Genomic DNA, 71928 nt, shown 5'->3' on the forward strand with positions numbered 1-71928 from the left:
AGCCCTCCTTCATTAACAGGAGAACAACATTTCATCCATGCAACAGTAGAATAACCAATAGTAAGCACATTCCCTGTCCAAACAAAGTTCTTTACCCACCTTCGTAAATCTAACAACACTGACTGAGGCCAGGCATAAATAAAAAAAACTATGAGAGAGCATGCTGGTAATCACTGAATTAAGAAGAACTACCCAACCAGCCATAGAAAGAGAGCTTCCACGCCATTGCGAGAAACGACTCTTCACCTTATCAGCGAGCCCTTGAAAGTAAAGCCTCTTTGGGCGACCAGTGAAAATGGGAACGCCCAAATAAGTAAAGGGAAGCTTACCAATTGGAATGTCTAACCATTTGGAAATCAATGACCACCGACGAGTAGCTGATTTACCCAGAAATACCTGAGATTTTCCCTTATTTACCAAATGCCCCGAATTTAATCCATATTCATCAATAAAATTTAGCAAATTCGAGAGGCCTTTCTTATCACTCTTGCAAAAAATCATTATGTCATCAGCAAATAAGACATGACTAGGAGCTTTCATACCTCGCGGAGAAGAAATAGTCTGAAGCTTACCCGTTAAGACAAGATTAGCAATACCTCTACTAAGCACTTCCTCCGCTAGACAGAATAAAAGAGGAGATGGTGGGTCTCCCAGGCGAACCCCTTGACTACAACTGAAGAAACCCACCGGCGAGCCATTAAATAGAATAGAAAGCTTAGCTGAAGCAAGGATTCTGCCCACCCATTGAACGAATGTAACATGAAAGCCAAAAGCTATCAGAACCCGCTGTAAGAACTCCCAATTTAGAGTATCAAAAGCTTTGGCCACATCCAGTTTAATAGCAATATTTCCATCAACACAAGAGTTATCCATTAGGTTCACACACTCAGAAGTGAGAATAATGCAATCTGAAATTTGACGACCTTTAAGAAAGGCAAACTGATTTGGCAAAATGATGCAAGAAGCAATTGGAGAAAGCCTATTAGTAAGTATTTTTGTGATAATTTTAAAAATAAAATTGGCCATAGCAATTGGACGAAATTGAGTGATCACATCTGCTTCTGGAACTTTAGGAAGAAGAGCAACAAATCTGCAATTAAGATTAGGCAAAATATAACCAGATTCGAAGAAAGTGCGAACATCATTTACCACATCAGGACCAATAAAACTCCAACAAGCACAGTAAAAATGACCATTAAAACCATCAGGACCAGGTGCACTATCTGGATCCATAGAAAAAACAACTAGCTCAACCTCCTCAAAGGATGGAATTGCTGTAAGGCTACCATTTTCCTCCAGGGTAACTAAAGACGGAATGAGTTTTGAAACTAAACCTGTATCCGCTGAGCGCCCATCATTTGTAAATGCTTCAGTGAGGTGATCGACCACATGCTCACGCAAAATATTTACATCATCATGAAGCACAGAACCGATGCGTAAGCGAGAAAGAAAAGACCGAGCACGTCGAACCTTAGCAATCCTTTGATAATAACCAGTATTTCTGTCACCATCTCGCACCCATTTTTCACGTGCGTTGGTAGACCAGAATTGATCCTGAATGAGTAAAGCATGGGTCAAAGCATAATGAGCTTCCACCTCTTTTTTATAGCGATCTTCTGTGAACCCATTTGATGAGATGTCAAGTTGAATTTCCTCAAGGTTTGCACGAGCCAAGTCAGCAACAAGATTCACATTACCAAACGTATTATGATTCCAATCCTTGAGAATGGGCTTCAATAATTTCAATTTTTGTTGTAGAATATATTGAGGGCAGCCACAGTCCTTGAAAGAAGACCACGCTAACTTCACCATTTGAAGAAAAAGAGGATGCTGTAACCAAACCGATTGAAATCTAAAAGGAGAAGGGCCATGTGAAGCAAATTTTTCAAAGACCATAAGAAGTGGATTATGATCAGAAGAATGTTTAACAAGAGTAGAGCAGCTGGTAACCTGCCAAGAATCTAACCAAGGAAGTGAGCAAAAGCACCGATCCAATAACATTTCTATATGAGAAGCAACCCCTCTACCATTTGTCCAAGTAAAAGGATAACCCTTGATATCAATTTGCACCAACCCACAAGTGCTTGAAATTCATCGCAAGACACTCTATGAGGTAAGTTTCCCCCAGATTTTTCATGAGCTCCAAGAACAGCATTAAAATCACCCATTACTAGCAAAGGCCCAGAGAAACCTAAACAAATATGAGCTAGAGAAAGCCATAATGGTCTGCGTTCTGCCACTGTTGTTGCCGCATAAACAAAAACCATTCCATGTGAAATACCACCAGCATTGAATTGGATAAAAATATGCTGGCTAGAAGAAGAAACAAGTACAGGAGAAAGCACATTAAGTGAACAGAAAAGCCAAATATTTGGGAGACGCTGACCAGGATCATTGACGCCAACCAAATGCATACCTATAGACCGCCAGAAAGTTTGCTTGATTTTCGAAATGGCAGCCATTGGTTCTGCAAGACAAAGAAAATATGGAGAATGCTTCTTAACCAAACTACGGAGTGTTCATCTCGTGGGGCTATTAGCAAGACCCCGAATATTCCAAAAAATTGCTTTCATTGAGATGAGGATAAAATGGCATCCCTCTGAGGGGTTGATGAGTCGTTCAAAGTCTCACGAACTTTCTTCCTTAGACGTTTTCTTTGGGACTTCGTTAACACTTTTGAAGTTAACACCTCTTGGGCTTCAAGAGCTAGATTAAAGGAAGCTTCACTAACATTCCCTTGCTCTAAAAAAGCATTAACATGATTTGACGAACGAATAAGAGGCCCCTGTATCTGAGTAGCACTTGAATCACTCAAATCACCCTCTTGTTCCTCCTCAACCAGACGGTGCCAAGGCCTGCGCACCAATGAAGTTGATTGATTGATAAAGGTATTGCTGACATGAGAACCCAATGTGTCAGATATAGTACGTTCATCATCTGAAGAGGATGATGATGAGTGAGACCCCTGCTCCATTCTTCCGGAGGAAAGTTGCTGTAACACAGGTTCTGCAGGTATATCCACATGGTTGACAATGGTTTCATTGACAACCACATCAGCAATACGGTTAAGTTCCTGGTTCACAGCCTCTTGAATAACATTGTTAGCAAACTTTGCAATTTCGGCATCCTTCTTAGAATGATCATCAATAATAGGTTGTTCTGCAATATCAGGAGAACGCAGCTGAACTTGATGTTTGGCCTTGACTCTGTATTCTTGCCGAACCTTGGGCTTTGGGCGTTCACTACCAACAACCCCCTTGGAATAAGTAGAAGCTTTAGCCTGCTCTTTAATGAGGTGTTTACATCGATCCATTGTGTGTCCAACAATCCCACAATTCTCACACATATTTTCATAAATAACCTCAATCGGAAAACAATGAGATTCTCTTCCAACCATCAGTGTAGATGGCAAATCATGCACCTGCTAGATCAACATCCACAAGAACCCTAGCAAAGTAGCCAAATTCTCTTTCTTTAGTTGCCCTGTCCAATTGCAAAGGTGTGCCTACTCCACGAGCAATCTCCATTAGATGATGCGGGTGCCAGTAATCTTGACTCAGGCCATAAAACCTAACCCAGATTTGAGAATGGGTCTGAGGGAGAGTGTCCCCAGGCTTGAAATCTGGCTGCCATTGTGATAGACGACACAAGCCACTAGCCAACGTACAGGTACCTCCACCCCAAACTCTCCGCATGTCTTCCTCTGTAGCAAAGTGAATATCAAAATAGCCCCTCCCTAAAGGAACCAACCGCCATGGTGATGAGGGTTTCCAAAGAGAAGTAAGAGAGGCCTTCAAATCTGAAGTTTCAATGGAGCCGATCCCTTACGCTGAAGTAGTCGACCAATCAAATTAGTCTTGAAAGTTTTCAACTGTTCCTGATACAGCGCTTCATTAATCTTGACGTAAGTCATATCACCACGAATGACTGGAGTAGGTAGTTGGCTAAGAGCCACCGTGGACTCAACAGACCCAGAAAGAAAGGAAGCGAAGGTCTTCTGTGTGGCGGCCTATGCCAGAGGTGGCGAATTCTCCGTGGCCGACGACAGGTTCAGAAAAGGCCAAGGACATTTCGCCCTTGGCTCAGCAGAGGTAGAAGCCGCCATGGCGATCGGCGGCGCAAGGGCGGAAACCCGCGTACGCAGATTTTTTCTTTCCTATTTTCCCGGAATTCAGAGATGTAAATCAAATGAATTTTTTCATCATTGACTTATCTTACTTTCAGCTAACATACCTAAAATCATACCACATTTTGGTCTATTTCAAAACATCTATAAGTCCGAATAACCTTAATAGATAGCGAGCATCAATTTACTTTTAAACTCAAAGAAAACAAATCCCAAATAAATAAGTTGTCGTTTGAAAAGAGCAACCTATGACACTACAAAATACGCACATAAGATATATATATCTTGTTGCCACAATAAAGCAACTCAATCTCATGATTGTTGAAAGGCTGGTCTTGGTTGAATGTTTTTAAAATCTCAACAATTGAAAACTTATTTTTGTTGCTAAGGATGCCAATTACCACGCTTGCAATTTGGGGACATGTATAACCTACTAACCACATCTTTTTTGTGATCTAGTGTTAAATACTTGAAGAGTTACAACTTTAGGATTTTAATTTCCACTAATATCATGTATCAAATATTTCTTAATGATGCATGTTGTCTTTGCCTTTTAGTTGTCGTGCAAGTTTTAAGTCTGTAGTTGAGTCGAGGTTTTTTCTGTCAGTAAGTCATTTTGGAGTTCTAGTGTGAAGTCCAGTGGCCATTTCTGTGTAAGACATGTTGCCCAAAACTCATTGTAACCAATTCATAATTAATGAAGTTTCTTCTTGATAAAAAAAAAAAAGATTTCTTAATGATGTTATTCTTTATGAAAGTAAAAGAAAGAGACCTTTTAAAGACACAGTATTACATAGTACATACTACATGAAACAATATTATAACAACTTAACAAGAAGATCATGAACAGAAGTTTTCCATGATATTGGTATCGAAACCGGACCGTTTTGCATTTTTGGACATTCTAAACCAATTTCATCGAAATGAATTATTAATCAGAAACAAACTACAAAAAGTCATGCATGTTCATTTACTTTTTGTGATTGATGAATCCCACATCTCATCAACAAACTTTTCAGAGACCCACTGAAATAAGCATCTCTTCTTTTGACAGAAATACCAGTTCAGATAAAAGGCTTTTGAATGTTTCAGTGGTAGTCAATCTTTATCAGCAATAGGTTTGGTTCACTTCTTAACATAAACCAAATGGAAATATATATGCATTCCGGCCAACTCCATCGATAGGATGCCAAATCAATTTCAACAGTAGCTAAATATTAATCCAAAATTTTGTAAAGTCCACACAGACACAAACAGAACCCAAATGTATATTAGCATCAGGTTATTATTGTCTCTTTACTAAGGAAAATATGTTGATAGATTGGCTAATGCATTAGAAACTCTTCAGATCAAATTTCAGAGCAAAGCTGCATTGTATAAGGCATTGATCCTAGGTACCAACGTTCAGTTATCAGAGAAGGTATTCTGCATTAACCATACTGGTATCAGGAACTAAGGGTTCCATATATATTAACTATGAAGACATGGATTTTAGGCATAATCGGCACTTGGGCAGGCAACATACCTTGTGTGCAGGATTGTAGTAATTCTCATGCTTGTTCAATTGTCCTGGTCTGCAAATTCATAAAAAACAATACCATTAACATAGCCTATAGTCTATGAAACCAACATATATAACAGAAAAAAATTAAGAATTCAATGTGAAATATTGATGAGTATATTCGATAGTATTGAGTTCTACTCATGAGTTGTTAATGAACATTGTGACGGAAGCCCCAACATGAAATAAAAAAAATAAAAAAAATTCACATAATACATCTTGGCTGGCCATGTTATTCCATAACTTTCTTGAACTTCCATGCAGGCCCCTGAGAGATTTCTTAAGACAAGGAACAGAAGTTCAAGAAAGCCTGTGGAAAAGCATGACCTGAACAAGCTAGTGAGGGATAAACCGAAGTTCTAATTGCAAGTAAGTCAAGAACCAACTAAGCTAGCTCTATTATATTCAGAAATATCATTAAGAGGCCTTGGTTTGTAGATAGGGTCTTTATTAAGTGTACTAGACCACTATAGCAGAGAAAATATTTATGTACTGTACATGTTTCTTAATCAAGGGTAAGAAATAAAAGAAATTATTTAGCATATTCGTGGTGTGAATTTCCAGAAAGGGCAAATGTGCAGGTTGGTGAACGAGAACTATGTCTGACAACTAACAGTGCATGAGTAACTAACTTTCATACTGTATTCTGCATCAATCGGAGAAAAGGATAATCAATGCTAAGTTAAGGTTTTAAAGTCAGAAGGATGTTGAGTGAAAATGTAATGGAATCAGAACAACAATTATTCTTGTGTTGAAGAGAAAGACAATTTTTTTTTTTTTTTGGTCAAAGAAGGATAGTGTGTTTTGGTAATGAGGAATTTAACAAAGCACCCGATTCTTCTTTGTAATTGATAGTTTAGCTATTAGCTGATTGTTTATTTTGATTCTTATATTCTTTACCAGATCAAAATCCTCACTAGCTGTCTAATTAGTTCACAACAGCTGCATATATAATGATCTTTCTAGAAACCATAATATGCAAAAGCAGTGAGCAGATATAACAAGTTTGTCATGAACTCATAACGATCAAAATTTTGGAATTAGATTTGTAGGGCTTTATCCAAACGGGAGCGTGCCCTTCCAAATTCTCAAGGGTCCTAGGCTTAAAGTTAAAGCCAAGGCCGTTGAGGGGTAACCAGCAGTAGACGCACCTCGATCAGGACCTCATTATTACTTAGCTGTCATTTTCCCTAAGCAAAAGACAACTATTTGAAGCCTTGGAGCATGATAAACATAGCCAACCAACTGTACCCCGGCTACGGTTGTGACATTTCCTTGTAGAGGACCACGCAAGGACCAAGAGTCAGTTTGCTCATCTGGCTGGTCAGAATTATATATAATACATACAAGATAGTGATGTTAGAGAAGCAATCATCCAAGATCTGCATAGAAATAGGACAATTTGAACATTGATATGCTACCTGCAATGGCAACAGTATGTTGTACGTACTATAAACTCATTATATACAAGTCATCCATTACAGCAATAATGTATTAATGCTAGCTACAAAAAGAATAAAAGACCTTGATATACTTAATTACTACCTGCATTGGCAACAACGTACCGTACTAGAAGTCTAAAGCTCATTATATATTTAACCAATATCTACATTGAAATAAATAGCATTAAACATCATTCGTTCAAAAATTTCTAGACAACCAAGATAGTGATGCTAGAGAAGCAATTGCCCAAGATCTGCACAGAAATAGGACAATTTGAACATTGATATGCTACCTGCAATGGCAACGGTATGCTGTACGTTCTATAAACTCATTATAAATAAGTCATCCATGTGCAGCAATAATGCATTAATGCTAGCTACAAAAAGAATAAAAGACCTTGATATACTTACTAACTGCATTGGCAACAACATACTGTACTAAAAGTCTATAACTGATCATTATATATCTAACCAATATCTACATTGAAATAAATAGCGCATTAGACATCATCCGTTCAAAAATTTCCAGGCAACCAAAAAGTACCAATAAACCATGTCTTCTACTATTTCCTTCAACTCTTTCTTGTGGTCTCAACTGAACCTTTTGGTCTAGGTAATGATCCAAGTAAAGTGCTAGGCTAAAAGCCTGACAAAAATGAATGGGAGAGGATCCTCTCCCAAAATGAATACATGTCAAGTTTACCTACTAGAGCAAAGTTGCTCCATAACTGAGATTAGATGTCAAAGCTTTCATTCATCCACTCCTTTCACACCACTTTGACTATAAAATTGAGTGTTATTATGAAATATACGAGTATGCAATGAAATTCTATGGAATTATCAAATTTAGTAGACGGCCCCACAACCGGAAGTGCAAAAAGAACAAATAGAATATGCGAAAGAAAGAAGAGCAACAAGGTTTCAGACTATCAACAAAACAAGGTTGAGTGCAGATTGATAATGCTTTTGAGAAAGGAATCTGTCACCAAGACAAATTTTGAACCCATAGGAACTTGTATTTGATATCGGTACTGAAAACTTCTTCTTTTTTTTTGGTCGTGCGGTACTGAAAACTTTGAAACATGTATTGTGGGGGCTGCGCGAACGCAAACCCCCTTGCAACAAATTATGACGTAGGCTCTCCCTCTTGGGGAGACCTTAAGCAAGCACCCCTCCGAAGTGCAATGGAGGTCACTAGCCCAGGCCATGAGTCTTCTTGATCGCCCATTGACCCCGTCCAGGTAAGTATGTTACAAAGCTGCTGCCCCACCTAATTTATACTCTTCACTCATGTTTTTTGGTTTGTTTTTTCGATGTGGATATCTTGCAAGTCTTAAAACTAACAGTCATTGACACTTCTATAACACATTAATATATACAAGCATGTATCATCTTCTCAGTTCCAGTCTGTAACAAAAACTAGCTAGGACTTGTCTTGACAGGTTTAGCCCGTTTAAGCTGCTGCTAGTTACGAAATGCTTGTACATAGATTTTTCTGTACATAGGTGCACAATCCACACGTACTGCACATGAGCACAGGTTCGATTACTATAACCAACTCATGTTTGGCTAGGACAATACACCTTCGATCTGCAACAAAGCTGGACTCAAAAGCTCTCAATAATTAAAGCTTCAATATGCATTTACGTTCATTGATTTAAGATGCAATTTTTCCTACACTGATTTCAACTGGGAAGCTTGCCAAAATTCTCATTTTATCACGTTTGGCGTGCAAGGAATAAACTTATTTTAAAGCAAGTCACCATGCATCCTACTCAAGCAAGTCCTGCAGCTCTACTACTTTCCAATCTTTGCATATTAATTCTCCCAAGCTTCCCTAAAGCGTGTTTCAAGCAAGCTGATCAGATGGCATTCTCAAGATAAGACTTTTAAACTTAATTGATCATCAAGCCTCTGCTGGTTTTGTTCTTCATGATCACCAAGGAAATCTGATTCTAACCTTTGCGTCATTCCTCTGTCCTTGTTGATGAAGCCTTGGCCCTTAGAGAAGGTTTAAGACAACCCTCTATTGCTGGTCGTTCTCATATTTCAGAAGGAGACTCCAAGATTTTTATAAACATCTCAAATCTCAAATGTAATCCCAATGGTTATGGAGAATCGCTCAAGTCACTTTTAGACATCCAGACTCCAAAGGCTAGACAACTACTGCTCTCAAAGTTTTTTCAAACATATTATTAGTTACTGTGTTTGACATAGAAGCCCCTTTGGGACTGTGTTTGAGATAGAAGCCCCTTTGGGTGCTGCTAAGATGTGATTGCCGGTCAAAATTCTTCTTTATTTTCTATTAAGAAACGAAAACCATACCCTTATTTTTTTCTTCAGTTAATGATATGCATCATAGAAAGACAAATCTTGTTAACTAAATTCTGAGGGGCACCCACAGAGGTGCTCCCTTCCAAAAATAGGCGTATGCCACTTGAAGCGCCGCGCACACGGTATTCTTTAGTAAAAGGCGAAAGAATAGTTCGCTTTGTGCTCAACGCATGGCTCCGTGAGTTTTACAATTGCTGAGCTGCTTTGTTATATAACTCTCACACTAGACATACACTGCTCTTCTATGATGTGGGACTTGTAGCATCTATCATTAATATTAATCATAGTTTAAGTATGACAGTGACATGCATTGTCATTGGCATTTCAGAACCTTCCTTTGAGATGGATAAAAATAATAAATGCACCTACTCCATTCCTTGGAGGAAATCTAAAGAAGGAAAAGAAACCGAGCAAAAGCACTGTACATCTTGCCAATCCCACATATTTTCCTCTCAAAGTTCCAACGCTACTACCAAGCAAAAAGTATCGCTCATCGGAGAGACTAGCTTCACCTCACCAATTCACTGCATAGTGTTTGGACAATCATGTCTAGAATATTATTTTGGGCTCTAATAGAGAGCCACAGAGGCTTAAAAGGAAGCTTAATAGTGAGTATGATTCATCATTCATGCTAACCGTAAAAATTTAGCTTACTAGCACTTTCAACTAATAGAGAAGTTAGAATTCCAAACCACAGACAGACGCTGCCAATAAAAAATGAAGCCGCATGTCTGACGTTTTTTTTTTTCCGACCTTGAAAGTAATGTCAAGAAGCTGCATTTTCTGTGGAGGGACTGCAGAGCTGCACGGAGATGTCAATGCAGACTTGAAGTTGCAAGTGACATTCATATTCTTCATGTAAATGTTGCTTGGCTTCAGTGGAGAGGGCTGAAAAGAACAAACAAGAAAAACATCATTAGAATTTAGGGAGCCAATAAAAAGTAAATTTGCAACCGTTAGTGTTGCTACTTACCTTTCTGTAGTGCAAGTACAGCAGATTGTTATGGGGTTTTGTAGCTTCTGCAATGAAAATACAGTCATCACAGCTTCGACGAGCTAATATTGATGTGTTAGCTAGACAGACTAAACTGGATGCCTGCCTTCAATGTTGAGATTCAAATGCTTTTGATCTGTCAATTGTCTGTAGTTGACTATCTAAGAGAAAACTAGAAATCAAGACCTGTACCTTCCTCGCATGAGCCACCTAAGAGCTAAGAGAGAGGCTATGTACATAGAGCAGCAAACAACACATGATCAGAACCCAAGTTTTAACTTGCTGCTGTTTGCCTGCGTTTGTTTGATACAAACTGATTAGATCATGGAAGTCAGTATTGTATAAAAATTACCCCTTTATGGAGATGATGAATGAATTGTGCTTAGTTGCAGACTATGTTTACTGTTCTATTGAGCAGACTGATTAACCAGTATTTAGACATTCTCTTGGTTACATTTTATTCCAGATTACAAGCCAATTGTAGGCTGGATCATCTAGTACAGCTCCAGAAATATGTTGAACAACTGAGGTATCCTGGAGATAAGCCAAGAAGTGAGCAGAGGCCGGATCATCTAGTACAGCTCCAGAAAGATGTTGAACAACTGAGGTTCCCTGGAGATAAGTAGAAAACATGAATTTTAAGATAACAAACTAAAGAAATACAAATTAAATTTGAGAAGAAGACAAGGTAATCCATATAAATTTTCCACAACACCTAGCTGAGAGGAAAATATAACTTGTTCTCTGGTATTCAAATATACATGGTTTATAGACATCCCATTCACTACTTGTTTCCTAACACTCTCCCTTAATTCCCCCAGCTTGGAAGACAAGTAATGAGATTAATATTATTTACTTCTCTGCTGGTCGGAGGGCCGGCTGAGTAAAGGAAACAAAAACAAGTTGGATGCATAAATCTTTACCTCAGGAAGACCATATTTTGCATGCTTCCGCTTTTTATGTTCATCTGAAAGCTGCCTGACAGTCTGCTTAAGCTGCTCCAGGTCATTCTTGAACATTATTTGGTCCTGGTTTAGGAAAAAAATATCACTAGCATCACTTCAAAACAAAAGTATATTGACTTCGGATTTAAACAACCACAAATATGTCATATGTCAGGAATTAATGGTTAGGTCAAATTGTTAAGGAGTCAAATGAGCCAGAAGGTTCAGAAGGAAATACATAAATATAACCAGAAGTGTTAAATTCAACCTGAGAAAACTCTTCTTCAAGGGCATGGTCCCCGGCAGGATCACCAGAAGATCGTTTTACTAATACAAGCAGCAAGAATTATACATTAGGTTATCACGATTGTAAAAAATGAGAAATGAACAGTACATTAAGGGAAAAAGAGCAGTCTTCTTTTCTCTTTCACTACCTTGTTTTTCCTTGAACTGCCTAACAAGGTCATCCCTTTGCCTTTGAAGGTCGTCGCATTTCCTTTGAAGTTCCTCCTTTTCCTTTAAGCATGTCTCATACTTACTCTGTGTTAGAAACGATGGCAATAACCAATTCAGAAAAATAAAATAAAATTTTGTTTATAAGCATGCATGCTCTACATGCCTAAACCATAGTGATGAAGATACTAATAGATGATACTTTTTACTTTTCTGAAAAGCATAACTGAAAGAGGACTTATGAGAACAGATTGAAAATTGGCAGCTTATACATTCTCACATCACTTGGGATTGTTTATTTTAAAAGCAACCACGATCTATTCTAGAATAAAGAAAAATAACACCTTTTGGACTAGCAGTGTACAGAAACACAAATGAAAGCAAAGAGGATTATCAGTTTACATGAAATTCATGCAAGTCTTATAACAGCGAAATGTACCTGCAGCTGCTCATGTTCAGCCTTTGTGCGATTGTGATCTTCAACATCTATATTTCTATACCTCTCAAGTAACTTCAAGAAAGAGAATACATCAAAATAAGGAAGACAAATGCATGTACACAGAAGAAGAATCCAACAACACGCTCTATAATGAAGAGGGAAAAAAAAAAATTACAGGCCCCATAATTCAAGTGGTATCAAGGTCAACATGAGGGTCTCTCCCAGACATAAAGTCAATTGGTCCTTAACAGATCACCCACTGCATCAGTGCGTTAAAAACTCAAGCCGAAATTTCAATAATAAAGGACAATAAATTAGAACAAAGGGATAGAACCAACGACCTCAAGGTGCCAATAGGTAATTAGAAAAAACTACAGATACATCATTTGATTTCAGCCATAAATTGCAGTCACAGCTGGTCTTTTTCTTACAGTCACTGGTTGTTGGATCATTTATCAATGGTAAAGCATAAATGAATATGTGATAAAGTACAGCATAAGTGGAATTAAATGAAGAAAAAGAACTTAGTTGTGATTGCAATTGTAGTTTTTCCTGTTTCAATTAGGAAATCTCTAACTCTGACTGTTAAGTGGAAACGATAAGAAACTCAGACAATACCTATTGATCGGACGAATATTTTCTATGTTTTTAGTACATTTCTCTCTACATTTTGCTTAGTTATTTCCTTAACAATATCATTTCTAACTTAGTTTTGTGTTTTTAGGTAGAAATGAGCTTCAAATGCAAGAGATGAGCTAAGAAGAGCTGGAAATGATGGAAATGAAGACAAGGAGGAAATGAGGAGCAGAAATGCGAAAGAAATGGAGAAATGAAGTTTTCCCAGTTCTACCAGGAAAAGGAATCCCAGTTGAAGTAGGAATCCTAATGCAACTAGGAATGAGCTCGGAAAAATGATGTTCGGAAATGAAGAAATGACAGAGTCTCAGTTGGACTAGGAAACATGATCACACTAGGAGTCCTGCTAGGAGACCTGGTGAGACTAGGAGATGCTGTGTCTTGAAGATGACTCAAGATTGTTCTAGAATAATGAAGGAATTTCGGCAATGTGAAGAATACTTTCGAATTGGCCTATTTTGAAGAGTTTGGCCTGAAGTTTGAAGCATGTGACTTGCACATGAGTTTCTAGATCCTTCTTGATGTTTTTGCCGTGAGAATTACAAAGAAGTATAAAAGATTTTCAGCAATATCTTTTTGGGATTATTTTGGATTTTCTTGAGATTTTATGAGAGAAAATAGAGGAATGAGTATTGATTTATGACTCTACATACAAAGAAGGCCGAATTCAAGTCTACATACATGGAAGATTTCGGCCAAAGAAAGGTTACTTGCCCTCTACTTCATATGCTATTTTTCTATTGGTCGAAGTGATGCAATTCAAGAGAAATTCAAGGGAGTTTGTGAAGATATTCTATACACCACAAAATTCAGAATCAAAAGCCACAACACTCCCCTTTCTCTTCCAAGTTTAGGCAACTTTAAGAAATCCAAAGTTCAAGGCCGTGAAGCTTCCATTCATCCATTCAAGCATCTTTGCCATAGCTCTCATCCATTCCACCACCTTTTGAAGCTTCTTGCGTCCTTGAAGATCAAATTAAAAGTGTAACCATGGAACCTTACTTTTGTTTTTGGTTTTGCTATGTAAACTATTTCGGGTTTTATATAAAATTGCGATTTGGTTTCTTGTTATGCGATTTCTATGGTTGATGAAAGATTGAATTTAGTTATGTGATTTTCGAATACTATGAAGCATGTTTTAGGTTTTCAAAAAGAAAATTGCGATTTCATTATATGCTTGCATGATTGTTAATTTCGAGCTTCAATCCCAATTGTTATGTGTTAATTGATCTTTGGATGCATACTTAGGTTGATGAATATGTAATTGAATCCATATTAAGGTGTTAGCGTTCTAGGTTTTAATAATTTCGGTGGAAAACCTATAAATACTTAAATAAATTAACAATGAGTTTTGCATGCTTGATTAGCGTTCTAACTTGTGTTCTTGACTTGAATTGATCAAACTTCCATGATTCTTAATGCGTTATGAGTGTTTTTGTTAGTGATTAGCTACCACTAGTGATTGCATGATTAATAGGGTTAGCTATGGTGCGTTCATCTAGTTATTTTAATTAAGGGAAGTAAAAAGAACTTTGTATGCGTTCATCTTGTTCTTGATCGATTCTATGCTTAAACATATTTTGATTTGTGATTTGATGTTTGAAACCTTGTCAACATGTTAATAGTAGTTAATTACATATTAATTTCGTTCCTTTCATATAAATTCTATCTTGATTCTTGGTTTTGATGTGTCACATATGTATATAAATACTTAGTTGTTAAATTAGAAAATAAATCTTAAATCCCTCTCTTATATTTTCGTAAATAATGTATACATATATTCTTTAATTTTTTTTTGCTGACGTTTTATTTTTCAGGAATTTATTAGGCCCTAATCTCCGGTTGAGAACGATCCCTACTTATTCTTACTACATTGATAGGGTTTTAAATTGATACACTAATTTGTGTACATCACCTATATATATGCCTACAATTCTGAATAGTGAGTGGTGAGTCCAATGTATGTTTGTGTGACAAAAAGAGTGATAACAGAAGGGAAAAATAACACACCATCTTTTTTTTATTGTTGAATACAACTTACCATAACTTCTAAACCAGCGTCACCAACAGGTTGGGGTTGTTGGATATGAGCAAGATCCAGACCATCATGTGGTTCCTCTTCATTGGGATGAGGATTCCACCAAGAGGAGGATGAGGAGGTAATTCATTTTCTATTGGCTGTGGAATTGGCAGAAGAGGAGGATGAGAAGGATTATCATTTTGTACTGGCTGGGGAATCGGAGCATCCGGGGGCGTAAAATAAATTTTGCAAAGCACATGTCGTTGTACCATGCCTGGTTTTCTTGGAGTGAAAACAACCGGCTCCACCTCATACTCAACCAACCGCTACAATGTTGGAGAAGAATTTGATCGTTGGGTATTACCAGTGTGGTACCTAAACATTTTCTTCCACCCCACTGTTGCGTAATTCTGATTTCTAATGGCTTTTCTATGACTTGCCCGAAACCACCAACCGAATCTCAGGATCTGACTCACTGGAGATACTGCAATAACTGAACGCTGCGGTTGATCACCTTTTCGATAAAAGCGTCTTACGGATGTGTAGATGTAAAACGGTATCTCCGGATGATTTGGTCGGCCGAACATTGCGTGCAACTGCTGCGGGGAACGACCATGAAAAACATCATATGAAATACTCCGCACCAACATAGAAGGTTGGTTAGCCCCTATAACCAACCAGCGTAGAAAATATGTAACTAAATAACGATCAGGTAGGGGGTAATCGATACTGTAATCTGATCATATCGAGAAGAGCAAGACGGTTCTCCTGTCGAAACAAATATGGCTGGACAGGTTCCAAGACAGGATCCGGGACAAGTTCCGGGGCAGCATTCGCCATAGTCGGAGAAATCAGGACAAAGCCAAATTACTGAAAACGAAGAACAGGAAATGATTGGTTAAACTTGTCATTGGCAGACTAAAGCATTGCAAATTTCACTGTTGATAATACTCCTAGAACATGGTTTCAAACCGGAACATGGTGCATCAACTATATAGACTATCCCTTACTTTGAGAGCAGGTTGACTAACTCAAAAGTGAGTTTTCAAAATTAACCTTGTTGACAATTGTTAGTATATAGCAAGTATGGATCGTTCTATTTGGGAATTGAGGTTGCTCCTATCATTTAAACGTCAAAGAAAATAATATTAATCACAAGTATACAATATTTACGAAAATTACAAAGAATTTAGAAGGGGTTTCTAAAATTGTTTATTTACTAACTAATTACATTGACCAATCAACCAAGAATCAAGATATAATGGAAGGATGAGATCCATTGACGAAGTTAACAACCTTTAACTCAAATTCAAGACTAAAATTCATAATTTTCGAATCAAAATATCAACTTGAACGAAATCAATCAGGAACAAACCATGAACGCATGCATAAGTTCTCATTACTTTCCTTAGTTAAATTAACTAGATGAACGCACCATAGTTAAACCTATTAATCATGCAAAGTAAGTGAGTGATCAATTCATCAACAATACACAATTAACGCAAGAAGTACTTTGAAAGTTTGATTGATTTAAGAAAAACACACAAGTTAGAACGCTAATCGAGCATGCAATTCTCTTTGTTGATTTACCTAAGTAATTATAGGTTTTTCACTTTAATTAACAAGACCTAGAACGCTAGCATCTTATTATGGATTCAATCATGCAATTCGAAACCTAAAGTGGCCACGAAAGAAATCGAAAACATGATAGGTGGGATTGAAGAACAAAACCAACAAACATTCAAGAACATATAAAGATTTCGAAAACTACAAATCTGAAAATCCTAAAACGAATTCATGCTTCAAGGCTATTGGAAACTAAACATCAAAACATATACTTTAATCTAACATAAAATTGCAACATCCAAGAAAACCAAAAACAAAGAACGCTAAAGAATTTGATTTTTAAGTTACAAGATAAAGAAAACCGAAAACAAGGATTAAGGTCCATGGTTACACTTTTAAAAGAGCTTCAAGAACGCAAGAAGATCTTCAAAGGTGGTAGAGGACAATGAGGCTCACGGCAAGGATGGATGAATGCAGGATGAACTTGCTTCACAGCTTCCAAATCTTGAACACTTGGAGAGGCTGAAACTTTGAGAGAGTAAAGGGGAGGAATTGCGATTTTGATTCAGGGTTTCATGATAATTTTGCACGGAAAACATCCCTCGTTTATATAGTGGACGGCCTAGGGTAGAGTTTCCTAGGAATTCTCCCTTTGATTGTGACATCATTCAACCAATAAGAAAATACCGTTTGAATTTGAGAACAAGTCACCTTAGTCTTGGCCTAATTCTCCATGTATTCAGACCATATTTTGGCTTCCTTACATGTAGAGTCATAATTCAATACTTAATCCTCTATTTTCTCTCCAAAAATTCCAAAGAAATCCGAAAATAATCCCCTAATATATTTGCCGAAATCTTCTTGATATTCTTTGTATTTCTCATGGCAAAAGCAATTAGAATTGGATTAGAACTCCTCAAGACGTCATGGAAGGATCTAGAGACTCATGTGCAAGTCACATGCTTCAATCTTTAGGCTAGACTTCTCAATTGGACAATTTCAAAGCCAATTCCTTTGTTGCCGAAATTCCTTGTGCATTCTAGAACATTCTTGAACTATCTTGAGTCATCTTGAAGCCACAACATCTCCTAGCCTCACCAGGTCTCCTAGCATCATCAGGACTCCTAGTGTGATTAGGTTTCCTAGTCCAACTGGGACTCTGTCATTTCTTCAACATCATTTTTCCGAGCTCACTCCTAGTTGCATTAGGATTTCTACTTCAACTGGGATTCCTTTTCCTAGTAAGATTAGGAAAGCTTCATTTCTCCATTTCTTTCCCATTTCTGCGTCTCCTTTCCTCCTTGCCTTCATTTCTTTCATTTCCAGCTCTTCTTAGCTCATTTCCTGCGTTTGGAGCTCAAATGTACCTAATTACAACAAAGTAAGTTAGAAATGATATTGTTAAGAGAATAGCTAAGTAAAATGTAGAGAAAATTACGTTAAAAACATAAAAAATATTAGCTCGATCACACCCCCACACTTAGCTTTTTGCTAGTCCCTTAGCAAAATCAAAACAACTTAAGATTCACAACAACACAAAGACATAGAACACACGAAACACTAAGTGTAGAAAACCTAAAACCAACGAAAATAAACAAAGTGCAAGACCTCAACGTTTGACAAACACAAATGACTCTAACGCCCTTCAACATTTTGTCTCCGCAATCTCATACTTTCAAGGCACCAAGAATAACACTTAACCAACAATCACATCTTCAAGATATTCAAAAACTAATTACAAAATATAATCCACATATAAGCATGTAAGACTTGGGAGTAACAATGGTGATGGTTGGGCTCAACATGTATCAAACAAGTATGATTCACCTCACATAGGATATAGCACTCTTTCTTCTCTCAGAATTCAAGGTTCATGCTTAAAAGCTTTTTTATTCACTCAAGTATATGCGGCAGATTTAGCAAAGATATCACATATGTATAAAACAAAAGCACATGTATAATAATTTTTCTAAAGATCTCATGAAGGATATCAATTACATGCACGAATGAATCCAAGCCATAAGTTCAACAGTCATAACTCATCTTCACAGATCGAAGGCTACCCCATCTTAAGGATAAAAAAGGTCTTAAAAAAAGGTTGTAATGGGGCCAAGGTTTAAGGTAAAAAGAAACGAAAGGATAGGGAAATCACAAAAGTATTCTAAAAACAAAGTAGAGCACTGTTGATGTAGAGAGACAAGAAAAACAAGAAATGTTGCTTGGCTTCAGTGGAGAGGGCTGAAAAGAACAAACAAGAGAAACATCATTAGAATTTAGGAAGCCAATTAAAAGTAAATTTGCAACCGTTAGTGTTGCTACTTACCTTTCTGTAGTGCAAGTACAGCAGATTGTTATGGGGTTTTGTAGCATACAGTCATCACAGCTTCAACGAGCTAATATTGATGTGTTAGCTAGACAGACTAAACCGGATGCCTGCCTTCAATATTGAGATTCAAATGCTTTCGATCTGTCAATTGTCCGTAGTTGACTATCTAAGAGAAAACTAGAAATCAAGACATGTACCTTCCTCGCATGAGCCACCTAAGAGCTAAGAGAGAGGCTATGTACATAGAGCAGCAAACAACACATGATCAGAACCCAAGTTTTAACTTGCTGCTGTTTGCCTGCGTTTGTTTGATACAAACTGATTAGATCATGGAAGTCGGTATTGTATGAAAATTTACCCCTTTATGGAGATAATGAATTGTGCTTAGTTGCAGACTATATTTTTTGTCTATTGAGCAAACTGCTTAACCAGTATTTAGAGTTTCTCTTGGTTACATTTTACTGCAGATTACAATCCAATTGTACACTGTTAACATTGTTAAAATTTAGAAGGCTACTGTTAGTCTGTTATGAAAACTTTGATTTGTTTTGGTAGGGTGCGCCAAACCTTGTAGTAGTGCAAGACAAGGATGACACGTGTGAGCCCCAGTAGCAAGCTACTGTGATAGACTCACCCCTTAAAAAAATTAATTTAATATCGTGTGGACCATTGGTCCACGTATCAGATATTAAACTGATAAGAACAGATACTACACTTGATCTTAGCCAAAAGGCCGAGAAAGGTATGCTTATTTGAATATCGTGCCTTGTTTTTTATAGTCTCATGAGCTTCCGTACTTGGTCACGTAAGTGATGTGGGAGAACTACGACAATTAGCAGAGAGCTGCAAAGCTAGGTGTTAAAAGACTCCTCACCTATGAGTCAACCGCTCTTATCAACACAATCGACCGACCTTAGGATTAAATGGTATTCTACACCATGTTAGCATCGTGTTCAAGAGAGATCCAAGGCTCCCATCTGCAAGAACAACTAGAAAGAAGAAGATATATTTGTGACACTAAGAAGTGAGATGCCCACAGACACGAAGTGAGAAGCAACCTAGCTTCTCTTGTTATAATTAGAAGGTAACATACACATGGAATGACTCTTTCCTTCTCTTGTTATAATCAAGACCTGCAGCCTCTTAACCTATGAAATCAATGTTCAAACACCTAAGTAAATTGGAGACAGTAACCAAAAAGAGGGCAAAACCCTTGCTATCAAAGATAGAAAAAATAGGAAGTTCATATTTGTATATGTATTGCCATACAGTAACTTAGATAACAACTAAATCTACATATATCCAGATTTATTCACACAGTATTATGCAACTCCTACAACTCACGCGTTAATAGGTTTATAACATCACCCTTAATATGACACATGCTTGCTACATATTCAGTTGAGCTAACTAATTCCTCCTTATCTAGATCTACCTCGAGGGGATTTCGCCTTACCTGAATTTCTCTGTCCACCAATTTTTTTACTTGAACTCGATTCCGCCTTACCAAAATCTATCTCAAGGGGATTAAATCCCCTCGAGGAATTTCTCAAATAGATTGGGTCACCTCTCTCTCGGAGTCTCGGCTCATTTCTTGACTTGAACCCGATTCTGCCTTACTTAGATCCACTCTGACTGGATTCATCCTGGAGGGAATTTCTTGGATAAGTCGGACTGCTTCTCCTCCACCTCATTTCTTGATTAGGAACTCTTTATTTCACATTTCTTGATTAAGAATCCATTCCAATATTTTACACATGGAGCCAGAAAAAAGTGAATAGAGGTGAATGGGAGACTTAAAGATGGAGCTCCTCAGCAAAAGGTGAGATTAGCTAATGCAGTGTGACTTAAGATTGAGATAAATAAAGACTTACCCAGCCAGCTCAAATTTGAGTCTGTTCCCCATCCGAGCTAATCTTGAGCTTAAAAAAACGACTCAAGCAGAGAGTTTAAGCTTCAAATTTTAAAAAGTAAAAAAAAAAACAAAAACAAAACAAAAATGTTGAGGTTTATTTATTTATTTTTATAGTTTGATTCACTGAGAAGCTAATTTTCATTTTAATGTTAGTTGAGGATATATTTGCATCATTGCATGCGCACACCAAAGTTCCCTGTACATAATGGTGTTCATTGATATTCTCTGTACATAATGGTGTTTAAATTTTGGCCTCTTTATTGGAAGATTAGTAAGAAAAAGCTCTGTTATGTTGACTTTCGACGTCTCATAAAGATGAAGCTCTACAGTTAGGACTTGGCTGGACTCAAGTATTATGTTTTAATCTTGTGATTTGGTATTTAACGCTCTGGATACTTTTACAATGTGAATTCTGTAACAGACTGCTTCAAGGCTATTAGGTCACTCTGGTTTCCCATATTAGTATATTATGAGCACTACAAGTCTTGTTATCTTATTATCTATACAAAAACCTGTATTACAAGATCCTGTATTGATGAGAAAGGAAAAGGAATTTCCCTGATGAAGTGATGATGATATCTGATACATAGAACCATGAAGATGCATAATGGACGATAGATCGAGGATGCTGGTACCATAAAAGCATTCCTAGCAACTCCAACAGCTTCCCTATAATTTTTGTATTATAGAGAAGCAAAAGTCAAACCTTTGGCCTATTTTTCTTCTCTAACTCCAACAGATTCCCTAGTTTACAGTAATCTATAAAATCTCCATATTCTTCTTTAAAATTTTGGAGTTTGCTGTAAATATAGAGAATTTGGTTTTCTCTCTCCTCATTTTCCCTAAAATAGAGATAGTTATAGAGAATCTGTTGGAGCAAAAGAGGCTCATTTTTCCCTAAAGTAGAGAAAAATCAAAATATAGGGAGATACTAGCATCACATGTTTACTCACCAACCAATAGCAAGTGTTTGACACACGCAACGATGCATAATATAGGAAGGATACAGAAATTTCTCACAATCTATTTTCCCTATGTGAGCCACTTTGCCTAGACTTATTTCCAGGAACAATGCTCGAATACAGAAAAACGAAGTACATAAAATATATTTTCAGCAAATCAGACAAATATCACATCAACTAATAAGAAGGGAATTCAACTGTTTCTTAGTTTATTCCCAAATATGCAATGTGAGGCCCTGCATTTTTAGCATACCCCAGACACAACATTAAATTGGTCCTCAGGCACATAGAGCAACGTTGAATCAGATACCATGTTTGCTGAGGAAAGTGAGGATTAGCTCATTAATTTTCTCTGGAAGTTGTTCTTGCACAAAGTGACCCCCTTCTGCAATGAAGGTAATGTCCAAATCAGGCACAACATGTTTCATTACCCCAGATCGTATGTAGTCCTCAGTCCCGGGAAAATTTAAGAGGTAGTCTTTCTCACCCTGGATAAGCAGTGTTGGAGCTGAGACTTTTGGATCAGTATAACCACAATCCACTGTTAAACTCCTACATAAATGAAAACAGTTTCTAATACAGTTGAGTATGCTTATGGAAATATTGTTGAATTAAGAACATATGATACTTTGTGCTGTTTAAGGAGAAAGTGAAAATGGTTGCAAACTGGTGTGGGAGTAGTAAATGCCACAAGTTTGTTTCTTGTTATTAGTTACCTACCTATATGGAACTCTCAAAGGAAAACGGAATCCAGACTTCTCATACAGAGATGCATAGACTGAAAGATCTTCCTCTGAGAACCCTGGCGGTAGAGGAATAGCTGGATCAAACAAATCCATGATTTCTTGATCCTTAGCAGCTATTGGAACCTCACTTCTGGAGAAGAGAATGTAGATGTTCCTTACCACCGACTTGACATCAAAGCGGCCAAAATCTGCTTCCGCCCTCCCTGGCTCCTGTAATTATGTAACAACATTAGTAGCACATGCAATAATGTCATAGCTCATGTTTACAACTGATGCAGGCTACGGAAAAGCGTTGTCGATCATGAAAATGATCATATATACGTGATTTATACCTGCCACCTTGATATGTAGAATCCTTCAGGAAGAAGATGATTTTGGACAACAGTGGGACCTGGAAGCATGAAAGGGATGCCTAGTGATATAACACCAGCTACCCGCTCGGGATAGACAGCTGCTACAAGGTATTCAGTTATAGATCCAAAATCCTTTGCAACAAGGAAAGCCTAGTCATTTATCAGAGCTAGGTTAGAATGATGTATGAATATAATTAATTTCAAGTTCTTGTACCGAAAAGTACTTCAAAAATTACCGTATAAATGCATAGATGATGCACTCATAAAACTGCCACTAAATTTAGTTTCCAAACAGCATTATCAACAGTACAGAGTTATAGCTAGCAAGGAATGTTGTTTATCATGAGTGGGATATAACTGTTCCTATTGATTTGCACTTGCAGATCGATCGACTGTCTTGACTGATCACTGTAGAGTTTGTAATTAGGTATTGTAATTAATATTGTTAGCACTTCTCATTTAGCTTCTAGCACTCAATCTATAGGAAGATATAAGTTTCTCTTGGTTCTAAAAGACAGTTCTTTACTTCATTTGTTCAAAGACAACTGATTAACATAATGACAGCTTAAAGAGTTAATTAATCAAAGGAACTTTGCTTGGTGAATAACATTGTAGGATGAGACTCACACACATCAAGTGCTAGGGAATATGAATGACTAGGGCTCTCTGTAATCAAACTAAAACGCAAGGAAAATATATGTATGTAGTCGCACATATATTAATTACCTTGTCAATTGCCAAAGCATCCAAAACTCCAACAACCTCGTCAACGAGGTCCTTGAAAGTTGCCTTTTCAGGCTCAGCTGGCAGCTCAGAAAGTCCATATCCCCTGCAATCATAGGCAATTGCCCGATAGCCATTGTTGGCCATGGCAATCATTTGGTGCCTCCATGAGTACCATATTTCTGGAAATCCATGCAAGAAAACCACCACCTTTGGACCTGCATTTGGAATTAGTAAATACTTGTCATTACTTATAAATTATCACTTGTAATGAGTGGAAACACTCAAACAGCTGGGATATTTGGACGATGCATGTACATGTACTTACCACTTCCAATTTCAGCTACATGAAGCTTTAGTCCTCCTACCTCCACATACTTATGCTCAATCTTTTCCATGACAGATTAATAAAAAGACTCGAATTTTGTTTGATTGAGCTAGTGCGTAGAAGTGAAGCAAAGGAGATGGAATGCAGTAGAGCAATTGCTTCCTGGATTCAAACTGCTCGCCTCATTTTATAGAGCTTAACTGACAAATAATTTTGTCCTTTATGAATTGATGTATTCTGAAAGAATATGCTGAGACCAAGGAAGCTGGCTACTGCACAATCTGCACACCTAGCTTCTAGCGTATGGTGCATCAAGTCATCCAAAGCTAACTACAAAAGGGAAAATAGAATATATTTAGTACCATATCTGTCATCCAAAAACAACAACAAAAAACAATCTATAATGAACGAAACTGCTTAACAGCATATTTAGTATTTTCTCTCTGGTCTGATAAGAGCATATTAGTTTAGTACACTGGTGGGTGGATTGAGTAAATAATGGTCATTAAAATATTATTTTGGTTGGTGAATATTTGGGTTAAGGCGTTATTTGGCATCCAAAATTATTGGCCGGTTTCTCTTTAAATTAGTCTGTTTACAATGGAGAGGGAGTGGATTAACATTCAAGCTCTAAAAAATTAGTTCCATCACATTGCAGGATATGAAACTTGAAGAGGAAAAAGGAGTGACAGATCCAGGATGAGTATAAAATAAATGAATGAATCCACAAAGGATGCTATTTCTGGCTAGCTGGTAGCGTGGTGATAGCTCATTAACAGTGCTGCTCTATCCTCTGATACAAATATAACATGCTTGAATGAAATCAATGAAAGAAAGAAAAAAGTTAAATACTTGATATATTTAAAGATTTTAAGCTGCTATAAATCTCAGTCTCTTTTCCGGTGGCTAATATATTGTTCTTATATATAGTTGCAAGGTTATCTCAAGGCCATTTATGGTTGGAAAATTGAACCAAATTAATTAGTAGGAGGATATGTGAGTTTAATCTTTTGCAGAACAGATTGATGTTTTGATATATTGAAAACATGGTACTTTTAAATAATACCACAGAGGATATCATTCACTTGAGATGGATTATAATGTTGAAAACAACATTCACTTCATGATAAAGTATCATAAAGGTGACTCCAAATTTAAGAAATTCATTTATTTAAAACATTAGCATATTGCCTTCATAAAGACATTCAAGATTGGATCTCAACCAGATTTCAACATGACATACTTGAGTTCTGATGACCATGCTAAACACATTCATTCTCTAGCATCAGAAGACTGTACTTCCAACTACAGTTGATCGAAGCAATGAAATCTTCATTTAATCCTAACCAGATAATCATATCTAAATCCTCTTTGAGATTTGCGATCTCAAAACATATACTCCAATGTATGTCCTCCGAACTCCCATTTTGGATCAAGGTCATCATGAATGACCAAATCTTCCTTTTCAGGTCCAAATTCAATGCATGCCAACCACACAGTGAAAGCACCAATATGCATTCTAAAACTATTGACTGCATGCATCCAACCTTGCCTAGGTGTGGAATGAGTATTCTTACACACTCCCCATAATGATTCATATCCATAGCCTGAACTTATTCCCCAGGAATAGTGCTCAGATACAGGAAATCATAGTTCATAAACATAGTTTTCAGAACAAGTAGCAAATCAGATGGAGATCACAAGATTTATTAACAAAGCAAGTAGTTTCTTTTTTCCCAAATATTCAATGTAATTAACATACACTAACAGAACATTAATTTTCTTCCTTGAATTCTCCAGGCAGGTAGAGAAATATAAAGTCAGATCCCATGTTTTCCAAGAAAAGTGAGAATTAGCTGATTAATTTGCTCTGGAAGTTGTTCTTGCACGAAATGATTCCCTTCTGCAATGTATTTAATGTCCAAATCAGGCACAAATTGCTTCACTGCCCCAGTTCGTATGTAATCTCCAAACCCCGGAATCTTTAAGATGTAGTCTTTCTCACCCATGACAAGCAGTGTTGGAGCAGAGACTTTTGGATCAGTATAACCGCAGTCCACTGCTAAACTCCTACATCAATGAAAACAATTCAAAAACAATTAATTATGCTGATGGAGATATTCTACTTCATATAGAATTATGATTATATGATTTTATTTGTTTTGTTTTTTGGTTGGTTTGAGAAAATTATGAACTCAGTACACCAAGCGTTCTTATCCTAGGGGCTAAAGGATAATAATTGAACATGATTAGGACTGAGTAAATGCAACAGTTGTGTTTCTTCCTGCTTGTATGGAATTTGCAATGGAAAACGGAATCCAGACTTCTCATAAAGAGATGCATAGACTGAAAGATCTTCTTCAGAGAACCATGGTGGTAGAGGAATAGATGGATCAAACAAATCCATGATCTCTTGATCCTTAGCAGCTACTGGAACCTCACTTCCACAGAAGAGAATGTAGATGTTCCTTATCACTGACTTAACATCAAAGCGGCCAAAATCTGCTTCTGCCCTCCCAGCTGGCTCCTGAATTAGGTAACAACTTAATTAGCATATTCATATGTGATAACTCAGCTTTGGAAATGATCAGAACCGATGCAGATCTAGGGAAAAGAGCTGTCGATCAAGAAAATGACTAGATGTTTTATACCTGCCACCTTGATACATAGAAACCTTCAGGAAGAAGATGATTTTGGACAGCAGTCGGACCTGGTAGCATAAAAGGAACACCTAGTGATATAAGACCAGCTACTCGATCAGGATGGAGAGCAGCTACTATGTATGCAGGCATAGCTCCAAAATCCTTACCAACAAGGAAAGCCTGGTCATTATTCAACTGGGTTAGAATTTTTTTGGCAATATGGATTTGAAAATTCTAAAATTAACTAGGTTTGAACACAAATTAATTCTAAGAAACACTACTAGCTAGACACACACAGAGATACACATTACCTTGTTAATGGCCAAAGAATCCAAAAGGCCAAGAACCTCTTCAACAAGGTCATTGAAAGTAGCCTTTTCAGGCTCAGCTGGCTGCTCAGAAAGTCCATATCCCCTGCAATCATAGGCAATTGCCCGGTAGCCATTGTTGGCAACAGCAACCATTTGGTGCCTCCACGAGTACCATATTTCTGGAAATCCATGCAGGAAAAGCACCACCTTTGGACCTGCATATCAGAGATTAATCAATGCTTATCATTAATTATAATTATTTGTTATACTCGGTGGAAAAAGTAAATCAATTTAGAGCTGATCTGGGAATAATATTGGATCATGTACATACGCACCACTTCCAATTTCAGCTACATGAAGCTTTAGTCCTCCTACTTCCACATACTTGTGCTCGATCTTTTCCATGAGAGATCGATACAGAAACAATCAAATCTTGTTTGATCCAGCTAGAGCAGAGAAACAAAGTAATTAAAGCAAGAATCAGACTTGTAAGGAGATTGAAGCTTAATTAAGCCATTGCTTCTAAGAGTCAACCTGCGGAGTTTACTAGCCTAATTTTATAATAATTTTGCCCTTTATAAAATTCAGTTCCGCAAAGAGATGTATGCTGAGATCAGGGAGCTACAGCACCGCATCAATATGGAACGGTAGCTAGCCTCTAGTCTATGGTAGATGAAGTAATGATTCATAGCTAACAAGAAAAGACAAAATATTTAGAATAATGGTCATCCCAAGATATCAATCTACAATGAAAAATGGCAATTATTTTTCCTTTTAAATTTCTCTTCTGAATGCAGGCCAATACGTGGGTGGTTATTTGGAAATAAGCTTAAACCATATTTCGTATGCAATAGACCAGATATTGACCATAATTAAATACTCTGGCTCTACAGAAATATGGTGTTGCTATTCTATGAAGGTGCTGGGCTTTGCTATTGATCTCCACTTTATAATTAATTACAGTATTTTTCTAAGTGTAGATATGAACTTATTTACTAGTTGTTAGTCTGCACACTCATTTTGGTAATTAGGCTCTTCTTTGTTATTAACCTTGGTATTTTCACTCTGATTTTGAATTTCAGATTTTTTTTCTTTCTTTTTTTTCTTTCATATCAATCCCATACGGCCCTTTACGAAGGGGCAAATGAAAAGAAAAAGTGCACTCACCATCACCAGTGGACAACCACAAGAACCTGGATCACATCAGATCGAGCTTCTCTTGAGAATGCATAGGGCGCTGAAGATTAGGGGTGGACGATTTGACACTGAGAAAAAAACTAAAAATCGGCCATAACTGCACCGGACTGACGAGAAGAGATCGAAATCGGACCGAACCAGCTAATCGGTGTCAGAAACAGGATTGAAACGGTCATCTCGGTGCCCGTTTTCTTTTTATACATTAATGAAACCGGTTCAACCAAACTGAACCGGTTTTTTTGTATTTAGTTAATATTTTAATGGATCGTGTTCAAGGCAGATGTCATACTCAGCAGATGCATGATATAAAGGCTTTGACCCTTCAATTTCATTCGGTAATCTTCCGCCATGTTTGTTGTGAGGCTAATTTTGTTACAGACCGCTTAGCTTTCGTAGCTCAAACTTCTAATAATCCTTCTGTTTACCTTTTTTTCCAGCGTTTCATTTGGATCAACTGGGAGGGGGTGTTTGTTTGTAGAGATTTTGTCTTTTAGTTAGTTTTTCTGTCATAAAAAAAAAAAACATTTAAATTGTTTTTTTTTTTTATGACAGCCAATCACCCATAATTTTTAGACTAATTTTTAATTAAAGCTATTTTTTAATTTACTAAATTTTTTTTTTTTTAGAATAATTTACCCAAAATATTAAAACTTCAAATTTTAGAAAAAAAACTGATTTTTGTAAAAGCAATGAATATAATCCCAAACTTGTCCTTAATCAACAAGTCGTGTCCAATTCAATTTTGTGACCAATTTAAGGCTTTAAACCGTTTTTTATTTTATTTTTTTGGTTGCTGAAAATATCATGTTGATATATTAATACTCAAGCTAGAAATGGCCATTACATATCCTCCATCTACCATTTATGGGTAGATAAAGAGTTTGTGGTAATTATAAAAAAAAAAAAAAAGAGTTTGTGGTAAGAACCACAGCGATACATAGATTTGGTCCAATCATTTAACAGTACCCATGCTCACTTATTCAAATGAGCCTATGAACTACGTAACAAAGACATAGTGATAGGCAAAGTAAAATAAAACTAAATAAAGGATTTAAAGAGCTAAAGACAAGACCCAAATTTTAAGCGCTGAATCTAGTCAGAACCAGATTGACGACGACAAGCTTGGGTAGAGAATTGCGACCCTTCATCACTGGAATCCCAATTGATGGCCCGGCAGCAAGCAGATGATGCCATATCAAAGCCATCCAAGAATGGTTAAGTGCGGCATCCACAGTAGAAAGACAATCAAGATCGTCTTTGTATCCTTTACACATCTTGAATCCGTGGGAAAGGATGCTATCAGCGGCCAAGGTTGGGGTGATCGACTTGAGCCGATGTTGAAAATCTAGTCATACGTGGTGGACTAGAATAAAGAGAGAGCAGCGTGTCACGCCCCGGATTTTGAATAAAGAAATTCAAAATCCGAAATGCGATAACTCAACCAATCGCCGGAAATACGTAGAAACTTTTTCATTTAAAACTAAGCAACAAGTTAACCAAGTTTACAAATGTCAATACAAACTCGCTCCATAGAGTCATATATTACATTACGCAAGTTTATTAATTAAGTTGCATAACAAAATAATAAGTAAATGCTCCTCAGAGCTCACTACACAGTGGAAGTCTTAAAAACAGTAAATCCACAAAATAACTTCCAACCCGTACAGCTGCTACTACAACTCAGCTTCACCCGCGATTACCCTGACCTGCAGGATTAATCCCTACACAATCGAATAGTGCACCAGGTTGTCACATAACAAACTCGGTAAGCTTTTGAAAGCCTTTATGGGTAAACTCAAATACAAAACCACACAACTCACATGAAAAACAAGGCAAACCTTTTAACTCAAAGAAAATAACTCACACCAAAATCACGAGAAATCCACTCATTCCATTTAAGAAAGCAACTCATACATATCCCGAGGAAAACCTTTCACCTCAAGGAAAAGAAATACACACCATGATTCCTTAAAGACCAATATTCTTTTCCCAAAAGAAACAACACAAGTCACACCGTAACAAAATCATATAAATTGTTAACCTAACAATTCAATATGAAACTCTGGTCCGACCTGGACAATAAAAGAAAATACACACCCGAAACTCTTTTAAAAACATATACCCACAAGTGTCATAACACAAAGTTATGCCCTATGACAGTACAATGACAGACATACTAGAGCTCTAACTGAATCGTAATCAATTACCCGACCAAAAGCTTGGTATCCTGATATTCCTGCACTGAGGTTACAACCTGCAACCCCAGATCCTTAGGCCAACCTAACCTTTAGATCAAAATATTAAAACGAGTTGCGTTGGACCCAAAATGTTACCCAAATCTCAAAAAGAAGTTGTGATTTCGACTCCTAAATCTTCAAACACTTTTCAAAACAATAGAAAATACCATTTCCCACAACATACGGTTTCCTGAAAAGTCATACCCCAAAACAATAATATGAACTCACTCACAAATATTGTTTGCATCACAACAATTCCACCAATACATATATATTTCACATAAACACACACACACACACACACACACACACACACACACACACACACACATATATATACACCTAATTATTCACTCAGGAATGACACTAATACCAACTATAGTCCACAATCGCAAAACTCGAGAAAATTTATTTTTATAATAAAACCTCATTTTTACTTACTTATGAACCGTAGATGATCAAGTTCATATAATTTAAACAAATATTCAAATATTCAATTTCGAAAATGATTTCACAATTTATCAAATAATTTTGAAAAATAAAGTGATTCTGTTTATAAATAAACCTTATGAGATTACTCACCTCTAAATCCAGTTGTGTCTTCTCTCACAGCCGAGATAAAGTACAGAACTCTCTCAAACAAGCACCTAAATAAAATAAGGTCTCAACTTAGTACACGATTAAAACGAAAGCGGTTACGGTTCGAATCGCTACTTGAACAAAAAACCGAAGATTTCGTCATTTGAAGCAAAACTTCCTCTGAGATCTCCCAAGGTCTTGGGACTACTTCTAGGATCAATTTCTCAAAATTATAAGATGATCCAATAGTCGGATCCTCATGGATCATAAACCGAGAAAGCCGAAATTACGTAAATCTAGCATGCTTCAATTGATCACAATATGACCTTATGATATATCGACAAGCTCGTATTGACAAGTAGGTCACAACCATGAAAACAGAACCCAAAAATCTGGCCGAACGCGCCGCCAACAGTGGCTCCACCATCGAACAACGAAATCCTACTAACGAACACTTTATTAATTCCAAGAAATTAATAACGAATTTCTAAAGTATTACACAACAACACTCTCATTCTAAGAGAAAGATTAGGGATGGCAATGGGGCGGGTTGGGGATGGAGATCACAATACCATCCCCATCCCCGAGGTCATTCTTCACCCCATCCCCGCCCCAATCCCCAATAAAAATATATTGGGGATTCCCCATCCCCATCCCCACTGGGGGCTAAGCCTCCAAACCTGTCTCAAATCCCCAATAAGAATTTAATAAATAAAATAATTGTTTTCTCATTTTGCCTTTCTTAAAATCAAAATCTACAACAAATAAAATTAAAACAGGATTAAATTTATAAATCATAATTTAGTGAGTGCAAAAGTCAAAACACCATTAAAGTAAAACTGTAGCTATTAAAGTAAAGTAGTAAATGTATATATTTGTGATTTATATTATAAAAAATAAATTTATATATAAATTAAAAAATATATATATAAATTAAAATATATATATATATAAATTAAATATATGCATATATTATTAGGCCGGGTTTAAGGATGGGGATCACAATACCATCTCCGCCCTATCCCCAATCTTAGATAGCGGGGATTGGAGATCCCCATCCCCATTCCCCACTTGTCCCCGAATTTTCCCCCCATTAGGGGTGAGTATCCAATGGAGCTCCGCCCCGCTGGAGATTTTTGCCATCCCTAAGAAAGATATAGGCTTTAAGCCTTATGAACGGGTCACCGTTCAAACATTTTATTAAAATGCTAAATATATTTAAAATTATTTATTTTTGATGGGTGACCCGTTTCTTTTATAAATGAATTACATATTATTTCGTGTTAGTGGAGTGACATGTAAAGAACTTACACGGGTTGCTTTTTAACCACGCGGGTTGAACCCGTTTTATAACGACGGACAAAGCCCCTAGGGGCGGGGTATATCATGCTTTGCCGTTTGTAATGAAATGCAACAAAACCCACACTCCAGTGCAGCGAGAGAGAGAGAGAAGAAAAACCCAATAGAAATCAAATCAGAGATGGAGGAAGAAACCCTAAATCCTGAACCAGAGACCTTGACTTTGCAAGAGAACAACAATGGAGACCAACCCATGCTGGATGCCGCTGACCAAAATCCTAACTCCTCCAGCTCCGATTCTGATTCCGACTCCGGCTCCGGCTCCGATGACGAAGACCAAGCCCAGCAAAACCTGGAGATTCAAACACTCGAAGCCGAGCTCGCAACCAACCCCTCCAACTACGATGCCCATGTCCAAGTAAGCTTTCACATTCTCATTTAGCTATGCGTATATGCGATTTGCCCTATGTTGTAGTTGCTGAATAAACCTGAATTTTGAATACAGTACATTCAGATTCTGAGGAAAATGGCTGACATTGAAAAGCTGAGGCGAGCGAGGGAAGCTATGAGTATGCTGTTGCCTTTAACCCCCTCTATGTGGCAGGATTGGGCTAAGGACGAACTTGCTATGGGCTCCGGGTATGCTATGCGCGCAGCTCTATTAGCTTCAGTTTAGGGTTGCTTAATTTTTGGTAAATCAGATGTTTATCGATGATTTCTCAAATGTGCAGACCCGAGACGTTTTCTACAGTTGAAAAGCTTTATGAGCAAGGAGTCTCTGATTATCTGGTTGGTTCTACTTCTTTACTTTAAATCCGCGAATCAGTGTCTAGTGTCTTTAAGGTTAAGGATCAAATCAATAGTGTCGTGTGGGCTTTTGGTGCTGTATACTGTTTGTGGCAATCATAATCATATAAGAGTTTTGCAACATCTTAAATATGGAATGATAATCTATCCGCTTACTGTGCTCATGTTCTTTAACTATTGAATAATCGCTCGATTGTAATCTTGACTGTCAACTACATTACCTTCAAATGCAGTCCATCTCTCTTTGGCGAGACTACTTAAATTTTGTCCGAGAAAATGATCCGTCAGTAAAAGAATCTTCACCTGCTGGTATTTCGAAGGAAAGAGATTTATTTGAGCGTGCTCTTACTGCAGCTGGTTTGCATGTATCTGAAGGCAATAAGATATGGGAAGCTTACAGGGAGTTTGAGCAAGCTATATGTGATACTATCGATGGGACTGACACTCAGGTTAGTAGGTTGTACTTTTCAGTCTTCTTTTGATCTCACTTGTTGCTTGGTAGTTTTTGTTTGCTGTTTTTATTATAAGATTGACTAGAAAAGAGTTGCTTTTAATTGTTTAAATAGATTCAGAGATCTGAATGCTTCTTACATAGCAGGCAAGAGAGAAGCAAATTCAGCGCATTCGTGTTATATTCCAACGTCAGCTATCAGTTCCCCATGTTAATATGAGATCAACACTTTTGGCTTACAAGGCATGGGAGATGGAACAAGGAACCATTGTTGACACTGGCTTCAGTGATCAGGATGGTATTTCATCTCATGTTGCCGCAGCATACCAAAAGGCATTGGAAATTTATAATGCCCGTGTTCATTTTGAAGAACAAATCAGTCAGCATGATATGCCTGAGATAGAAAGACTGGAAAAGTTCATGGTAATTATCAGTTGAAATTTTTGCTTCCTGGAATGTTAAAACAGAGAGCTGTTAATTTCTGAAACTATATTATACCTTCTTTTTGTTGGTGGGTGCGCCCTTCAATATTCTTGACCTTATCTGATTTTTTTTTTTCCTCTTTTCTCAAAGAGAAATGAAATTATTTCTTAACAAAAATTAGAAGTGCAAATGTAGACGGTAAGACATGACTGAGAAAACAGCAGAAAATACTCTTGGTGTTTTTCCACTCTTTTGTTTAGGGTTGTCAATGTGATGCTCCATTTATTCATTTACTTATCTTTATGCTAAAAGATTCTCAGTTTGGGGGAGATTAATTTATTTTTCCTTTTTTGTAGAACTACTTGAAATTCGAGCAATCTTCTGGAGATCCTGCCCGTGTTCAAGTGTTGTATGAACGGGCTATTGCTGAGTTTCCTATAGCCAGTCAGCTCTGGCTTGATTATACTTCCTATTTGGACAAAACTTTGAAGGTTCTTCTTTATCTCATTATATCTTTCCTGTTCTGCGTGCAACCATTGCTGTCCAAGTAATTATATTTTACTTTTTTCCTTTCAGGTTGGCAGAATTATAAGCAACGTTTATTCTAGGGCTGTAAAGAATTGCCCCTGGGTTGGAGAACTTTGGGTCAGATATTTGCTTTCCTTGGAGCGTGGCCATGCTTCTGAGAAAGAGATTGCAGCTGTATGTTTCAAATGTTAATCTTCTTTGGCGAGAGCATTGTCTTAGGGGCTTCTGTTTGATTAGTTTAATTTCTATATTGATTACTATTGTTGGAAAACTTGTTTCTTATCTGATTATTAAGCTGCTTTAAACATTATATGTCTATCAAATGGAAATTTTTTATAGCTGCCTAGTCATTATAAAGATGTCCCAAGCCAAAAAATAAAAGAAAAAGGACAAAAGAAGAAGATAAAGAAGCTATTATTGAACAGACACTCTGGCTATGTCACTCTTCTTGCTTACGTTGTTATACTACCTGAGCTATATCAATCCTAGATTTGTCAATTTCTATTTGTCCTGGACTGAATTCCTGTTAGGTGTACTTTTTACTCCCTTTTGGGTTCTTCTGTGCTCTCTATGAAATGTTTTCTTCTTTTTAGCCATCATTCCTTCAATCATATACATAGTTTCTAGCTATCACACCCTCAGTTTGATAAATAGTTTCTAGCTATCACCTTGTTGTTTGCATTAGTGAAGAAGGGAAGTAGTTTCAGTTTTGGGTTTCCATTACAAGAATAGATGACCAACATTCTTGATATTAGATTCTGAAGAAATGCCAAAACATTGGACTTTAAAGGCATTGTAGTATTAAATGACTACTGAATTCTTTGAAGTGTAAATGCAATGCTAGTTACACGATTTACTTCTCACTAGAGTGAGTAATTATTTGCATATATAAAGACTATTGGTCCTATTAGCAAAACTAAAATTGAAATACAAAGAAAAAATAGCTACTTTGTTTTAGTAATTATATTGTCCAGTGTCCATTCTGCTTCACTTTTGTGCAGTTCTCCACCTCTTATTATTATTTTTTTCACTCAGGTGTTTTACAAGTCCCAGCAATGCACCTTTTCAACCCTTGATGAGGTAACTGATTTACCTCATGTTGTATTTGAGCTCTTGGTCTGTTTTTTGCAATTAAATATGCTCAGATGTGATAAATATCAATTTGATTATTTGACCTCTTTGCTTCAGTACGTGGAGTTGTTTCTCACCCGCATAGATGGCTTAAGACGAAGACTATCATGCCCCGTTGAAGGAGAGCACGCCTTGGATTATTCATTGTTCAGGGATACATTTCAGGTTTGTTCTCTTTTGCTTATGCAAACAAATAGTTCATTGCTCTAATCTTTAGCACTGAGAGGGATAAGGATCTCAAGTTTAAACTTCTACAATTGCTTATGAGCAAAGAATAATTTGCAGTTCCATTCTTTTCATAATTTCATGAAAGGAAATGGATGGATGTGGGGGTGTTCCTTGTTGTGGTCTAATGATCCAAAGCCTCCAATTTATAGGTTCTCAGGCTAGATTCTGAAACCATTAAATCATCTAACAAGTTGCATTTTCTAGATAGTATTGTTTGTGCTAAGGTTACTTGGGAGGGAGGTTGGTTGTCTACTGTTCTCTTTGATGGTCCACTTCCCCATTTTACATGTACTCTCTTAGTTTCTGCTTATGGTAAACAAAAATTATTGCTTCTACATAAATGTAAATTCTAACAATTTACCTTCCAGTCTGCATCGGATTACCTATCACCACAGATGAAGAACACAGATGTCCTGTTACGTTTGTATGCTTATTGGGCCCGCCTAGAGCTACATCTGGGAAAAGATTTAGTTGCTGCTCGGGGGGTTTGGGAAAGTTTACTGAAGATCAGGTTCGGCCATGCTAGATTTTGGACATTTTAGTTTATTACATTGACATGCTTGTTGAACAATAGCATGCTTAATATTCTATTTGTTCTTTTAGTGGTACGATGATGGAAGCCTGGCTAGGTTATATAGCAATGGAAATTGAATCGGGCCATGTGAATGAAGCTCGGTCCATATATAGGAGATGCTACGGTAAAAAATTTTCCGGCACTGGTTCAGAGGTATGGTCTTATTCTTTCCTAATATGTCATACAAACAAACCTTTTGCATGGCTTCCTTTTGGGTCTTATATTTATTGTGAGTCTTTCTTCATCACATGATCAATTTATTAGGTGCCGGTGTCATGGATGAAAATGTCTTTTAGAATAAATAGTCATTTGGCTTATAGCTGTTCGAATTCTATTTGTTAAGTTACTGAGCTATTAGTTTTGCTGGTAGAGTAGACTTGTTGACTGTGTTTTCATCTAAGGGCTGAGATTAATTTCTGTAAGGGTATTCAAGTTCTTGAAATTTAGATAAAGGGGGCACGGCATATCTATTCTTAATTTTTAATTTTTAATTTATAATTTTAATTTTAATTTTTTTTTTTTTGCAAAGAATTTCAAAAGAAATCCTAAAGATCCTTCTCTCACATGATTTCCTTGTTCTTCATTTGATTTTGATTCTGGGATTTAGTATTAAGTAGGAGTTCAGTTACTTGCTACATAATTTATTTTTGGATTAGATGATGCCTGCACCCTTCTAAAAACAGAATAATTCAGGACATTTGCTACTTGTGGTTGCGCTTTGAGAGGGAGTTTGGGTCGTTGGATGATTTCGACTATGCAGAACGTAAGGTACATCTTCACTCTGTACAATTCAAACTGAATGTTCATGTTGAGATTCAGGCATTTTTTTTAATCACAAATATGATGTATTTCATTGGCAAATTGGATATTAGTTGTATAGAAAATGAAATCATGTGATGATTTGTGTGAAGATTTGCATAGTTTTCCTTTATATATTTCATCTTAGAAATTTTCTTTTATATATGGGTCAGAGATCAGTTTATCAATAAAATATTATCAGCATGTTTGCCGTTGAGGGTTGTGGTTCATAAGGTTTGTGCGACCCACACAGCTTTGGAAACCTTAATGGAGATATATTACTTAACAAATAAAAATTGATTGATTATATTGGAAGGATGAATTCTCTATGAATGATCGAATGCTAGTCAAACCATTACTAGTGCATGTATTTTTTTTATAGACCTACGCCAGAAATTTTAATGAATTACAAAATTTACAATAACCTGTTTTGATGGACCATGACACCTGCAGAGTTTTGTTCTTCAAATGCAACCTTGCTGTATCTTGTCTGCTCATTCCATTGCCCACAGAATACATGAATGAACCTATCATGATAACTGATTGAAGGTATTAATTGAGTGGGTATACTTGACTTCAACCTTTTTTAGGTTGCTCCCCGTCTGCAAGAGCTTCAACTATTAAGGTCCAAGCAAGAATCCAAATTGACTGAAGAGAGGGAGAATTCTCTAAAAAAGAATGTGCGTGAGAAGAGAAAGCAAGCTTCAGATGTAAGTGATGAACAACCTCCAGCAAAGAGGCAAAAGGATGCAACTCAAAAGCAAAAGAAAGTGCATGGGAAGGATTATGAGGTGCAGAACAAAGCTGAACAAAATGAAGGGAAAGAGATGAAAGCCAAGGGGGCCAAAGATGTACAAAATGAGATGAAAGAGCCTGTTCTAGAGAAAACAAAAGTATACGCTGACCAATGCACTGCTTTTGTATCAAACCTTAGCTTAAAGGCAAGCATACACCCCCAGCATCCCTCCTTATTCTCTTTTATTTAGGAGCACATGCATGATCTTAATATCTGTTACTTTTCTTTTGGTTAATGTATGATCTTATACTGTGGGTGATAACTTTTGCAGGCAAATAATGAACATCTTCATCAGTTCTTCAGTGATGTTGGAGGAGTTGTTGCTATTCGAATACTGAAGGACAAGTTCACTGGAAATTCAAGGGTCTCTCTCTCTCTCTCAGCTGTAATTATTTTCCTGTCTTCGTACTTTGGCTTGAAGGTTTTGTACTGATATATTATAATCTAGCACCTAGATGTCATACATTCTTGCATTGGGATGAGTCTTGAGACACATCCACAAGGATTGTCTGAATTATTGTATTGGTCTGATACAAAAGTAGTGGACTGGCCTAGGTGTACAGATCATGATTAGATTAGGATTAGTGAGCTGTAGATCTCCTGTATAAGGGACACATCCACAAGGATTGTCTGAATTATTGTATTGGTCTGATACAAAAGTAGTGGACTGGCCTAGGTGTACAGATCATGATTAGATTAGGATTAGTGAGCTGTAGATCTCCTGTATAAGGGACAAGAGAGCTCAAATTATTATATCGGGCATTATGCTTACATCAAGTTGTAAACTGCAATGCTGAAATTCTTTCTCATTTATCTTACCACTAGAGTATATGCAACGTATCTGTAATACTGAAAACAGAATCAATTATATGCAGGCTATGTTTCTATACTTTTCCTTTTCTCTATAGTATTCATGTTTCCATTATGCTATTTTGTGACTAAAGTGTGTTCTTTGCATTCACATGTTTCTTTTTTGAATTTTTTGTATTTGTTTAATTTTTTTATGCGTAGAGGATTCTGAATTTTTGTTTTCCTTTTAATTGACTTATGAAGGGACTAGCATATGTGGACTTCTCAGATGATGCACACCTTGCTGCAGCCATAGCAAAAAATAAACAGACACTCCTAGACAGGAAGCTGAGCATTGCACGATCAAATCCAAAGCGTGGCAAGAAAGAACATGGTAGGCCAAATGAGTTTTATAATTTCTTTCTATGCACATTTCATGTTCATCTGTGTAGAACCATGCTGGTGAATAGTGTACAACCATGATTTCGTTTTCATATCTAAAACGTTTTGTTTGTACTAGGCTCTACATCTTCGTTTTTCTTGTTTACTTTTTTGGGTTGATGACTTATTTGGACCTATTCATGTCCGGGATCGCAAAATATAGAAGATTTGGATAGTGATGCATGAAAATAATTCTAATATTTAACGGAATCCGTAGTTTATGTAAAAATCAGCATGATTTGGTCTAATAATTAGAATCTACAATGGTTTTGAGGGTATGAAGTTCATGGTTTTTGGGTGTTTTCTGTGTCAGATATGGGAACAGAAAAGCCCTTATCTCTTATATCATTTTCCTGGTAAAGGGATACTCAGGTCTGCATAGTGGTACTCAAACAAAGAAAAAGGTCTCCATTGCGATAGCAGTACAGTTAGCAATTATCAAAGCTAATATGCACCTTTGCAATGGGTTAGGAATTTATTCGATTTATTTTGCTTTTTTTTTTATTGGTTATTTATTTGTTTATTGAGCTAATTTGTGTATGTTTGTTCTGGCTAGAACCTTGTTAGTAAAGGAGTCGTAGTGTTGCTGGTTTGAAAGAAGCTTTCAGTTTCTTTTATTTTTTGTGGATAAGCAATAGAATTTTATTATTATTTTTTTTTTTTACCATAAGCAATAAAATTTTATTAAAACCAGGTAATACCAGTAAGACACACCTAGTAATTACATAATGCCAAGCAGGGGAACAAAGTAAAAAAATGTAAACCCCAGTGCTTCGAGTTCTGCAAGCCACATTTTCATCAGGATTTAGCATTGAAGTTTGGAAAAGGGGACTTTCAGCATCTTCACAAGTGGCTTTCCAAAATTTTTGTCAATTTCATTTTGTTAAACATTACTTGAATAGAGTTTGAGAAATGCAAGTGGGTAGGCACGACTCAACATATTGCCTGTTGATTAGGATTTCATGTTATATTTGAAGACTAGCCTGTTTCTGACTCGACATGCATTTCTTGTAAGCTTGAAGGACTTGTTACCCCGATTTTCAGTGAATTATGTATTTGATTGTTTTTAGCCATATATTTAGGTATATACGTACCTAACCATCAGTCTGATTTCAAATCTTTTGCTGAGATGAGAAATGTATTTGAATTTCTTTTCTGCCTTGTGGTCATGATGTATTTTCCAGTTTCATGCATTTCTTATTATGTTAACTATTTATTCTCACATATGAATACAAACTGACAGGGCACACTGATCAAACTGGGGCAGCCAGTGGATCTGGTGAGACCTCCAATGAACCTAGAGCACGCCAAGGAAGCGACAGTGCGATTAAGAGGAAGAACACATTTGCGGTTCCGAGGAATGTTGCTGCACTTGGTTGGATCACGAATAAGCCAAAAACTCAGGATCCAGATGATGAAAAGCCAAAATCTAATGATGAGTTCAGAAACATGTTCCTGAAAGGTTAGAGATATGTTGTTGGGTTTAGGGGATGTCTGTAATCTGCATCAGAAACATATCAAACCAACTTTTGCCATGCATAGGGATAGTATTGGGATTAAGAGCTTTCAGTTTCTGGATGTATGGAAAAATGAATAGGATCTGTTATCAGCTACAGGATGTATAGGACAAATCTGATTTTGCTAATGCACAATACATGAGATCTTTGTGACTTGTTAATTTTTGACGGCCTTTGGATTTTTGATCTCGCATTTTTATTATATATTCATGCTTGGTGCTATACTATATTTGAAAGAATCCATAGGATAAGCATTTTGTTTCCACCAAGCTAAAACAATTTCTCCATGTCTTTACCAAACCAAAGACATTGTGTAATTATACTTGGAGCATATGATATTGGCAATGGCAAATCAGTAGTGGTAAAATACCTTTTACGACGGCACATTTGGCGTCCAAGTGGCGATGAATTGGTGGAGTGGGGAATTTCCGGGGACAGGGGAAAGGTAGTGGAAGATGTGCTCTTTGTAATGCTAGAGTTCTATTTTTCTAGTCACTGAATAAGTGTGCAATCCGAGTTTGTAATAGTAGAAACGCTCCCGGTCTGACCAGTTTGTGGCTTTGATACTATGAAGGTGTTTATGAGTTCTAGCGTATGCCACTCTAGCGCTGACCTTGTAACAGTGCTACAACTTGAAGGGATCCGGATGATGGTTTAATTGATGTTGCGACTTGCGAGTGACTAGGATGATAAAGCTGACATTTTCAAAGATCTCCCAAGATGTGAAAGCTTTGTTTGAAAATCGTTAAAACTCGACATGTTTGATCATTTATGGTTCAATACTAATGAGCTAATCTAAAATTCAGGTCTCGACAAATGTATCAGTTTTAGCATCAAACTAGGAACAGTTCCCGCGCTATGCCGCGGGGATTTGTTATTATTTACAGTTTTAATAGTAGAAATCGTAATGTTTCTAGAATTTAACAAAATGATGTTAGAACTTAAATAAGTAGTTTTGTCATCTACTTAGCAAGATCATAAGCAAACAGTAATGGCAGTCACTTCCATTAGTGTCTCTAGCGGACTGTTGTAGGCCATAAATAGAATGCTTTCCTGAAAATTTCGTATCCCCGGTTGCAAACATATGCTTAGAAGTATTATAGGAAGACTGGTCCAAAAGCTTTGTCATTAAGTTCTTCAAAACATCATCTAACTGATTCGGATCGATACATTCTTCTCCTGCTTATTCTTTTTAGGATACTTCCCAGCATAGAACATCAATTAAAAGAACATGACAAGGAATAGTGAACTTGATATGGTTCATACCACATAACTGCTTCTTCAGTTTTACAACCATTGAAGATTTCTTGGCTTGCATCATGAGCACAGTTCTGACAAACTGTGGAGTTCACATCCCCTCTACAAAGTGCTTGTCCGTAGACTCTGTCATTGCTATTGCCAATTGTGTCATTGTACAAACTACCAGGTATTGACTCAAGGAGCAGCTTGAGATTATTTTCAAAGATCTCCAAAGATGTGAAAGCTTTGTTTGCAAAATCGTTAAAACTCGACATGTTTGATCATTTATGGTTCAATACTAATGAGCTAATCTAAAATTCAGGTCTCAACAAATGTATCAGTTTTAGTATCAAATTTGTTATTATGAGTAACATATAGAGCAAATTAGATGAGCTACAAGCATAGTTAGGTACATGAACAGTTTAGGCCTATAATAGTCATATAATTATTATTTATTGCGGTAAGTAAAGGTTATCTTCGTAAATTTAGGCCTAAACCAAATGCCCTAAAAAAAAACCAAGGAAATAATATTACATAATTAATCCTACTAGGAGACAAAAGCTTGCAATACAAATTTCAAAATGGTACTTAAAAAATTCAAACATCATGTGCTAGAGGGAAGAAAAGTCCTCTAGGTTGTAGCACTTTGAGGGATAAAATGACTACTTTTTGTAAAGAAATCTAATGAACTTGGTATTCTCAAAGTGGGGTGGACTGGTTTCGAAATGTATTAAAACTGAATCTGAAATGCACTATCATTTGTCTGAGATAATATTTAGTGCACTGACGTGTATTTGCACGAACAAAAATAGATGATTGGATAACATCTAGTATATTCCTGTTTTATTAACAAAAAAAAAAATTGCCTATAAATATCAAGGGTTGAGATATGCTGAATTTGATGGTTCACTACATAGAAGAATTTTCCTCATTTGCCTATTGTTATTCTTCTTATGTATTTCTCCTTTTGCTTGGCCTCTATATTAGTCCCTTGACAAAACCAGTAATGACTTGAAGTATAATGTATCTTTATGAAAAGTAAAATTACACATTAACAACAACAACCTGAATTTCATCTTTCAAAGTCCGAAATATAAATACGGTAACACAATAACAGAATGAAACCATGAAAGAGTTTTTAAAAGCACTCACAACACAAATAACTTCTGCACAGAATGATTGAACTATTTACCAGTCAAAGAAGACGCAAAAGCATAGTACATTAATTTCATGTATTTCCTCTCAATTTCATGTATTTGATTTTTAAAGATCGTATAGACCTACAAATTATACAAACACGTAAATATTGAATCCAATTCACCATATTGCAATAAATTTGGAACAAGGATGCAAAAATGAAGTTCTTCTAGGAAGTCTAAAATCGAACCCAGCAACGGGTGCATTGTGCCATACAATCTCCCTTACAATCAACATTGTAACCCAACACCCTTGGATTTCGAAGGAGGAGATTTCGAAGAGATTTTCCTTTTATTCCCCATTCCTTTTCCAAAACTTGGACATTGGTTTTCAGCTCATGTTCAAGGTTACATCCAAGAACTTCTGGAAATTTTTTAAGCAACTTACCCAGATCATCGCTAGACAGGTTTAAACTCCTAAGGTAGTCCATCTTTTCGCATACAATCTCAAATTTTGGAACTTTGTTTTTTCTTTCTTCACCCCAGTAGGGTGAATGAATCAGACCAAAAGCTTTCCCAAGTATCTTGTCTCCCTCTTCATTACTGATACTCAATGCAGACAAAGCATCACGACATGCTTCTAATGTCTTCCTGTCGTCATCAGTCAAAGTCACATTTTCAAATTTTGCAGTTGAATGCAATACCCATTTCTTCTTAGAAATACTTGGTGCACAAGTTGCTCTATTCAGATTTTGTGAAAAACAATTCACATGTAGAGATCCGATATTTGGTGCAACACTTATAATATCGGGCTGCAGAGGAATCACAATATATTAAGTAAAGCATGCTGATTACTTAAAGAATAAGAACGGAAAATCTTTAAAGTAAAATTAGAAGCAATGTGTCATTCCTTTGCATACCATAAGCTGACAACTTGAACTACAAATATAATGCAAGTCAAAAGTTAGAATGTGAATCGATCATATCTGTCATGCATGCATACACAAGCAATTTGTTCACATGAGAGAAACATATTGGCTACTAATTGTAAGGCCAAAATTCTTGCCTGGAGGGGACACCAAAGATCTCTACCCTTCCATCGCTTGGATAGTGACAATGTTTGTTTGTTGTGTGCATCCAAAGCAGGTGTTATCTAAGGCTGTCTTCATTACACTTCATAATATGCTTTTGGCACATCTCACAATGTTCCTTTCATTTTAAGGGAAAATCTTATGGACCAAACGAAGTAAGAGATGAAAGCATTATAACCACATGCGGCAGGCAAACCCAAAGGGGGAAAAGTATGACCGGGGAATTGATTTTATTTATTTTTATATCTTTTCTCCCCTAAACACTTCCAACTATCATTTCTATATGGTAGACCACTAAGGTGATAAGCAAATATAGGTTTTTTCTTTTTCTTAACATCACTGGTCTTTACTTTTTCCTGATCAATAATCTAAACAAGCTTCCATCTTAAAATGTACTTACGCCTTCTAAACCATCACATTGGGTTGAAAACTGAAAGAGTTGGATCATAAATCCAAAGTCCAAAACAAGAATTGAAGAGAAGTTCTAGATAACAATATTCCAAAACATATCATCCAACATTCAAATTCAACAACTTCCATGGAAACTGAACAACTTCAAAATCATTCAAGTTTAAGCAGAAACTGAGAACCCAGCCCACCGGAAATGAGGAGCCACCCACAAACTACTATCACATAACATTCAGGGGGAAGAGAAGAGTCCCAAACTCTGTATGTCTAGGGTTATTTCTTTGTATGTCTAACATAAAATAAATACATAAAAGGAAGCAAAACAAGCTGAAGGAGAAGAGGGGACCAAAAAGGGTAAATACAACAAGTTTAAACATTTACCAACATATAAGCCATTAGAGTTTCTAAGCCGTTACAGAGTAAAGCATCTACTATAAGAAGCAGATTTCATAACAAACTAACACTAGCAATGTTCCCTTGAAATTGCACTTACAGTGGTAAAGCAAAAGCGTATTGCAAAATCATGGGCTAGCAATGGAGAGGCTGAGGATCCTCCGAGCATCGTCGAACTATCAAAAAATTAAAACAATACGTCAACAAGGCCAGGAAAACAAAGACACCAGGCAGATAGTTAACCACGTTTATATGTTGAGACAGAAAATTGGAACAAAACAAACAAATATGCCATCTCCGTAACTAAAAGAAAACAAATTTAGTAGACTGAAGCATGAGTAATAGCAATAGCAGAAATATGATGCTAGTAGAACAGTTGTACAGTTAAAGCAAGTAATTCTGTTATGAAAATGCATTGAAAGTCAAATCTCAAGTGTTGTCAGAAGGAAAACGGACAACCCAAATAGCATAATTCAGTAAGCATTTCATACATATAATATACATCTTGAATCGAGACTCTCTCTGGACTAATCTGAGAAAGTCAGCAGCCCAGGGCTTCATTTCATGCATATACAAGTTGGCAAGTAGATGGGTAGCAATGTTTTTGATCAAGTATGAGTAGTGGGAATAAGGGTGATATTTGGATTTGGGATTTGTTTGTTTGAGAAATGAAGCAAGAAAAATACCCGTCGGAGTTTGGTCAGCTCTGCTGTCTCTGCTTCAGAATCTCAGAGGAGACCTGGCCTTCCGGACTCCACACAAATACAAATATGTATGGAATTGAATCGAAACGGCTATGCTCCAGCCACAGAATTATGCTCATTTTTCACTTCCCACATTTTACCCAACTGCACTCGCTGTCATCGTTCATGGACAAACTGAATCCCAGTAATAGCCCCGCAGTAATTCAGTAAAAAAAATAAAAAAATTACACAATATACCACTTCCACTCAACGTTCCACTAATTTATTTTCTCGTTTTAACATTTTACTAAATATACAAGCAAAGTACCTAAAATACCAGTAATTTCAAAAACTATGAAAGATCAAATTATTTGACTATATTAAGTTAACTATTTAATATGATTAGTATATATCTCGTATATTGATGTTTTATAAATGACCATATGTTATAAATATTATATAAATGTGGTTGTCCACTGTAAATATTTATTAGTTATGTCCTTATGGTGTAAACATTACTCCTATATAAAGGGGTCTAATGAGAATAAAATACACACTTCTACCTCCTCCTACACTTTGTTTCTCTATTCTATCTCTCTCTAATTCTCTAGTTTATAACACGTTATCAGCACGAATTTGTTCTTATTTTTTTTCTTCTTCTTCTTTGAACTCCATGATGATCCGCAAGCCTTATGATGCAACATAGTTGCTTATGACCAAGGCTAATGATCTATGAGTTTTTCTTCTTTCTCTCCTAGATAAATATCAATTTTCTTTATGCGATCATTTACATTTATTTGTATGTATCTTTTATATAATATAATTGTTGAAAATTTATATTTCATATACGACAATGAGAACTACATGTTCCATTGCTCAAGACTCGAGTCCTCTGACAGAGTAGCCTTAGAACCTATGGTTCTATAAACATCACACGAATGTTTTTCTCGTGTGTTCCCTATGGGATCCATTGTTCATATTTATGAACTCTTTGAAACATTTGTTTCGTATATGAATTTTTTTCATAGAACATACTGTTCTAATAATTATGGATCTTGATATATCTCCTCTTTTGTAACGTCCTGAACCTAAATTTACCAGTTTACGAGTCTTTCAATGGGTAAACGACAATTACATTTAATTTTTGGCTCTGTTTTGACATTTTAGGGGGCCTTAAAAGTTGACTTTTTGTTTGGATCAAAATTTGAGAAAATTTTGTTCATGAAAGTTGTAGAGGACGTTAAACCGGGCGCGTGCATATGTGGTATGTAAAAATTGAAGTTCGTATGCGAAAGTTATGGCTTAAAATGTGAAATTACTGTTCATGATAACTTTCTATATATCAGAAGTTACTGTGGTAGGTTTCAGAAACCTACCCCCCTGACTCTCTCTCCTCTCCCTCTTCCCCTGTGTCGCCCTCCCTTCTTCTTTTTCCGATTTCTTCGCCTTCCGGCGTCCGATCGACATGATTCCAATTGGTCGTGAACCGTCTCTTCCTCCTCTACACGGTAGTACCAGTTGTTATCGGCGATTTGGCCGGAAAACCTCGAATCCCGGCAATCATTGTTACTGTAGCAGTTTGCTTCTCCGGCAAAATTCTCCGTTTTCCATGATACGCTAAAGGAAAGCGTATAATTTAACCCTGAAAATGTTATTAGTAGTATAAGCAAGTAGGGATCGTTCTATTCCGGGGATTGAGGGTACACCTGTCATTGTACAACAAATAAAGAATTAAAATAAGTATAAAGTATTATTTACAAAAATAAAACAAACACAAGGGGGTTTTACGATTATTAAATTAAAAATTAAATAAATAAAACAAAGAAAATGTAAAAACATATATACACCGGTGGAACGCAAGGAATAAAGTTCAAAACCACAATCATATGAATGAAATCCAATCACAATTCTTATAGTTGATTTTCTATGTCATGAGAAAGAAGTTGACCATGTGAAACGTTAGAAAGTAAACGATTTCCCATTTTTTACTTTCCTTGAATAATTAATCTAAGTGAAAGCACCTAAATCAATCCTATTGAACATGCAATCATAGTCTAGAAAGCTAGCTAATCAAGAACACATTCAACGCATGAAGAACAAAGAAAGGATGTCAACCAAAGTGCACAACCTAGTTATGAATAAGTTCACCTATTTGCAATCCTCCTTAATTGATTTCGACTTTTGTCCAAAGCCTTCACTACTTAAATTAGCTCCAATTACATACATATATCCTAAGTTGGCCACCAAAGAACACATACATATAAAAGTCTTCTATAATCCAAAATCAATCAAGCAATCTCACATAAGCAACATTTAAATCAACATATAAAAATCACAACTTTATTTCAAAACATAAAAATAGGCTTTAAACTTTGCCCTTAACGTTTATTTCAACAAGAAATCAAGTTCATACGAAATCAAAACAAAGAAAACCAAAAAGGTTACAAGGAATAAGATAGAATTACACCATGAAGGATGAATGGTGGAAAGCTTGAGACGTTGATCTTGGATCTTGAAAGCAAGGCTCCAAAGCTTCACGACACAAGATGGATGATGGCGGCTAGGAGGCTTCACGGCTTCTTCTTCTCTTCTTCTCTTTGCTTGAAGACGCAGAGACTTGAAACTAGAGGATGGAGAGAAAGCTTGATGTTATGGAGAGAATTTTCTGAATGAAGAGGTGTGTTTTGTGGTGTAGCATAGGGGGGTTTATATAGGGGAAGGCAAGGCTTCATGAATTTAATTTATAAGGAATTTTCTGGTTGCACCACACAGCTCCAACCAATGAATTAATGCCACGTCAGCTCTGCCATGTCACTCAACCAATCAAAAAGCTCCAAAATAAATCCATAATCTTTCCAAATATATTATTGCTGATTTTCCCAAGATTTAATCTGATTTTATTCACCATTTTCGGCCAAATATCTAGGCATGAACCTAGACAATGTATCCGGACTCATTTTGGACCTTTTCTCCCTTAAATCTCTCCATGGCTTTATCCTTAATGTTCTCCCCTTGATTTTCTCTTGATTTTCACATTAAAATTGCAGATTTTATTCTCTAATTTCAGCCAACATATCTTGAGGGAATTGAGAAACGAATCTGGACTTGTTTTGAATTTTTCTTCCTTAAAATTCTCCCTTGATATTCTCCACGTAATCTCCTTGATTTTCCATGCAAAAATCAGATTTAATCTCCCAAAATATCTCCCACGTCATCATGTTGTCTCCTAATGCCTTCAGGTTTCCTAGCTTCATCAGGATTCCTAGTCGGACCAGGAAAGCACCATTTCTTCATTTCAGCTCATTTCAGATTCATTTATTCCAAGGTACCTAGAAAATAAAAATTACAATAAAATTTATTTATTTAAGGAAATAACTAAGTAAAATATGAGGAAATAACAATTAAAAACGTCGCATTAAAATGCTCCTATCATTCCAGCCACTTTCGGAGGTGAAATTGGTCCTATTAGGAGCATCTCGAGCCACTGATCGTGTTCTATGAAGGCTTCTAGCTGAAATTTCCACGTTTGGTAGGAGAATTTAAAGGATTTCCAAATTGGTGGGTTTGGAAATTTCTGGATTTGTGTTCATCGGCAAAATTGGAGCAGTTCAAGGTATTTTCTCACTTGGTCACAGTTATGAAAATTGCTTAGAATGTTGAGATAATTCTGTGGTTGAAATTTGGTGGCCGGAGGAGGAGTTGGCCGCCGCATGAACAGTATCATACGTGAACAGTGCAGTGTGAACAGTAGTGGCCTTTAAACAGTGATTTAAAAAATTAGCTAGTTAAATCCTATAATTTTTGTAGAGGTTGAATAAGTGAATTTGGTTGGAATTGGAGAAGTTTTTAATTGATTATGAATTTTCGGGAATTTAGGATTTCGATTATCGATTTACGAGAATCCGACCGTCGGATATCTCTTGGTTTTGACTTGGAACCTTCTAAGATAACGAATTGGTATTAGATGTAAAATTTGGGTTGAATCAGAGAAGAAGTGGAGAGATGATTTATGAGTATTTGATTTTGAGAATCGTATTTGATTGTTGAATAGTTATTCACGGAAAATAATTGTGTACAGGGCGACGTACCGAGCTATTGCTCGACGAAGGAACTCGTATGCATGGTCGCCTAAACAATACTATGAGTGGACATTTATTTTAAATTAAATGTGCATGCAGTATATTATTATTTTCCGATTGAGGTTTATTATTTGAATTATTGAGTATTATGACTTTATGAGCTTGATTTCTTGAGATTTATTATGCTCTATGAGTTACAGGATTTTTAGTGGATTTCCTTCCCGAGGGCTTTCAATAGATTTTCAAGCTAATTATTTATGAGTTATTGAGTTGGGAAATGATTTTCGGGAAGTGACTGATTCAGAAAATATTATGAGAATTATTGATTTCGAATATCAGTTTTTATGATGATATACGAGTACGAAGGATTTAGCAAATATTTGAGCATGATTGAATTATCGAGATTTATTGAGTTTTGAGCTCCGCACTTATCAGCCTTGAGTTAGATTGAGATTTCTTTCCTAAAGCATTTATTGATTTGCAGAGTATTTGATTTATGCTTTAGAGGATTTATTGAGATTTTAAGATTTGAGTTAGCAAGATAATCCTGAGTTATGCTTTCGGTGATTTTTTAAAGTTTTATTGAAGTAACAGCGAGTTTCTTTCCGAAAGTAAGTAATTGGAAGAGGTTGTTTCTAGTTTATTGAGGCTATTCAGTTTATTGAGGAGGCTATCTTCGACGCATGCGTATATTACCTAGTTGGCAGTCCCTTCTAGGTAATAGTCTGGTTGGCAGTCCCTTCCAGACTACATCCCTGTTGGCAGTCCCTTCCGATGCGTCACTTGGTTGGAAATCTCTTCTTGATGACATGAGGTAGTTAGTTAGCAGTCCCTTCTTACTAGCTGTGGCTAGTTGGCAGTCTCTTCTACCCACCGCCTCCTATTCCGGTTGGCAGTCCCTTCCGATGCGTCACCTAGTTGGCAGTCCCTTCCGATGCGTCACCTAGTTGGCAGTCCCTTCCAGATGACATGAGATAGTTAGTTGGCAGTCCCTTCTAACTACTTGTGGCTAGTTGGCAGTCCCTTCTACCCACCGCCTCCTATTCCTGTTGGCAGTCCCTTCCGATGCGTCATCTGGGTGGCAGTCCCTCCTAGATGGCATGAGATGACTAGACAACAGTCCTTTCTAGTCATCAAACGAGCGTCATAAAATGGATATTTTTATAAGGATTGAGGATGAGATTTTAAGTGATTGCAAGATGTTCTATTTTTACGTGATTAAGATTGCAGTAAAGATGATGATTAAAAGTATTTCCAATATTGTTACTGCATGCGAGGTTTTAGAGAATAACTTGGGAAGACATTAAGTTTTACTTATTTATTCAAAATTACTTATTTTTCGTCCACTCGCTCTAACGGTTTTTAAATGTTTTCCCCTGGGCCATTCGGTTTTAAATGCCCAGTTTGCAGGCCAGTTTAGCTTGAGAACGAGCGTACATGGGGTTGAGGCATAGCTGTCATAGCTTCTGCATTATAAAAGTATCGGTCCTTTATCTTGTATTCGATTCTCTTGTACGCTTGTACAGTAGATTGCTCTGATAACCCAGGATATTGATTTGTGAAATGGGAGACGTTGTGATACGGGGAGCAGGGTGGCTCCAGAAGAATAAGAGTGGATTATTTTAGAAGTGTAAATATCTTTCTACAGGTTTTTGAGTAGTCCACTTTTAGAGGGAGTTCCGCCAAATTTTGGTAGAATTTCTTCTAAGGTGGGCCCCGCAGGGCCACTTTGGATTTCAAGGTGAAAACCGGGGCGGGTCCTGTCAGTTGGTATCAGAGCACTAGGTTGTAAGATTCTGTAGACTTGTTTCGATCTAGTTACCTTATATACTTGATGTTACTCAGTACCTCCCGAGTGATGGCCTGACTGCAGCGGTTCCCCGTCGTTTACTCTTCGGTGCTGAAGTATTCATCAAGTGTGTAAGGTACATGGTTAGTTGATTTTCCTTCAGGTGCTATGCCTCTTATACGCCAACCTCATAAGGATTTCTCTGCATATCAGATTGTTTACGTGTCTTGCACCTTTTCCTGGTGATGTTGATGTAAGAATACCTTACAGGGTTGAGTTATGCTACGAAATGTGATCCGAAGGAATGTGGTGGTTATCTCTCCCTCGATGCCAACAAGTTTGTTGGGGTAAGGTTTAAGGTGCAAGACTGGAGTTCGATTTCGTGTTTAATTGTTAGAGTTGAGTGGGCATAGCTTAGGGCTGTTTCAGTCTGTTATAAATTGCTTTGGAATCAGAATTGTTGATGGAAATGGAACTAGTAATATTGGTGGTTCTGACGTTGAACCAAGTTTCAAGAGATGTGTTACGTGATGTGATATGGCATGTAAGTGACATTTGTGATATCATTAATAGTTGTTGGAGATTACTTAGAAATCATGACTGATTATCTTTGGCCTTTGACCTGACCATGATATTTGGATCTAGTTTTGTTCAGACGGGAAGAAATTGATCCTAGATACATTGACTTATATTTGATCCTTTTGAAGTTTTGAATTGTATTGAGTGAGGAGATAGACAGAATTTAAGTTTTTGAAATAGTTTTATGTTTGAAACTTGAGTATTCAGTTGGACGCTTAGAGCTTTACAATCGAATTACGATCTTTGGCAGTATTTAATTGAGAGGATTAGAAACAACTTTTGTATATGAGATTGTACTCCTGCGTGTACTTAATTGGTTACCCGTTTTTGGCTGAAATGGTTGTACTTGAAAAAAAAAATTAGAGAATAGCGGTAGTGATATCGTTGGGTATTCATAATGGTGCAAGTGGAATTACTTGCGATACGGAGTATGATTCGAGTTATAAATTGTGGAGTCTTGAAAATTAATTGTGATAGATTCTTGGTGAAGTTTTTGCTAGACAATTGGATTGTGATATTGTAAGAGTGGTTAGTGGAATAACTCTGAGGAAATAAGTCTCCCAATTGGCTCTGGAAATATTTCTAATTAAGGTTTTACCAGAATTCTTGTTATATGTGGGTAAAATGTAATGCGGTTTGTCTGTGTAGTGGCGTATTTCTACGGTAATTAAATGAAGGAATTGGATCGCCATGTGGTTGGATTAAATTTCAGATTCAGGTACCGCTTGGTGTGATACGAGATGTTGGACGGGTGTCTATTTTTCATCAAGGTTGTTGTTCGAGGAAAGACTCTGTGAACGGTGTTTTGCTATCTAGGAAAATTGGTTGTTGCTTGAGTTGAATATGTATATTAACAGTTTGCTTTTGAGGAATTAAGTGAATTTTTCTACCTTGGTACCGTTATTGGTGGTAATGGGTTAAACAGTTTAAGATTTAGTTCTCACTTTGATCGATCTTTCTATAGTATGGTGGCCCTTGATTGGAGAAGTATAGAAAGTTGTTGGTACGATTGATATTCGGTCACCATCACGGGTTTATAGGTACGATGACTTAGCAGGATGTTGGAGTTGAGTTTGAAAATTAATGGTTTGGACTTAGGTTTTATCAAGGGTTTCAACTGACACTTGAAGTACTAAATTGTTGAGCGACTATGATTGAGTTGTGTTGTTGGATTTATGTTTAGCGAGATGAGGATTGGGAAATTTTGGTGCAATCTTAGTTAGCGCATATTTGTTTTTGGAATTGTTGTTTTAGCTGGAATATTATTGAATAAGTGTTGTTAAAGGGCGGATCTTCAGCTACTTCATCCTCAGTTTAGCAATGACAGTGTCGTTTGGGGATATCGGCTTTGAGTCATGCAAGGAGAGTTGGCTATACTCAAATACTTGCAAGTTTGACGTTGATTATTGGAATATTATGGTTTGGAAACGTGGAGAAGAAAGAATGGACTACTTTGCTAGCAGTCTGGTACATAAATTTTGAACATGAACGGGTGTGTGGTACCCGAAGGGTGTCGCCTTGTGGCAATCAAAGAATTTACATGATTAGGAACTTATCGGCTTGATCGAGGCTATCCTATGATACATTTGGTAATTGGAGGATCTTTATGTGGATGACATTTGACCAGAAATCCAAGCACAAATAGACAAGAGAAAGTGTGGTTTTGGTGGTTGCTAAGGAAACTAATTGTTTTGGACTTGTTGGTTCACCACGACTGTCTGGTAGTTATCATCATGTTGTTGGTGAACAAAGTGGATCTTCACTGTACGAGTTATATGAAAAGAGTATGAATGCTACTATTCAAACTGAATAGTTTGTGATAATGATACCATGAATTATCTGGACTGGTATTTGACCTAAATTTCTTGACGCTAGAGTTGTGTACTTGTGAGTATGTACTACTACATAGTTAGGTAAGACAAGGGTATCCAACTTGGAACATTGATTAATTTGGGGTTTTAAGTATATGTTTTTTTTTTTTCTGTTGCTTGTGTAATTGAGATTGTCGGAATTATCAGCTACTCCAGTCGTTAACTTAAGATTGCAAAGGGAAAAAGTTAACCCAAAGAAGATTTGATTTTCGTTATGCAGTTTCAAGGTGTAGTTCGTTCAAGTAACCGACCTTGATTTAGCCTTGAGTTTTTATTCTGGAAATTTTAGTAGGTGTTTCTGCTCATATAGTTGAACCATTTGCAGGTTGCTTCAAACATAATGCTTTGACGATGTTCTCCCTCAGTTGTTAAGGATTGTCAGTAATGAGTGGAAGTCAATCTATCTCCTAAGACACTGAATTTAGTACGAACGTTGTGGGAATTATTCAGATCACAATAATTGGCTAAATTTCAGCTAGAGGATTGTTTCTTATAAGGGTTGATCTCCCTGTTCTAATTGGTCAAGTCTTGGATCAGTTTTGAAGGTAATTTCTACATGATTTGAGCAGACATGCACATCTTTTCTGTGTCTTATCATCGCCACTGTTGTAGGATTGATGTGTTATTCATCTTCATGACTGTTTACTATGGATTGGCGTGTGCACCCATCTCTACTTCAACAGTATGGAATTTCGAGGACGAAATTTTTATAAGGAGGGGAGATTGTAACGTCCCGAACCTAAATTTACCAGTTTACGAGTCTTTCGATGGATAAACGACAATTACATTTAATTTTTGTCTCCGTTTTGACATTTTATGGGGCCCTAAAAGTTGACTTTTTGTTCGGATCAAAATTTGAGAAAATGTTCTGCATGAAAGTTGTAGAGGGCGTTAAACCGGGCGCGTGCATATGTGGTACGTAAAAATTGGAGTTCGTATGCGAAAGTTATGGCTTAAAATGTGAAATTACTGTTCATAGTAACTTTCTATATATATCAGAAGTTACTATGGTAGGTTTCAGAAACCTACCCCCGACTCTCTCTCCTCTCCCTCTTCCCCTGCGTCGCCCTCCCTTCTTCTTTTTCCGATTTCTTCGCCATCCGGCGTCCGATCGACGTGATTCCAATTGGTCGTGGACCGTCTCTTCCTCCTCTACACTGTAGTACCAGTGGTATAGGCGATTTGGCCAGAAAATCCCGGCAATCATTGTTATTGTAGCAGTTTACTTCTCCGGCAAAATTCTCCTTTTTCCAGCCATTTTCGGAGGTGAAATTGGTCCTATTAGGAGCACCTCGAGCCACTGATCGTTTTCTATGAAGGCTTCTAGCTGAAATTTCCACGTTTGGTAGGAGAATCTAAAGGATTTCCAAATTGGTGGGTTTGGAAATTTCTGGATTTGTGTTCATCGGCAAAATTGGAGCAGTTCAAGTTATTTTCTCACTTGGTCACAGTTATGAAAATTGCTTAGAATGTTGAGATGATTCTGTGGTTGAAATTTGGTGGCCGGAGGAGGAGTTGGCCGCTGCATGAACAGTATCATACGTGAACAGTAGTGGCCTTTAAACAGTAATTTAAATTCTATTTTTTTAGCTAATTAAATTTTATAATTTTTGTAGAGGTTGAATATGTGAATTTGGTTGGAATTGGAGAAGTTTTTAATTAATTATAAATTTCTGGGAATTTAGGATTTCGATTATCGATTTACAAGAATCTTACCGTCGGATATCTCTTGGTTCTGACTTGGAACCTTCTAAGATAACGAATTGGTATTAGATGTAAAATTTGGGTTGAATCAGAGAAGAAGTGGAGAGATGATTTATGAGGATTTGATTTTGAGAATCGTATTTGATTGTTGAATAGTTATTCACGAAAAATAATTGTGTACAGGGCGACGTACCGAGCTATTGCTCGATGAAGGAACTCGTATGCATGGTCGCCTAAACAGTACTGTGAGTGGACATTTATTTTAAATTAAATGTGCATGCAGTATATTATTATTTTCCGATTGAGGTTTATTATTTGAATTATTGAGTATTATGACTTTATGAGCTTGATTTCTTGAGATTTATTATGCTCTATGAGCTACGAGATTTTTAGTGAATTTCCTTCCCGAGGGCTTTCAATAGATTTTCAAGCTAATTATTTATGAGTTATAGAGTTGGGAAGTGATTTTCGGGAAGTGACTGATTTAGAAAATATTATGAGAATTATTGATTTCGAATATCAGTTTTTATGATGATATACGAGTACGAAGGATTTAGCAAATATTTGAGCATGATTGAATTATCGAGATTTATTGAGTTTTGAGCTCCGCACTTATCAACCTTGAGTTAGATTGAGTTTTCTTTCCGAAAGCATTTATTGATTTGCAGAGTATTTGATTTATGCTTTACAGGATTTATTGAGATTTTAAGATTTGAGTTAGCGAGATAATCCTGAGTTATGCTTTCGGTGATTTTTGAATGTTTTATTGAAGTAACAACGAGTTTCTTTCCGAAAGTAAGTAATTGGAAGAGGTTGTTTCCAGTTTATTAAGGCTATTCAGTTTATGGAGGAGGCTATCTTTGGCGCATGCGTATATTACCTAGTTGGCAGTCCCTTCCAGACTACATCCCTGTTGGCAGTCCCTTCCGATGCGTCACTTGGTTGGAAATCTCTTCTTGATGACATGTGGTAGTTAGTTGGTAGTCCCTTCTTACTACCTGTGGCTAGTTGGCAGTCCCTTCTACCCACTGCCTCCTATTCCCGTTGGCAGTCCCTTCCGATGCGTCACCTGGTTGGCAGTCCCTTCCAGATGACATGAGGTAGTTAGTTGGCAGTCCCTTCTAACTACCTGTGGCTAGTTGGCAGTCCCTTCTACCCACCGCCTCCTATTCCAGTTGGCAGTCCCTTCCGACGCGTCATCTGGGTGGCAGTCCCTCCTAGATGGCATGAGATGACTAGACATCAGTCCTTTCTAGTCATCAAACGAGTCTCATAAAAAGGATATTTTTATAAGGATTGAGGATGAGATTTTAAGTGATTGCAAGTTGTTCTATTTTTACGTGATTAAGATTGTAGTAAAGATGATGATTAAAAGTATTTCCAATATTGTTACTTCATGCGAGGTTTTAGAGAATAATTTGGGAAGACATTAAGTTTTACTTATTCATTCGAAATTACTTATTTTTCGTCCACTCACTCTAACGGTTTTTAAATGTTTTCCCCTGGGCCCTTCGGTTTTAAATGCCCAGTTTGCTGGCCAGTTTAGCTTGAGGTCGAGCGTACCTGGGGTTGAGGCATAGCTGTCATAGCTTCCGCATTATAAAAGTATTGGTCCTTTATCTTGTATTCTATTCTTTTGTACGCCTGTACATTAGATTGCTCTGATAACCCAGGATATTGATATTCTTAAGTTCAAAATTGTTTGTGAAATGGTAGACGTTGTGATACGGGGAGCAGGGTGGCTCCAGAAGAATAAGGGTGGATTATTTTAGAAGTGTAAATGTCTTTCTACACTACCCAAATTTTAGAGGGAGTTTCGCCAAATTTTTGGTAGAATTTCTTCTAAGGTGGGCCCTGCAGGGCTACTTTGGATTTCAAGGTGAAAACCGGAGCGGGTCCTGTCATCTTTTATCTTTGTAGGAAGATGATGCATCTAACAAAATTGGACTTTGATCATCTTAAAATTTCTGGCAAGAACTATTTGATGATGAAATTCACCTTATGGCTAAAAAACCTTGGAAATGCCATCAAAGTTGACAATAAGTCATCTGTGTAAGATCCCGCCAAGCCTAAGATTTTCTTGCGTTATCATCTTGATAAGATCTTAATAGATGATTACCTTACGGTGAAAGAACCACTTGAGATTTGGCAAGCATTGGTTGATAGATTTGCTCACCTGAAAACCATTGTTCTATCTGGAGCACGATATGAATGGACGCATTTTGCGCCTTCAGAACTTTAAATCTGTCACTGATTTTTAATTCCGCTAAACATATGATTACCTCCCAACTAAAATTATGTGGAGAATCTGTCAGTGAAGATAACAAGCTCAAAGTCTCTGATTTTTTCGTGGACAATGGAAAACATATTGATTACATGATCAGCGACGGTTTTCTTGACACTGATAAATTTTAAGCCTATGTTTAGGCGTTTTTTTTTTGTCTATATTTATTTTGTTTAGTCATTTTAAGCCTATGTTTTGGCACCGATTAAACGTAATTATGTTGTATTATTGTTATCTGTTTAATCACATTTATTATGTTTATATTACCTTTATTACAAATCTTTCATAACTGAATTTGTCATGAGTATTTGTTGCAAGAGCTACAATTATCATGATAATGTTTTTAATTGCCATTATCTTGTAGTTATTGTTATTAATAACTCATTTTATTATCAATTTTATTACCATTCTCCTGTAATTATTGTTAAGTAACTCATTCTATTACCATTATTTGATACTTATCATAGTTATTTATTTTATTCGATCATGATGTCTTATGATTATTTTTGTCATATCTACCTCATATGATTATGTCGTTTGTGAAAAAATAATAAAATTATTTTTCCATCGCTGAGACTTGAACCCAGGTCTTTTTGGATGCGAACCAAATATCCTAACCAACTAGACTACAACAAATTTATGATTATTTTGTTATAATGTTATATTAATGCTTGTATCAATTATTGACTCTAAATGAGTACCCCTCTATTTTTGGCATATGGTACTCACATTTTGGTATCAACAATAACAATTATATTTTCAACAAAATTGAGGTATGTATTTTCATGAGTTTGACAATTTCAATTTAATTTTCTCTTATTATCTTATCTGATAACTCAATATAAAATTGTCACTTTATAATGAGATCGAAACTACATGTTTCTTGATCCAATTACATGTGGACTAAAAATTCTTCCACTGATTGTTATACAATCAAATAGATTGAAACCTCTTATTTCTTGATCTCCAATTATGTCAGGACCTTCGTCCCTTCTCTTTATGAGTACATGTGAACCTCTGTTCACTCCATTTTTAGAACATGCTTCTAATTGTGAAGACTCAAACTAAATGGTTTGAGTATGAGGGCTATGATCCCTAAATCTATTATTTATTGGAGTATATGCTTATACCCATATGGACTAATGTCCCAGACTCGAAATTTGAGTATATAATTTTGACATTTGTTTTTAGTGTCAAACAATAATATGAACCACGTGTTCATTAATAAATTCAATTTGAACCATGAATGTTCATGATAAATATAATGACAAACATAGTTGTCTTGCATGCATATAATGCAACTATGGACAAGATCCATTGCAATTGTTGATAGTTTTTCACAATTGATGCTTAAAAAAGCTAAGGTAACAATCATCTCAAGAGCTGTAGATCTTGATTGATGGCTCCAACTGAGCTCATATTATGTTACATATATGGAACACCACTGCATATATTGGTGATGAAATTTCCACCTACTTTATGTTGTATTAATCAACTATGAGTATACTATTGTATACTATATCATGCATTAAAAATTTCATTGAGCCAAATAAAAATTATTTTGGCGTGACTAGTGTCTCATTGTTTATATCATGTAGACTCATCTACATACTTTACATTGTTGTATAATACAACAATAATTGCAAATCTTTCTAACAAGGAAATTATAATTTATCGCATATTGACGAGTTGTCACTTTAATGGGACAATCCTCCTGCCATTAGGGGGACCAATATTGTTTATGAAAAATGACATGAATTGGTGTGTAATATCTATTCACCATGTCGCATTTTAATTTTGAGAAAAAATCTCAATTCATTATCTTCTTGACCTAAAAATTGGTTTGGGCCCCCCACCCACAAATGGATTTTCAATCCAATATTTATGAACACATATTTTGTGTGGTCAAATCTGATAGTCTTCCCGCCGTTAGGGGGAGGAAAGACTAATGTAACGGCGCAAATTTATGTGGAATATATCTACCAAGTCCAATGTTTCAAGCTCCCTATAAGGGAAGATCATACAAGCCCAATAACGCTCTTCATGAGGTTATACAAAAATCCACATTCTTGAATTAATTTGTCCTTGAGAGACAACAAATGCTAAAAGAGGCATGGGTACCTGATATGAATAAGCTTATTATAGCTAATGCATGCATATATTTTGAATGTGTGATAATCTTTAATTGATGATCATTGATGATATCTCATCTATTGTAGCTACTAAATATCATCAGGGGTTGTATACTACCACGTTTCATTGTGTCGATAAATTATACTATTGGCCAAATTGGAAAGAGGCAATTCCAATGAATTTGAATATTGTAAACGTGATGATATATTTGGACTTTATAACCCCTAAAATACAAGAGGGTGTTCATTCTAGTGAATTAAAATCACTATGACACAAGTCTCTTTACAGAGACATGGGCTTATCATTCTTCTCCAAGTGACAACTTTTCTATCAGTACAGTGTTATATTGACGAGAGACTTATCGCATGTTGTCTTGGATAATATGAAGATCTTAAAGGAAAATTGCTAAAAGCAAATCCCCAAATCCTATGTGTCATTATAAGCATATTGCTTAATCAAATCCTTGACCGATTCATATTGCCAAAGGCAAGTCTATTAATGAATGAGCTTAAAGCTCACTCATGGAATCAAAAGTCTAATGCTCATACATACTCATTCAATTATGGTCAAAGTGACTTATTGCCTCAATGAGTACTATGACAAGACTAAGAAATCAAATTCGAATCATACTCATAATGTTGCAACATATTCTAACTTTCACGAAGTTATGAATTTATCTAGAGCTCATATTGAGCCTTTATGAAATCATCAATTACACTAATTGATATTTATGGCTAAGTATGCCATACTTGAATTTAAATGCTCGGATAAAGGTAAATGTGTCAGTTGTTGTTCCTTTATATTGTTATTCTTTAACTAATATCTTTATCTATAATTTGAGCATATGAAATTGGTTTTACTTGAGGTAAGATTTATTATCATAGTTTATTGGTATTACCCTAACTTTTGCAGGAATTGCAATTCATGATGAGTCCCCTTTATGCAAAGCACACATAGTCTCACCTAGGTGATTGACACACCATATCTAATATACATGGTGCATGTATTTTATTACATACATGACTGAAGCTTGCAACAATCAGGGGGAGATTCTCATCAGGGGGAGCATTCAAAATTATGCTACCTAGGACATTTGCGCGTTGTACTCTTTTTCTCCTTCGACCAGGGTGTTTTTGTCCTACTGGGTTTTTGTTACCTGGCAAGGTTTTTGACGAGGCAACATTAAACGCGTCCAACACCATATCATTTAGTGGTGGACATCCAAGGGGGAGTATTATAAATATTATATAAATGTGGTTGTCCGCTGTAAATATTCATTAGTTATGTCCTTATGATGTGAACATTACTCCTATATGAAGGGGTCTAATGAGAATGAAATACACACTTCTACCTCCTCCTATACTTTGTTTCTCTATTCTATCTCTCTCTAATTCTCTAGCTTATAACACCATATTAATTTTTGTTTTTTAAATAAAACTCAAAAGCGGGTAGCAATTTCACTCATTACAAGTCAGAATGACAATTACATATCATTTCACTGTCATCTATAGAGAGATCAAGAAGTTGTGGTAGCACTAATGATGGTATATAGAAATAGGTCTACATGTACCATATTGATTACTTGTGTTATACGGGGAAATTCATAAAAGTTCATTATTGTTCCCTACAAATAAATGCCTAAAAATTATGATCATGATAGGACCTGCCCTGAATTCCACCCTGAAATCCGAGGTGGCCATGTTGGGGCCACTTTAGGAATAACTCTACTGAAAATTTAGCAGAGGTACCCCTAAAAATGGACTACCCAAAACCTGTAGAAACATAAATACCCTTCTAATAAAGCATCCTTATTCTCCTGGAGCCACCCTGCTCCTCAAATCACAACAACTCTACAATAAGCAATTAAAATCCGAAATACAATATGTTCCAAATACACAAATGTAATTTCGAAACTTTAAAACAATTGTCCCACATGTTATCAGAGCAATCTAAAAGAGGCAAAAAATTCAAGATACAAGTAGGTTCAATATGTAACCTACAATATGAAATACAACAGCGGCATATGCTATGCCCCGAATTCTATTATGTCGAACCAGCTACTCTGCAAACTGGGCATTTGAAATCGAAGGGCCTAGGGGGAAAGCACATAAAAATGTTAGCACGAGTGGACAAAAATAAGTAATTGTAAACAAAAAGGATTTTATACTTTCCCACGTTTATTCCTTTTAAAACCCAATGCATGCAACAATTAAGGCAAAATATCCAAATGATGTTCAGCTCCAGAAAACCGACAAGCCCCGCTAGTCACAAACAACCAAGTAAAAAGGTTGAAACTTCGATACTCAAGAAAATAAGACCAGCCTCGCTGGTTAAACAAGATTGGACTAGTCCCACTTGTCAAGTAACAGAAAGGTACGTATGGGGAAGAAAATATCACCATGCAATGAAGGGAGCCTCCCAGGCTCGGGTCGGAGTCTCCCAGGCTCTATGCTCAACTCACCCACAAACATATAGTAAGCAGGGAGGAGTACTAATAAGCTCGACTACACCCACGTGAGGAGGAGAACTAAATAAATTGACCCATATATGGTGAAGAAAACAATAGAAAACCGAAAACAAGTAAAGTCCCCAAAATCTCGTAACAAGACACGAGTACGATTCCCAACTGTACTTGGGAAATCTCATGAGAAAACAAATGAAACAACGACGTGTCCCACATACCAAGATGTTTTCGAATCCATAAACAAACAAGTGAGAATTAATAGATAGATATCCTTCCCTTGAAAATCTTCCAGAAATCTCAAAATCATCGAAAATCATCATAAAACATAAATTCAAATCCGAGCATCGCGAACTCAAATATGAAAATCATGATGGAAATCCAATTAATAAACCAAATTATAATCCGAAACCAATTCATTTATGAAATCAAGTTATAATCCGAAACTAAGATATTTGCTCAATAATTGAAACAATAAATGACTAATCAATAATTCAGAAAATATTTGCGTACATCATTTAAAATCAAAGGTCCACTCATAGAATACGGCTAACGTGGCACCCAATCGTATGAATCCTCGTCGAGCGATGAGCCGGTACCTGGTCTTGTACAAAGTGATATTCCGTAAACAATAATTCGACAATTAAATATGAGTCTAAAACGAAACTCGAAAACCCCTCATAAACCAATATCTCCATTTCTTTCTAAATTCAACCCAAACTTCACCACTAATATCAATCTGTCGATTAAAGTATTCCATAGCGAAAACAAGGGAAATTCACAATCGATATCAAATTTCTCCAATTTCCACCAAAATTATATTTACAAGTTTTACGACTCACAAGTAATTTATCTAGCTAAAAATAGAAAACCAAAACCTCTCGTACGCACAGCCACGCGCCGCCCACGGTAGTGGAGCGTGGCCCCCATGCGCACGCTCCACTGGCCAACTCCGAACCGGTTCACCAAATTTTACCAGCAAGTTCATCTCAACAATCCAAACAACTTTCTCAACTACAACAAATCTCAGAAATACCTTGGTTGGCCAAAAATCAGCTCGATTGGAAAAGGGTCGATTTGCACAGTGAATTCTTCAATCCTTCGATTCTCCTTCCACACCCCAAATTAGATCATGAAACTTGGAGGGGTTCGTCAGCGAATGATGGGTTTTCGATTAGGATCGGTTTTGTCGCTGGAGGTGGCCAGAATAAAAAGAAATCACCGAAAACTCCGATATACTATAGTGGTATTCTTGGCTTTGATTCTCTCTTCTCAGGCCAAATTGCAGTGACCCACTACCACATACGTATCGAGGAGGAAGAGGCGCGTCGAACAAGCCCGGTGACACGCCGTTAGGTGGCCGAACGGCAGCGAATCCAAGGAAAATAGGGAAATCCCCGAAGGTTGAGGCAGAGAGAGAGAGAGAGTTACCGGGCTGGGTTTCCAAAAATGGAAACCTATCACAGTAAATTTTCCCTTTCATACAAACGTACCATGAACAATAACTTTAGTATTTTGATTGTAACTTTCTCATACGAACTCTGATTTAAGCGTACCACACGTCCATGGACTCAGTTTAACGTCCTTTATGGCTTTCATTGTCCATGGACTTAGTATTTTGATTGTAATTTTCTCAAAAACTGACCGAACAAAAGTTAACTTTTTAGTATACTAAAAGTATCGAAATAAAGTAAAAAATGAAAGAAATTGTCGTTTACCGTCTAAATGACTAGTAAACAAATAAATTGAGATATAAGACGTAACATATCAACAATTTGATTTCAATTAACAAGATTAAGCTTTCTGTCACAGGTTTCCCAGTTCTCTCATAACATAAGAAAGTTTGCTAATAAAATGTATCTAGATAATCCTATGTTTTGAATTTGTTTAAAAATTTTCTGGAAGGAAACAATTACCCATCATATTGAATGGGGGTGTTGGAATTTGATTTTGGTAGCTTCAGATTTGCATTGAAAAGCACAATGGTTTGCTATAATGTTAATCAAGTGTTTGCTATTTCCATGTCAATAAAACAGATATTATGAGAGAGGAGTGTATGAGTAGCGAGTTGGGCTATAAATGTAGCTGCTAGGGTGTCATAGGGATATGTACCCAGTGAGTAAGCTTGGTAAAGAGGTGCGATGTCTGATGGGAATTATGTCAATGAAAGATGTGGAGAAGAAATAGAAAACAACATAGATGTGATTCAATTTTTTTCTTTGTAATACATAGATGTCTATTACTTAGGGATTTGTACTTAAAATTTCTTGAAAAGAAAATAACACACAAACGAAAACCCATACTACAACCTACATTGAACTTATCAAAATTAAAAGCAGAAAGAGCTGAAAGGGACAGTTTCATTCTCCAAATGATGGGGTCCACATAATTGTGAACAAGGTTTGTTACAACATCCATAACAAAGTTAGCTTCACGAAGAACATGAAGAAAATGCTGGAAAAGGATTGCTTCAAAGTTGTTGGATAAGCCTTGGATGTCATTGACAAGAGTTCGAATACGTCAAGGAGGGTAACAAACATTATTGATAGAATCAATCACCAATTTAGACTCTCCTTCCACATAAATCTTTAGGCAGTTGTTTTGCAGTGCATGAAGCAAGTCATCTCTGACAGTGCTACACTCTGGAATAGCCCAGACGTCTAGAACAAGTGATGATAGGGATCTATTATGGTCTCTGATGGCAACACCAGCTACAACCTTTTTGTTGCTGATGACAGATCTATCAAAATTCAGTTTAGCAAAATTATCAGGAGAAGGTGTCCAGCGAATCAGCCCAGTATGCACAAACTGACCTCTTGAGGGAGGAGGGTTGTGTCTTCTACAATGATCTCGAATGGCATTGTATATATGCATGAGTAGCTTTTAAATGCCGTTACTTCCCTTGAGCTTGATATAAGCCCTAATAGTTTGTTAAGTTTGATTCTAGCAACTACCACCATAGGCCATATTATTTTTAGGGATAATGACCACTTACCCATAGAATACCAAATACGACCCCATACACTCCACCAACTTACTTTCAACCCCAATCACCCAAAAGTTTTCTCTTTTTCTCCCAACTATTCCTTTCACTTAATGTTTATCCTATTAATACCCCTCTCTCTTGCTTTTACTATTCTTTTGCTTCCTTTTATTTTCCTTTGATGAAACGTGGTGGGCCCATCTCAAAATTATTTGTCTAGATATAATTACAGCTAAATTGCATCCTCTATTCGACGGTAAACAGTTAAATCTTAATATTCATAATTTCGATTATTGATAGACTTGAGTTGATTGCTATCTGCAAAATTACTACTAAGGAACTGCAAAAGGAGAGAGAGAAATTGAGAAAATTAAAAACCTATAGAGATAATCTTAGTAGAGATTCTCCCAATTACTGGGATATTATCTATAGACTACAGACTAGAATCTATAGAATAGAAGAGGAGATAGATAATCTCTTAGATGTTCTGGAAGAGGAACAAAAACCTCTTGATTATTTGAGCATTGGTTAGATCCGCACATCACTGGTATCAGAGCTTGTAAAACAGCTCAAGGAGAACCCCTCCTTAATGGGGACAATGTCAGAATTGTTATTAGAAAAAATAAATTCTCTACTAAAATCTTCTGATGAGAAATATCAGAAGCTGTTATTAGAGGTATCTAGATGTCAGTCGACTCTAGAAAAATTACCTGCTATAATCCACCAATTGGAAAGATTGGAAAACAAACTGGATTATATCAAGGAACTTCCAAAAACGGAAGAAGAAAAGCTGACAGTTGTCAGTAGAAAAATCATTGAACAGCAAAAAACGCTGGATTCTATGAAAAATATACTGAAGGACAAGAAAGTGCCTACAGTAAAAAAGAAAACTAATGGATTCAAACCATTAGAAAAACCAGACACAAATCGTGTTCCAAACATGATTTTTCTAGAACCATCTACTAGTCAGACTAGTATCCGGTATGAAAACCCGGAAAAAAGAGAAATAAAGATGTTAAGTATCTTTGGAAAGAAGAAAGGAGTACAACTCCTAAATGCTGAAGAGTTCGAATTCAACGAAATCGAACAAGAAGTAAAAAATTCCTCAATCCCAAAGTTAGATTTCAAACAGATCTACAAAAGAGGAAAGTTTGATTTAATGGATAGCCATTATTTTAAACTACTAGAAATTACAACTCCCGCTACAGCAGGTGGAGAGACTGATCTTCTACTAATCACTCCAGCAGAAGTAGCCAGAGCTCAAGCAAAGAAATATCAATTTATGCATATTGGAGTAGTCCAAGTAGGCATAAATTTACTTGCACGTGAAGGAATAAACTGTTCGGTCCTATGTGTTCTACAGGACAACAGGTTAACAGACTTCCAAGCTAGTCTGTTGGGAACGCTCGAAGCATCCTTATGCGACCAAGTGGCATATTTCAACTGCTTCCCCAACTTCACCACCAGCTTGAAAGATGCAGCTCACTGCCTCAGACTGAGGGTCAAGACAGATGGTATATCCATGAAAGAAGACATGCAAGAACTCGCAATAGTATACAGGATATACTATAAATTGATGAGTACCACAGTAGCCCCTAAGACAAGGATAACAAATATCCCAGGTCTTACTACTGGATTCCTCACCAATCAGAAGAACCATTCACAGCAGATCCACAAAGTTACTTGGAATGAAGTAACATTTCCTATTGAATGGAAATTATCCGGTCCAAAAAAGCAACCGGAAAGAGCAAAAGCAAAAATCTACGAGAGTAGAAGAACTGGAGAAATCAGCCTCAACTTTGACAATCACAGGAAAAGTGATGTCTGTCCTGAGAACCTCAGGATAAACAGCAGTTTTCTGAGAAGAAGCTACAGCTCCAGAGAAGCTAGTGTTAGTGGTACAAAACCCACTATTGAAGAGCCAATATCAGAAGAAGATCTGGAAGCTGATCTATGCAGACCAATCCATATGCTCAGAGCTGAGAAGCTCTATGATCTCTATAAAGAAGCTGAGAATTGTGAAAATCCTGAACGATTAGAAAAACTAATCGAGGAAATGAAAGAATTCAAAATCAGAAAGACGAGAAAAGTCTTTCCTTATCAAGATATTGAAATGGAAGATGGAGAAAGCTCCAGAACTTTCATTAGCAGAGAAAAAGGAAAAGTAAAACTCCCATTACAAAAAGCCCCCACGGGTAAAAAAGGGGAAAGAAATTCCCAAAGATTTGTCCCAGAGGATAATCTGCCTAGAGTCCCTATCACGAACTGCGGCATCTGGTTAAATCTAGACAAGAGTCTAGACAAAAGAAAAACCATTGACCAATGGGTAGATAGCCTGATGATGGCCTCTGCACTTACCCTTGGCAAATTTGAAGCACCAGATTTGCAGGTGTACTATGAAACTACTCTCACAGGAGTAGCAAAAAAGTACTACCTATCCTTCAAAGAAACTGCCAGAGGAAGAGACTGGCTTGAAGAAATCAAAAATTCAAAGTCTCCGTACGATTTTGCAGTACCACTGTATGATCAGTTCTGTGGAGATCTTTCAAATCTGAGTGAGAAAGCCAAAGAAACGGCAAAGTCGAATATCTATGCTCTCAAAATCTATGACATGAGATATTTCGAAGAATACCTGAATGAGTTTCAGGAATATTACTGTACAATTGGTGAACTAGAGAATACTGATCTAGTTAATCTGTTGCATAGAAAACTCCCTGAACCATGGAGAACAGCTGTGAGAGAAAGCATAGCTGAAAAACCAATTGAAAGATTTTCAGTTGGAGGAATTGCCGACAGAATCCGGCAATTACTGAAAGAGCAATGCAAAGCCAATCTTAGAGCTAAGATGGCCAAGAAACAACTCAAAGGAGTTGAAAATTTCTGTTATGGAATATTAGATATGCCCACGAACTGGGGATGTCATGAATCCAAATTCCACAGAAAAAAGAAAGAAAAATATTACTCTAAAAGATTCAAAAAGAGTAATCAAAAAAGGGATTGGAAATTCAAGAGGAGTTCCAATTACAAGAAACAAAAGGATGAAGATCCTAAAAAGAAATTCTTCAAGAAAAAGAAGAATACTCATCAGCATAAACAACCAAGCAAGAAAGCTTGCAGATGTTGGTTATGTAAAGCTGAAGGGCACTATGCCAACGAATGCCCTGAGAAGAGTAAAAGATCTACTAAAGCTCTCTTTGAAGACTATGAGCAAATAGTAGAAGTAGCAAATATGAAAGGCTACGAAATAGCCTATTCTGATGATGAAGATGATGACAGGTCAGTCTACTCTGCCTGGTCTGAAGAAGAAGAATCATCAGAAGAGTCTGAGATAGATTCTGAAGTAGAGTACTTCGAATCCAGACAAATAAATGTTTTGAAAATCAAAAATTGGGAAGAAAGCAAGACAGAAGCATTAATGTCTTCTTATCAGGTGAACCCTGGTACATTCGTTTGTGACTATTGCTTATGTCATGAAAAGAATGGTCTCCCTATGTTCTGTGAAGAGTCTAAGAAGACTTATCACAAAGAATGCTTCATAGCTGAAGCAAGAAGAAAAACCAAGAATGGCCTTGTCAGCCAATTGGTTGAACAAGAATATGAAGAATATTTCTCTGAACAAAAAGAGAACGAAGAAGAAAAAGAGGTAGAAACTCTGTTCCAAAAAATTATAGAACCTTCTCCTCCTTCTTCCTCGAAAAGGGAAGAAATCATCAATGAAGAAGAAGTCGATGAAGACGTTGAACTGGTTGAAATACCAGAAAAGGTAGAACTGGTGAAACCACCAGAAACTGTTCATCTCTTAGAACGACAAGAGGATACTGAAACATGGGATCTACTTGGCCAACCTTCTGGCAAGTTTGACTATAAAGTCAGATATGACCCTCCGTCATGGCTCAGTAATCCAGACATCAAAGAAATAATTCCTACAGATTGGGATGATGATGTAGATAAATCTCCCACTCAAGAACATGTTCCAGAAGAATGTAAACCATTCATTCCAACGGAACAAGCTCAAGAAAATGAGCTTCATCAATCGAAGGTCGTCTCTACCAGTAGATACAGCAACTACATAGAGATCGGGCTAAAATTCCCGGATCATAGAAAATATCATCTACATGCCTTTGTAGATAATGGATCGGGATTTACTGTTGCAAAGAGATTTGCAATTCCAGATGAACTCTGGAAAGAAGACAAGAAAAAGTCAGCTACTGGTGTTACTTTTGATGGAAGCCATCTCACCATGAAAAAAGTAGAAAAAAATGTTCATATCACCATTGGTGGAGGAACATTTATCATCCAGAATGTTTGGCAATCTGAAGGCCAAGGATCTGATTTCTTGTTGGGAAATGACTTTATTCTCCAACAACGATTCATTCAGGATGAAGAAGCAATAGGCTTTAGGAAAGGAGAACGGGTGTTCTGGGCAGACCGCCTCACACAAGCCAGAACTGTGGTTGGTCCCGGTTTTACTACTCAGTATCAGAGATCGCAACAGAATAGTGGTGGTCTTACCCCTACAAACCAAAATTCGAACCCATACTCCAAATCAAGCAACAAGAAGAATTACTTGTTGAAGAATCTTCTGAAGAAGATGAAGAAGAGGAAACTAGTGAAGAAGAAGAAGAAGCTAGTTTCATCCATGAGCACAACCTCAAGCACTTTCAGAATAAGCTTGAGTCTCAGAAAATTCCCACTCTCGAAAGAATCAAGAAACTACTCGAACAGAATATCGATGTAGACCCTCAGAAGTTTTGGGAAAAAGACCCAGTGGTCTGTGAATTAAGATTGCATGACATGAATGCCATCTGTCATGTCAAAGCCATTCCTCAGTACAAAGAGGAAGATCAGAAGGAATTCAGAAAAGATATTGAAGATCTCCTGAAAAAGAGATTGATTCAACCTTCCACTAGCCCTCATCATGCTCCAGCATTCTACGTGAGAAATCAAGCAGAAAATCTACGAGGAAAAGCTAGAATGGTTATTGACTACAGAGATGTCAATAAAAAGACTGTCAAAGACGGTTATCAAATTGCTCAAGTAAGAGTATTGATTAACCAGCTCAGAGGAGCCAAAGTCTTTTCGAAATTCGATGCAAAGTCGGGTTTCTGGCAGGTCAAGATGCATCCTGAGAGCATTCCTCTCACTGCATTTGGAACACCACAAGGCCATTACGAATGGTTAGTAATGCCCTTTGGTCTAAAGCAAGCTCCCTCGATCTTCCAAAGAAAGATGGACAACATCTTCAAGCATGTGGCGGAGTTCTGTGTCGTCTACATAGATGACATCCTGGTCTTCTCCAAAAACAGAGAAGAACACATGAGACACCTCCATGAGGTAGTAAAGCTGATAGTTCAGCATGGGATTATCCTAGGAAAAAGAAAATCTTCTTTATCCTCGATGAAGTTGATTTCCTAGGAATTAACATCAAGAATGGAGTCATAAAACTCCAACCCCATATCCTTGAGAAGATCTGGAAATTTCCAGATAGAATTCCTGATGCTAAGAGTCTAGAGAGATTCCTTGGTGCCATAAACTATGGGAGAGATTTCATTCCCAAAATCTCGGGGTTAACAGCAATGTTATCTCTTAAGACAAGTTCCAAAAGAAAATGGAACTTCACAGAAGATGATGAAAAGATAGTGAAGCAGATAAAAAATGTCTGCAAAAACCTCCCTCCTCTTCAACAACCAGAAGAAAATGATGAAATTATCCTCCAGACAGATGCGAGTGATAATTATTGGTCTGGTGTGGTTCTGGCAAAAACGCCTGGTACTAACATTGAAAAGATCTGCAAATTTTGTAGTGGCAAATTCAGCCCTGCAGAACTGAATTATCCCACAGGGGAAAAAGAAATTTTGGCTGTCAAGAAAACGATTTTAAATTCTCCAGCTTTTCTTGGAAAACCCTTTACTGTCCGCACTGATTGTGCCAGAGTAAAGAATTTCAAAAATTTCAAACTTGATAAAGCTGCTGATAGAGGAAGATTAGCAAACTGGCAATTATTTCTTAACCAATATGATTATAATGTTGAATTAATTGCAGGTAACAAGAATTATCTTCCAGACGCATTGACCAGGGAAATGGCAATGTTCAACCAAAGAGAAGACGACGAATGTCGTAATCCCAGAAGCAGAAGAACTGGGAAAGAACATGAACCTCAAGAAGATCCTATGGAAACCAAAGAAAAGGTTCTTAAAAGGTTTCTGCTAAGTCCTAAAGGATTAGCTTCAACTGATCAATCCCAGGGTAAAGGATTGGCTAGCCCGTCTCAAACGGCAGACGGTAAAGGCTCATCAAGACCGTTGATGGCTGCTGCTTTGCCAAAAAGCAGACCAACTCCAACTGGAGTCATAAATGTTTTTAATTATGAATTAAGAACTTTTGATACTCCTGTGTTCAGAACTGGCAGGAGACTTGCTTATCACCAGAAGGCAATCCTAGATAATCTCTTATTTGCCTTTCAAGAAAGAAGCAGTGGT

At 36.8% G+C, this 71928-nt stretch overlaps 4 protein-coding genes and 3 non-coding genes across 13 annotated transcripts; 1 reads left to right on the plus strand and 6 right to left on the minus strand.

The window, feature by feature from the left end:
- Positions 1–8218: 8218 nt before the first annotated feature.
- Positions 8219–8378, minus strand: LOC112181093. Its single transcript, XR_002928698.1, has one exon. It is a non-coding gene; the product is annotated as a U1 spliceosomal RNA (small nuclear RNA).
- A 1144-nt stretch (positions 8379–9522) lies between these two features.
- Positions 9523–9639, minus strand: LOC112181057. Its single transcript, XR_002928667.1, has one exon. It is a non-coding gene; the product is annotated as a U5 spliceosomal RNA (small nuclear RNA).
- Positions 9640–19392: 9753 nt separating this feature from the next.
- Positions 19393–19587, minus strand: LOC112181023. The gene has a single exon (XR_002928636.1). It is a non-coding gene; the product is annotated as a U2 spliceosomal RNA (small nuclear RNA).
- Positions 19588–21927: 2340 nt separating this feature from the next.
- Positions 21928–24004, minus strand: LOC112175578 (bifunctional epoxide hydrolase 2). The gene is made up of 5 exons (XM_024313266.2): positions 23869–24004; positions 23544–23758; positions 22797–22967; positions 22439–22674; positions 21928–22270 (listed from the first exon to the last, which is right to left on the minus strand). The coding sequence occupies exons 1-5, from the start codon at positions 23936–23938 to the stop codon at positions 22021–22023; spliced, it is 942 nt and encodes a 313-aa protein (XP_024169034.1). The 5' UTR covers positions 23939–24004; the 3' UTR covers positions 21928–22020.
- A 1502-nt stretch (positions 24005–25506) lies between these two features.
- On the minus strand, positions 25507–28174 carry LOC112175577 (bifunctional epoxide hydrolase 2). 3 transcript variants are annotated; one of them, XM_024313263.2, is made up of 6 exons: positions 27989–28174; positions 27157–27267; positions 26822–27036; positions 26520–26690; positions 26157–26395; positions 25507–25938 (listed from the first exon to the last, which is right to left on the minus strand). In XM_024313263.2, the coding sequence occupies exons 2-6, from the start codon at positions 27224–27226 to the stop codon at positions 25689–25691; spliced, it is 945 nt and encodes a 314-aa protein (XP_024169031.1). In that variant the 5' UTR covers positions 27227–27267; positions 27989–28174; the 3' UTR covers positions 25507–25688. The 3 variants fall into 3 exon arrangements, with proteins under 3 accessions (XP_024169031.1, XP_024169030.1, XP_024169029.1); XM_024313262.2 differs by lacking the exon at positions 27989–28174 and adding an exon at positions 27373–27547; XM_024313261.2 differs by lacking the exon at positions 27989–28174 and having other exon boundaries at positions 27157–27368.
- Positions 28175–32134: 3960 nt separating this feature from the next.
- On the plus strand, positions 32135–40779 carry LOC112176913 (squamous cell carcinoma antigen recognized by T-cells 3). 4 transcript variants are annotated; one of them, XM_040511131.1, is made up of 16 exons: positions 32135–32551; positions 32639–32772; positions 32865–32922; positions 33174–33389; positions 33536–33814; positions 34171–34305; positions 34391–34516; positions 35378–35422; positions 35531–35638; positions 36070–36212; positions 36305–36428; positions 36969–37043; positions 37664–38014; positions 38141–38254; positions 38923–39052; positions 40343–40779. In XM_040511131.1, the coding sequence occupies exons 1-16, from the start codon at positions 32243–32245 to the stop codon at positions 40564–40566; spliced, it is 2571 nt and encodes an 856-aa protein (XP_040367065.1). In that variant the 5' UTR covers positions 32135–32242; the 3' UTR covers positions 40567–40779. The 4 variants fall into 4 exon arrangements, with proteins under 4 accessions (XP_040367065.1, XP_024170815.1, XP_040367066.1 ...); XM_024315047.2 differs by having other exon boundaries at positions 32138–32551; positions 38141–38233; XM_040511132.1 differs by having other exon boundaries at positions 32138–32551; positions 33539–33814.
- A 2236-nt stretch (positions 40780–43015) lies between these two features.
- On the minus strand, positions 43016–45730 carry LOC112175308. Of its 2 annotated transcripts, none has more exons than XM_024312982.2 (3): positions 45570–45730; positions 44984–45059; positions 43016–43803 (listed from the first exon to the last, which is right to left on the minus strand). In XM_024312982.2, exons 2-3 carry the CDS (start codon positions 45050–45052, stop codon positions 43231–43233), a joined length of 642 nt encoding a protein of 213 aa, XP_024168750.1. In that variant the 5' UTR covers positions 45053–45059; positions 45570–45730; the 3' UTR covers positions 43016–43230. The 2 variants fall into 2 exon arrangements, with proteins under 2 accessions (XP_024168750.1, XP_024168751.1); XM_024312983.2 differs by lacking the exon at positions 45570–45730 and adding an exon at positions 45375–45558.
- Positions 45731–71928: the final 26198 nt, after the last annotated feature.

Source organism: Rosa chinensis, chromosome 7 (genome assembly GCF_002994745.2).
Source record: "Rosa chinensis cultivar Old Blush chromosome 7, RchiOBHm-V2, whole genome shotgun sequence".
NCBI lineage: Eukaryota > Viridiplantae > Streptophyta > Magnoliopsida > Rosales > Rosaceae > Rosa > Rosa chinensis.

Coding starts and splice junctions, on each gene's coding strand:
- LOC112175578 (XM_024313266.2), bottom strand. CDS start 23,938: ATGGAAAAGATTGAGCATAAGTATGTGGAGGTAGGAGGACTAAAGCTT. Junction 23,759..23,868: donor TGTAGCTGAAATTGGAAGTG/GTAAGTACATGT, acceptor TTCCAAATGCAG/GTCCAAAGGTGGTGGTTTTC. Junction 22,675..22,796: donor TCTACATATCAAGGTGGCAG/GTATAAATCACG, acceptor ACATAATTACAG/GAGCCAGGGAGGGCGGAAGC.
- LOC112175577 (XM_024313263.2), bottom strand. CDS start 27,226: ATGGAAAAGATCGAGCACAAGTATGTGGAAGTAGGAGGACTAAAGCTT. Junction 26,691..26,821: donor ATTCTTTGGCCATTAACAAG/GTAATGTGTATC, acceptor AATAATGACCAG/GCTTTCCTTGTTGGTAAGGA. Junction 25,939..26,156: donor CCATTGCAAATTCCATACAA/GCAGGAAGAAAC, acceptor TCATTGATGTAG/GAGTTTAGCAGTGGACTGCG.
- LOC112176913 (XM_040511131.1), top strand. CDS start 32,243: ATGCAACAAAACCCACACTCCAGTGCAGCGAGAGAGAGAGAGAAGAAA. Junction 32,923..33,173: donor AAGGAGTCTCTGATTATCTG/GTTGGTTCTACT, acceptor CTTCAAATGCAG/TCCATCTCTCTTTGGCGAGA. Junction 39,053..40,342: donor GCGTGGCAAGAAAGAACATG/GTAGGCCAAATG, acceptor ACAAACTGACAG/GGCACACTGATCAAACTGGG.
- LOC112175308 (XM_024312982.2), bottom strand. CDS start 45,052: ATGCTCGGAGGATCCTCAGCCTCTCCATTGCTAGCCCATGATTTTGCA. Junction 43,804..44,983: donor TACGCTTTTGCTTTACCACT/GTAAGTGCAATT, acceptor ATTCCTCTGCAG/CCCGATATTATAAGTGTTGC.